At 41.2% G+C, this 69,571-nt stretch overlaps 2 protein-coding genes across 3 annotated transcripts; one reads left to right on the top strand and one right to left on the bottom strand.

Moving 5' to 3' along the window:
* The first annotated feature begins 27,730 nt into the window (after positions 1 to 27,730).
* On the top strand, positions 27,731 to 29,632 carry LOC109890458 (neurogenic differentiation factor 1-like). The gene is made up of 2 exons (XM_031824607.1): positions 27,731 to 27,847; positions 28,351 to 29,632. The coding sequence occupies exon 2, from the start codon at positions 28,362 to 28,364 to the stop codon at positions 29,355 to 29,357; it is 996 nt and encodes a 331-aa protein (XP_031680467.1). The 5' UTR covers positions 27,731 to 27,847; positions 28,351 to 28,361; the 3' UTR covers positions 29,358 to 29,632.
* A 6,145-nt stretch (positions 29,633 to 35,777) lies between these two features.
* Positions 35,778 to 62,217, bottom strand: LOC109890729 (integrin alpha-4). Of its 2 annotated transcripts, XM_020482736.2 has the most exons (28): positions 61,910 to 62,217; positions 61,652 to 61,767; positions 60,376 to 60,479; positions 59,981 to 60,110; positions 59,694 to 59,761; positions 59,452 to 59,578; positions 59,083 to 59,168; positions 58,631 to 58,693; positions 56,772 to 56,909; positions 56,418 to 56,526; positions 56,104 to 56,198; positions 55,500 to 55,590; positions 55,246 to 55,291; positions 54,925 to 55,079; positions 54,477 to 54,637; positions 53,184 to 53,336; positions 52,171 to 52,247; positions 51,531 to 51,681; positions 51,154 to 51,252; positions 49,991 to 50,067; positions 49,607 to 49,696; positions 49,409 to 49,490; positions 49,116 to 49,223; positions 42,974 to 43,306; positions 42,647 to 42,772; positions 42,461 to 42,556; positions 40,207 to 40,326; positions 35,778 to 39,759 (listed from the first exon to the last, which is right to left on the bottom strand). In XM_020482736.2, exons 1-28 carry the CDS (start codon positions 62,083 to 62,085, stop codon positions 39,697 to 39,699), a joined length of 3,240 nt encoding a protein of 1,079 aa, XP_020338325.1. In that variant the 5' UTR covers positions 62,086 to 62,217; the 3' UTR covers positions 35,778 to 39,696. The 2 variants fall into 2 exon arrangements, with proteins under 2 accessions (XP_020338325.1, XP_020338326.1); XM_020482737.2 differs by lacking the exons at positions 35,778 to 39,759; positions 40,207 to 40,326; positions 42,461 to 42,556 and having other exon boundaries at positions 42,655 to 42,832; positions 61,910 to 62,198.
* Positions 62,218 to 69,571: the final 7,354 nt, after the last annotated feature.

The raw sequence follows: 69,571 nt of genomic DNA, 5'->3' as shown, positions 1-69,571 counted from the left end.
TGCAGAGAAAGGAATCTGAAAATGTACCCCTAAACCTTGTTTCAACAAGTCAAAATACATTTCTATTTACTCCTCAGGTACCCTAAAATGCAATCAAACTATAATATTTATTTCAGAAATTAGTATGTTCAATAGGAAACCGATTTCCAAGACACGGATTTCCAATACTGTGTCCTTATATAAACTGTTATTTCTTATTCTTTTTTGAAGTTACAAGGCTGAAACTTCGAACATAGACTGCTGACACCCTGTGGAGCCATAGGAATTGCATCCAGGGAGCTATTTTACAATATGACCTTTCTCTTGCATTTATAAGAGCATGGTCTCTCAAAAAATAATTCAGGTTGGTTTTCTTTGTATTTTCTCCTACCATATCTATTGTGTTATATTCTCCTACATTATTTTAACATTTGTACAAACATCAAAGTGTTGTCTTTCCAATGGTACCAATGATATGCATATCCTGGCTTCAGGGCCTGAGCTACAGGCAGTTTACTTTGGGCACGTCATTCAGGCGGAAATGGAGAAAAAAGGGGCCCACCCCTAAGAAGTTTATTAATGTGTTATTAACAAGTTAAATCAGTTGTGCTAGCTCTGGAACAGCTGGGGATCACAGAGGAGAGAATTGAGAACTACTAACTTAGTAAGTCTTTCACAAGACACCATTAACAACTATGGTAATACTGTATTTAATATGTTAATGAAAACACAAAAGTTGAATAAACTGGAATGACACTCACACGGTTAAACAAAAAGGGCTGTGCATAAACTACGCCCCAACATATTCTAATGATCCAGTGCCCCTACATTTTGATTATAACTAAAAGAGGAAATAACCCTTTTTTGAACTGCAAAGAACCATTGAAGGGCTCAAAGGGTTATTTGGGCAAGTATGGTTCCACATAGAACCAGCACAATTCCCAAAGAACCCTTGAGGAATCCAAATGTTTTAGTCTGTAGCTCCCCTCTCCAGATCTACCTTACTGTTTCTCCCTCCAAATCCAATGTGCTATTTCGGTAACACTTTACTAACTGTGAACCTTCATAATCTCTATAAGGCTATGCTATGTCTCTATATAAATATTTTCAACAGACTCAAAATGGCTTTTATTTAGTAAGGGTTATTAAGCATTGGTAATAGCACATTGCAAGGGGGTCATACACACGTATGATAAGTCTTACAATGCATTTTAACAGCCTATAAACAATGTGCTACGCAGGGTTTTAAAAAAGTGGTACTGTTCTATTTTTACAAGTAGTTTGATAGTCTGAGCTGAATTTAATGTGCAAAAAAAAACAAGAATATTAACAAAACTTATGACCTACATAAAGACACACAAAAGCCTACGGTATAGAGATGGGAGATATTTATGTGCCTCATTCCATTATTCTGAAACATCTACCAGATGACCCTCAGACAAATATGAAAAAGCCAAACAACATTCAGAAACCTTCCATTTTTAATTCCACTAATGGTCGGTCGAAGAATTTGGCATTTAAACGTAAGGTGCAGTAAAGAGAACTAACAGGCTTGTCGTGTATGTGTGTGTGTGTGTGCTTCCGTGTGTATGTGTGCTTGCGTCTGTCCGTGTGCACTCGTGTGTGTGTGTGTGAATATAGCCATTTGCACTCATCTCTGTGAGAGCTGCTAATGTAATTAGTACCTGGCAGGAGAGGGAGCTGGAAGTGCTCTATTGAATCATTACAGGCAGTTATTTCCACTAGTGCTATCTAGAGTGGAGTGCATTTTGTGTGCATTCAGTGATGGGGAGCAGGTCGGCACTCTCTGAACACTCACACAATGCTACCCTGGGTCATTCACAGCTCCAAAGGGTTAACACTGGTGAAGAACATCAGCACAGCTCCTGACTATTGGATGTGTTATAGGGTATCCGTAAGGGAAACATACACTACCGTTTGGGGATACTAAGAAATGTCCTTGTTTTTTAAAGAAAAGCACATTTCTTGTCCAGTTAAATAATATACATTTGCTCAGAAATACAGTGTGGACATTGTTAATGTTGTAAATCACTATTTCATCTGGAAGCGGCTGATTCTTTTAACCTCTCTTGGGTAAGGGGCATTATTTTCACGCCCGGATGAAAAGCGTGCCCAAAGTAAACTGCCTGTTACTCAGGCCCAGAAGCTAGGATATGCATATAATTGGAAGATTTGGATAGAAAACACTCTAACACTAAAGTTTCTAAAACTGTTATTAAAATAATGTCTGTGAGTATAAGAGAACTGATATGGCAGACGAAACCCTGAGGACAAACAATCCCCCCCCAAAAAATATTTTAGCCAACCACTATTTTCAATGGCCGTCACTTTTATTATAAGTTGATGTCATGTTCTGACCTTAGTTCCTTTATTATGTCTTTGTGATAGTTTGGTCAGGGCGTGAGTTGGGGTGGGTAGTCTATGTTCCTTTTTCTATGTTGTATTTCTGTGTTTGGCCTGGTATGGTTCTCAATCAGAGGCAGCTGTCAATCGTTGTCTCTGATTGAGAATCATACTTAGGTAGCCTGTTTTCCCCATTTTGGTTGTGGATGATTATTTTCCGTGTCAGTGTGTGCTCCATACGGGACTGTGTCGGTTTTCATTTATTCTCCTATTTTTTTGTTTTCTGTGTTCAGCTATATTTAATTAAAATATATTATGGACACTTACCACGCTGCGCATTGGTCCGATCCTTCCTACTCCTCCTCAGAAGAGGAGGACGAAAACCGTTACAGGCGAAGTCCTCCCAGATTGCAGTTCATAGGGCTTCCATTAGATGTCAACAGTCTTTAGAAAGAGTTTCAAGCTGGTTTCTGGAAAAATTACTCAGCAATTGTAGTTTTTCTAGGTGGCACCCATTTTGGCTGTATTATTTCCAAGCTAGTGAATGAGAGCGCGTTCTATGGTATTTTTCTCCGGTAAAGACAATAACGATTCTCAGTCTTAAATTGTATCATTTATTTACATATTAGGGTACCTAAGGTTTGATTATAAACATTGTTTGACTTGTTTTGAAAAGTTTGTTAGTAATGTTTGGGATTCATTTTATATGCATTTTGATGGAGCGAAATTGGGTGGATTATTGACTGAAGCGTGCCAGCTAAACTGAGTTTTTATGCATATAAAGAAGGACATTATCGAACAAAAGGACCATTTGTGATGTAACTGGGACCTTTTGGAGTGCCAACAGAAGAAGATCAAAGGTAAGGCATTTCTTATATCGCTATTTCTGACTTTCGTGTCACACCTGCCTGGTTGAAATATGTTTTTCATGGTTTTGTATGCTGGGTGCTGTCCTCAGATAAACACCTGTTGTGCTTTCGCCGTAAAGCCTTTTTGAAGTCTGACACAGCGGCTGGATTAACAAGAAGTGAAACTTTATTTTGATGTATTACATTGTGATTTTATGAAAGTTAAATATTTATAATTCTGTAGTTTGAATTTCACGCTCTGCAATTTCACCGGATGTTGGCCAGGTGGGACGCTACCGTCCCAACTGCCCATAAGAAATTAATGGAATATCTGCATAGGCGTACAGAGGCCAATTATCAGTAACCATCACTCCTGTTTCGCAATGGCACGTAGTGTTAGCTAATCCAAGTTTATCATTTTAAAATGGATCATTAGAAAACCCTTTTGCAATTATTTTACCACAGACATTCACTCTTGAGGTACTGCCCTGTTGCACCCGCTACAACTACTGTAATTATTATTTGACCCTGCTGGTCATCTATGAACGTTTAAACATCTTGAAGAACAATCTGTCCTTAATGGTCATGTACGCTTATAATCTCCACCTGGTACAACCAAAAGAGGACTGTCCACCCCCTCAGAGCCTGGTTTCTTGCTAGGTTCCTGACTTTCAAGGGAGTTTTTCCTAGCCACTGTGCTTCTACATCTGCAATGCTTGCTGTTTTTTGTTTTAGGCTGGGTTTCTGTAAAGCACTTTGTGACATCTGCTGATGTAAAATAACTTTAGAAATGCATTTGATTGATTGTCCCCATATGGGAACCCTTTTAGGTGCTACAGTGGGGAGAACAAGTATTTGATACACTGCCGATTTTGCAGGTTTTCCTACCTACAAAGCATGTTTGCAATTACAGAGATCATACGTTTCCTGTAGTTCTTGACCAGGTTTGCACACACTGCAGCAAGGATTTTTGCCCGCTCCTCCATACAGACCTTCCCCAGATCCTTCAGGTTTTGGGGCTATCGCTGGGCAATACGGACTTTCAGCTCCCTCCAAAGATTTTCTATTGGGTTCAGGTCTGGAGACTGGCTAGGCCACTCAAGGACCTTGAGATGCTTCTTACGGAGACACTCCTTAGTTGCCCTGGCTGTGTTTCGGGTCGTTGTCATGCTGGAAGACCCAGCCACGACCCATCTTCAATGAGGGAAGGAGGTTGTTGGCCAAGATCTCGCGATACATGGCCCCATCCATCCTCCCCTCAATACGGTGCAGTCGTCCTGTCCCCTTTGCAGAAAAGCATCCCCAAAGAATGATGTTTCCACCTCCATGCTTCACGGTTGGGATGGTGTTATTGGGGTTGTACTCATCCTTCTTCTTCCTCCAAACACAGCGAGTGGAGTTTAGACCAAAAAGCTATTTTTTTTGTCTCATCAGACCACATGACCTTCTCCCATTCCTCCTCTGGATCATCCAGATGGTCATTGGCAAACTTCAGATGAGCCTGGACATGCGCAGGCTTGAGCAGGGGGACCTTGTATGCGCTGCAGGATTTTTGTATATGACGGCATAGTGTGTTACTAATGATTTTCTTTGAGACTGTGGTCCCAGCTCTCTTCAGGTCTTTGACCAGGTCCTGCCGTGTAGTTCTGGGCTGATCCCTCACCTTCCTCATGATCATTGATGCCCCTAGAGGTGAGATCTTGCATGGAGCCCCAGACCGAGGGTGATTGACCGTCATCTTGAACTTCTTCCATTTTCTAATAATTGCGCCAACAGTTGCTGCCTTCTCACCAAGCTGCTTGCCTATTGTCCTGTAGCCCATCCCAGCCTTGTGCAGGTCTACAATTTTATCTCTGATGTCCTTACACAGCTCTTTGGTCTTGGCCATTGTAGAGAGGTTGGAGTCTGTTTGATTAAGTGTGTGGACAGGTGTCTTTTATACAGGTAACGAGTTCAAACAGGTGCAGTTAATACCGGTAATGAGTGGAGAACAGGAGGGCTTCTTAAAGAAAAACGAACAGGTCTGTGAGAGCCGTTCTTACTGGGTGGTCGGTGATCAAATACTTCTGTCATGCAATAAAATGCAAATTAATTACTTCAAAATCATACAATGTGATATTCTGGATTTTTGTTTTAGATTCCGTCTCTCACAGTTGAAGTGTACGTATGATAAAAATGACAGACCTCTACATTGTTTGTAAGTAGGAAAACCTGTAAAATCGGCAGTGTATCAAATACTTGTTCTCCCCACTGTATGTAGGGTTCTTTATTGAACCCCCTTAAGTAAAAATATTTTTTTTGCGGTATCTGTACTTTACTATTTATATTTTTGACTACTTTTACTTTTACTTCACTACATCCCTAAAGAAAATAATACACATAATACAAATAAGACAACCAAAAGTACTTGTTACATTTTGAATGCTTAGCAGGACAGAAAAACAATCCAACTCATACACTTATCAAGACAACATCCCTACTGCCTCTGATCTGGCAGACTAACTAAACACACATGGTTCGTTTGTAAATTATGTTGGAGTGTGCCCCTGACTTTCAGTACATAACAATAATATGTCGCCATCTGCTATGCTTAATTAATATAAGGATTTGAAATTATTTAAACTTTTGACACGTAAGTATATTCTAGCAATTACATTGAGTTTTGATACTTAAGTATATTTAAAACCAAATACTTTTATACTTTTACTCAAACTAATAGTTTACTGGGTGACTACAACCATTTCACTACACTCACATCAACATCTGCAAATCATGTGTATGTGACAAATAAAATTTGATTTGACTTTCACTTGAGTCATTTTCTATGAAGGTATCTTTACTTTTACTCAAGTATGACAAATGGGTACTTTTTCCACCAATGGCATTGCGTAATTCCTATTGGAATCCAGCCAGTTAGGATATCCAATAAGTACAGTAGAAATGATAATCACCTGCAAGCTGCCTTCAGAATGACTGCCAGGGTAGGGAAAATAATGTACTGAGACTACCTCAATCATCTTAACTGGAACAACCATCTCAGTACCGGGTGCAATAAATCCATCTACTAACAGATTGGATTAGTTTAGAAAAATGTAAGATGTATATCTTTATGTAGCATAAAATGTATCAACCAATCAATGTATATGCAAAAACAAAGATATTAAAACAAATCGTTCTGAAAATCACCCTGCAATAGAGCATGCTGGGATATAGGATATATGGTAGAACCCGTTGTGCCTTCCAAAGAATCCTTATTGCCATCCAAAGAATTATGAAAGAATCCTTTCCTCCAAAAGCGGTTCTTAGGATGTTAAAGGTTCATAGGTAGAACCCTTTCCCTTACACAAAGCCATGTTATCTGCAGTGTAGATTTGGCCTAGTGTTAAAGGTTATTGTCCTGTTAAATTGTGAATTCATCTCGCAGTGTCTGGTGGAAAGCAGACTGAATCAGGATTTCCTCTAGGATTTTGTCTGTGCTCCTCGGCTTAGTAAACTGCAAAAAAATCTAAACAAAAGTTTGACACAAGCAAACTGAAGAGCATGTCGGAATATGCCATGTATGTCGATTTCGTTAGATTTAACCACTAAGTCTAAGCCGTTTGGGGGGAGGGGGCTGGCAGTTCTAAGCTGACCAATGTAATTGTTTTAAGACTGTCATACCATGGATCATTTAGCTATTAGATTTTTTATTTTAGGTATAAAAAAATGTTGGGGCATAAAATATTGAATTTGGCCTTTACTACTATAGCCCATAGAAATGCATTGAATAACACATTCATAAATGGCAAAAAAGACAGTCAAAAAATGAATCGTAAGGAATACGGTTTTGAAGTGTCTGTCCTATATATAGGAGATATAAGAAAAGCTCAGGATATATGTATATATATATATATATATATATATATATATATATTTTTTTTTTACACATATTCAACGTTTTTTGGGAATGCACAAATCTACCTCCAAACTTCTCTTAATTGTTTTAACTAACACCAGTTACTGTCACGCCCTGGTCTTAGTATTTTGTGTTTTCTTTCTTTATGGTCAGGCCAGGGTGTGCCATGGGTTTATTTTGTGGTGTGTTTTTGTATTGGTGTGGTGTGATTGTTCCTGTCTCTGTGTTAGTTGTCACCAGATAGGCTGTATAGGTTTTCACGTTCCGTTTCTTGTTTTTGTATTATCGTGTTTATTCATTTATTAAACATGTATCAAAATTACCATGCTGCATTTTGGTCCGACTCTCCTTCGACGGAAGAAAACCGTAACAGTTACCTTCAGTCGAGTCCCCTGACATTTGTGGGGGTAGTAAAGCAAAATGATCATGGTTGTCGCGCCCTGACCATAGATTGCTTTGTATGTTTCTATTTTTAGTTTGGTCAGGGTGTGATGTGGGTGGGTATTCTATGTTTTGTTCTTTGTCTGTATTTCTATGTGTTTGGCCTGGTATGGTTCCCAATCAGAGGCAGCTGTCAATCGTTGTCTCTAATTGAGAACCATACTTAGGCAGCCTGGTTTCGCCCTTGAGTTGTGGGTAGTTGTTTTCTGTCTCTGTGTCTGCACCAAACAGAACTGTTTCGTGTTGGTCTATTTTTGTTATTTTGGTCATAGTGTTCTGAGTTAAAATAAATATACATCATGAACACATACCACGCTGCACTTTGGTCCTCTTCACCTTCTTCAACCCACGACAGCCGGTACAATTGTGTTTGTGAGAATCTCCCCTTTATACAGTGGGGTCACATTAGTTTGTAGTCCAAACCGTGCAGATGTTTTCTTGAGATTACAGATTTTCGAGATGTCTCATGGTCTGACACGTCTGTAGGTCAGCCATCTTCCACTGCAGATGCGGAATTCCGCCATAAACGCTATAGGTAGATATCTGAAACTATCTATAAACTGATGGATTTTGATGGGAATTTTTTTATTATGTTACTTAGATTGACGCATCAGTAGAACAATTGACTCTAGGGGGTCTTAATGTTGATCTTGTCAGATTTGTATTTGTATTTATTAAGGATTCACATTAGTTGCTGCCAAAGCACCAACTACTCTTCCTGAGGTCCAGCCAAATTAAGGCAGTTGATGTATCAATTCATTCTTTGCAATTTATATAAAATTCTTTCTGCAAAAAGAAGGTTCAGTATATGGGATATTCAACAGTCAGAATAGTACATACTCTGCCATGTGGAAATAGAATCAATAGAGCATTTATTTGGGTGCTGTCCATCATTGGCCTGTTTTTGGAGTCAGGTCTAGGAATGGTTGTTATGCTATAATATCAGGGTGCGTTTGGACCTGCAAACTGTATTGCTCTGGGATTTGAAGGACCACAGTCAGTCAATATGAAATATCATTGTGCACTTGGATAAAATAGTTATTCTAGGGCAATTTTGGCAGAAGTCCCTAGTGAGACACCATAGGAAAATGAAGGGATGAATTGTGAGAGGAAATTGTATAATGATGATTTTTGGGGGGAAAGATGGGTTGATTTGTGACTGTCTGAAGGGTGGAATTGATGAGTTTTTGATAATTATAAACACAAATGTACAGTATAAATGTTTGAGGTCCTCCAATCAGGGCTGAGGGCAGGGATGAAATAATTGTGTATTTTGCATTTAGCTATTTATGTTCTGTGGTTTTGCTTCATGCTGTGAGCATTGTGTGTGCTGGTCCTAGTAGTTATGGGTGCACTCGCCTCCATGCCCACCCGGGCGTCAGGCAGGGCTTGGTTCTTCCCGCCCTTGGAAAATCCCCTTGGGCCAGGGGCGGGGCCTTGTCGGCACCTCGGGCAGGAGGGGCGAGCGCACCCACTGACCAGAGCACCCACTGATGGGAGAGGCTATTTGTATTGTCTGTGTATTGTATTGTATTGTTGTTTTAAAGAAAATATATATGTAAAAAAATATATATATATTAAGACAGTTATATAGAACTTACAATAAATGCAACAGATTTCACAACACATTAAGTGTGTCCTCGGGCCACTAGTCTACTACCACTTATCTACAACACAAAATATATGTGTACGTGTGTGTATAGTACATATGTTATCATGTATGTGTGTATGCATTTCTGTTCCTGTGGGTGTGTCTCTTCACAGTCCCCGCTGTTCCATAAGGTGTATTTTTATCAGTTTTTTTTCCTGATTCTACTGCTTGCATGAGTTACGTGATGTGTAATAGAGTTCCATGTAGTCATGGCTCTATGTAATACTGTGCACCTCCCATAGTCTGTTCTGGACTTGGAGACTGTGAAGAGACCTCTGGTGGCATGTCTTTTGTGGTATTCATGGGTGCCTGAGTTATGCTCTAGTAGTTTAAACAGACAGCTTAGTGCATTCACCATGTCAATACTTCTCACAAAAACAAGTACTGGTGAAATCAATCTCTCCTCTACTTTGAGCCAGGAGAAATTGACATGCATATGATTAATGTTAGTGCTTCGGGTACATTCAAGGGCCAGATGTGCTGCCCTGTTCTGGGCCAATTGTAACTTTCCTAAGTCCCTCTTTGTGGCACCAGACCAACACAACTGGACAGTAGTCCAGGTGCGACAAAACTAGGGCCTGTAGGACCTGCCTTGTTGACAACGTTAAGAAAGCAAAGCAGCACTTTATTAAGGACAGACCTCACCCCATCTTAGCTACAGTTTCATAAATATGTTTTGACCATTACCATCCTCAAATTGCTGAATCACGCACTGGCCCACTCCACCGTAGCCAACTCCATTTTATTGGCAACGATACTCTTTTACTGGCTGTGAGTGTGACATCATTAAAAGCAGCACAAAACACACACATCAATTCTGAGAGGGAAATGATCAGCGCTAGAGCGATGAGAGAGTGGACAATGCGAGTTGAGCTCCAGTTGGCGGTAGCTCTGGAAATGTGGCGTCCCCATGCAGACAGAACGAGTCCATCTGGAGAGAATTACATCAGGATTGTTGAGGGGAGCATCTCTTGGCTCCACTCTTAATGTCCTAGAGCGGACAGGGAGATCGTTCAAGATTGAGGTCGAAATTGGACGTCTATCCATGTCCTGAGGACATTGGGAAATGCTTTCAGAACTGACCACTAGGGGCAAAAGTGAGCACTATTACCATCAAGTAGGCTTGGGTTTTGCTAAAGCATTGTGGATGGATGTAAACCCATGGTTCTGGATAAGAAGGTATTGTGTTCGATCCCATTCGAAGACACTGGTTTTATTTATTTGTTTTAACCCTATCCCAAAGCTTAACCCTTACCTTAACCATTCAGAATGAGTGCCTAAATTTAACCCTCAACTTCAATGTTTGTAGAATGTGGATGAACATCTAATTCTGCCATCAGACAGAGCTTGTTGCACAGAAAAACCTATAGTCAATAAAGAAAAGAAAACATTCAATTTTCACACTGTTATACAAATTATATTAATATGTACAGCATAGAATATGTACATTACAACAAGCAGAGCTGATATAAATATAAGTCAAGCAGTGGAAGCTCAGAGGAGGAAGGCGAGGACCATCCTCCTCAGTGAATTTCATAAAAAAATACTAATTGTGAAGCATTAAAAAGTTATCCTTTTTAGATAAAACAATACTAAATATATTTACTTCACCAAATAATTGATTAAAACACTATTTTGCAATGAAGATCTACAGTAGCCCCATGGTGTAGCTAGAGGACAGCTAGTTTCTGTCCTCCTCTGGGCACATTGACTTATGAGGCTCATGGTTCTCACCCCCTTCCATACTTACACAGTAATTATGGCAACTTCCGGAGGACGTCCTCCAACCTACCAGAGCTCTTGTAGGATGAACTGACATGTTGTCCACCCAATCAAACACACTGGTCTCATAGACTAGACATAACATAGTAAACATAAATCCAACACTCAAAAAAAAGAACTTGAATTTAGTGTGGTTACATAAGACAGATGGTCACATGTGGCTCGGCTTACAACACCAGGGTTGTGGGTTCGATTCTCATGGAGGACCAGTATGAGAAGAAAAAAGTATGCTCTGGATAGGAGTTTATTCCCACTGGTGCCTGCCGACGTAACTGCTAAACTGCTTGTTGTACACCACACTACATGATTGTAGCGAGTTTAGTAACGAGTGTTAGTTCTAGTAGCTATGTTGACAATGAGGTTAGCTAATATGGCAACAATGATGTAGGCTGTGTGGAGCGATTAGCAGTTATGGTATGACGGTTTGGCTTCTGGTCACAGAATAGCGTGTAGATGCGAGAAGGAATTATACAAAGAGATCACGCTGTTTGTATGTGGCAGCCATAAAGTGAACTGTGTTTTGGGGTGATCAGGGCTGTATTCATTCCGCCAATTCTGTTAAAATATTTCTTAAACGGACGCAAACGGAATGAAGTGGGGATAAACAGACCTGAATTTGTCAAATAGAAACTCTTTTGCTACTGTTTGGAAATCAGCTAGATGCAGGCTAAAGTGTGCAAGTCAGCATTGAATGTGTCACTGTCTGACAGACACTATACCCATCACTAGGTTGCTACAACCTACCCTACAAATAAAAGTTTACAAAGTTGGTGCACAGATCTATTTGATTACTCAAATTATTCTCTCAACCTGTTCACCAACTTTGTAAACTTTTAGTCGTAGGGTAGGTTGTAGCCAACTCTTGATGGGTAAAGCGAAAATTAAAGTATAATGTAGTAGCCTAAATCTAGTGATGTAACAATGAGCTGGGTGAATGGAATATGAATGACAGTCATCCAATATGCTGTAATAGAAATGAGGCCATGCTCATAAAAAAAGAAAAATAGTCCTCCCTCATTTTACACGGCACTGACTGCCACTGCAATCAAGGGGCGTTCAAGTTGTTACAAAATGTTTCATTGTGATGGGGAGGTCTGGAACCACTCCTCTTCACTCCTCACATTGGTCTCATGTCAGATCAGTTAGTGAGTAGCGAGGAGGAAGTACCGGTTTGTGAGGTCCTGCCCGGGTGAGTTTTTTTGAGCTGCACCCACCCCACGAGTCACCCCGATATCTGACATCAGGACAGATTTTTCTCCGCAACCTGACCCACAGACATAGAATCATTCCAAGAGCCATCCATGACACACCAACTAACATCAATGTATTTCATTGTTTTTATGACTCCAGAGTAGTAAGCTATAAGGCTATTAGTCTGTCAGAATTAATTTGTGTGCATGTTTATTCAACATTTGGATGAAACGTAACCATACCATGAATTAAGAACAATTGGCCTATCTTCTTATTTTCACAATGCGATGCTGCACATAGCTCTTTTTTTAAAGGATTCAAATTGTCTATCTAAGCCTTGCTCACAATGCAGGCCTGAATGCTCAAATCAGTTTTGGAATACTGACTGTCCAAACAGCAAGTTACAAGTGACCAAATCAGACTTGTGTGTGTGTTCAGACAGCAGTCATTTGCTGACATGTCTACGCTAGTTGTCATAGTAATGGCAGGTGTGTGTGCAGTGGTGTAGGCTGATTGGTGGTGGTGCTAGTGCACTCAGAAGTTATGTAGCAAGCTAAGGTGACAACAATGCCTGCCATGGATGTTTCCCAGTTGCTTTGAATGTTCAAAATCATAGTGTAAGAACACTTTTAAAGCCTCAAAGGATAATGATCCAACTTTCAAAACTAGTCATTGTTGGCTAGCCAAGGCAGTCAACTATCTAGCTAGTTAGCCGTTTAGCTTTCTAGCACATTCACTAATTTGTTTGTAAACAATTAACAAATTAGTTAGCTACCAAATGTTCTTGTCAAACTGTCAAAACAGTTGCAAACAACAAGATATGCCAGATAACATTTTTAAAAACACTTGAGGGCAAATGTATCAGATTTGACCATTCAAATACAAGTTACATGGCAAGGATCTGTTTCTGATTTCAAATCATCTATGAATGTGGTTTGAAATGTGTCTTGAAATATCCAATTCCATGTGCTTTTTGGGCTTGTCAGACTGCAAGGAAAACAACAGATTTAAACTGCAATTGCGAACAAATGTTTATTAGCTTTATTAATAAAAGACTATAGCTGATATAGCAAAACAATACCTTTACATGCAATATTGTTTAGATATTGAAATAGTTACATTGAAACTTAAATAAACTATTTCCACAATTTTAATAGGCTATTGGCTACTCAAACTTTTACCAGCAGCACAGGGTTAACCCTATCATTCCCGAGACCCCAGATGTCCAGCCCTTACATTTAGCCTTACAATGAAAGGTTTCACCATTTTATTTTCAGGACAACCAGGGCTACAAGAACAAGCACAAAACAATTTGACATAAACAGACAAATTTCAATAAAAAAAAAGGTCTGTCAAAGCAAAAATCTGATAAAAAGTAACTTTGCTGCAAGTACATAAATTGTTTGCTCAGTGGGAAAATAATATCCAACTAGTCAGTGACAACTGTGTGGAGCTTATTACAGTACTATACACTTGTCCTTGGATATGCTATGATCTTCTATGTAGAAGAACCCCTTACCTTCTACAACTCTTGTGAGCATCACAGAGCAAAACATGGATTGATAGTTGGTATCTACCGATGCAGAAGAAATAGACCAACCCATGTTCACGTTTGTGAGAGTCTCGGCTGTCTTTATATAGATAGCTTTTAATACTTTGTAGTTCAAACCACATTTGACGTTCTTGTAAAAATACCTGGCCCCGGGCCCCTTCAGAATCCGTTCTTGTAAGCACAAACACCACTCTAGCTCAACCCCAGTTAATCACAGACTAGTTGGTATCTACCAAATGCGGATGAAATAGACCATTACAAGGGTACTACCCAGAAGGTTGTGGCTCAAACACTTACTGTTTAAAAGGGATTAGAAGTCCAAAATGAGCCAGCTTTTCAAATACTTCTTTAAATATTAGCACTACACAATCTGGCGTGTGGTAATCGTCAATCTGGATGACACCACAAAACAAATCTTAATACCAGAGAAATGTATCAACAAATATTACAAAAACAAGCAACACCCAAACATGACAGAGAGTAAGACAGGGGAACCTATTTCAAAATGAAAGGGTGACACTTCTACAGACAGACAATTTAATATTTTCACCACCATGATAAAGGTCAAAACCGATCTGTTAACATCAATAAATGACAAACTGGGTATACTTGAACTAGTCAGTAAGGATATGAAAGAGTTGAAGAAAGACACAAGCAAGCTAAAAGGGACCGTCAAGAAGATTGAAACCGAAGTTAATGAACCTAAAAAGGAGAACACCGTTCTCAGTGTTCTTGACTTGCAGACTAGATCCATGACAGAGAATCTGGTACTTACAGGTATCCAAGAGAAAGAAGGAGAAGTTCCTGAATCTGTAGTTCGAGAGTTCCTCCTTACAGCTCTTCAGATTCCACACAAAACTCTCGACGAAATCCAAACTGAACGTGTACACTGCTTCGGACAGAGGGCAGAGGTATGAACGCCCAATATTTGCCATATTTGCTTTCTTTAAAGATAAAATAATGGTTAAAAATCTGGGTAAAAGACTTGCTGGCACAAAAATTGGCATGAATGACCAATTCCCGAAGGAAATTGCGAAACGCATAAAGTTCGGTATCCAATTTTCAATTAAAAGAGATTTAAAGGGAAACTAGTAGCTCTCGTTGTCAATAAACTATATATTGATAACCATTTGTTCAGAGACAAAGACTACTCCATGGCTATTTTTAAAAATTCAAAGTTCTTATAGACAAGGAAAATAATGAAACACACAATTCTAGCCCAGTTATGGATTGTAATAATACAACAAAAAATATAGCTTTTCTATATATCTTCAAACATAACTAATTTGAACACAAAAGCACTAATTCACCATGGTGAAGATAAACTCAGTAAACAGAAGGCCCAGCATATGTGGATGGTGTGGTAAAACATTTTTTAAATTAATTATTTATTTAATTTGATGGAACGGTCCACAACCCTATACCCTAGACACTCACCTGAATGACCCAGATACTAAGGAGAACAGTCCCTAACTGTTTTAGGGCCTGCTGTAAGAGGTCTGTATTCAGCCAAAATGTGATCAGAGATCTAGAGCAGCACTGCCCCCTCAAGATTCTGAGCCTGCTTGGCAAGGTTGGTCCTGCAAACCCAAAGCCCTCTAAAGGGAGAGCATAATATACAAGATAATTCTCAAAGCTGTTAATGAGAACCTTGACGACCTTGTACCTAGACAGTGGGGATTCCGGTGGGGTGCCCCCACCCAGGCAGTGGCAGTGCTGGCAACACTAGCAGTAACCCATGAGGAGGGCGGTCACACTCAGACATTCAGAGAGGGGGTATATTATTTGTGGCACTGGTGGCACAAAATCAAAAGTCTGACTACATGGAGATGCCTGGGAATATGGTCAATACGGGGGACCATGTTGTGGGTGTTTCAGGGGAAAGGGGTACATCTAACCTCCATCATCTAGGATGTGACAATGGTTAATAATATCTCCCCATTTCTGCCCATTTTTTTGCACAGTTTTGCAGGCCTTCTCATACAGCTGCAACTGTATATGCATTTGTAAATCAAGATCTTTCTTGAGTTGGGCTCTGGCATGATGCAACTGCTGAGAATGTGAGCCTCTGGTTGTGTGGGGGAAAGGGGTTGAGTGTGCATGAGTGTATCCCACAAGTGTTGTGAGGGAGTAAAAGATGTTAGGGACAGTACAGGATGATTCACAATAATTGTTTGCTAATATAATAATTGCTTGCAATAATTTCATTTTGGGAAATGACAAGACTGGTGAGAGGTCAAATCCTTTGCATAAATTGCCTACATTACTACACATATGAATAGCTAATTATGGAAAAAAAGATCAACAGGATTTTAAAAATGGATGGAATGGATGGAAATGCATTTGGCGGTTGATCTACTTCTGTTCTTTGAGTTGCACTGTGTGCTCTTTTCAAAGGATGCATCCCAGTCTCTTCAGGGCTATGGGATCCGGGTGTCGGGGGTGGTCTGCCGGGTATTGGGATGACAACCCAACTTGGGACGAGGAGGGCTTTTAGCGGGTGGAATAGTGGGGACCAATTGGAGGTTTACTTAGTAGCAATGCAAATATCATGGTACAGCTATATAGACACTCAATGATCATTTTACTCTTTAATGTTATGTTTAAAAACATATATTTTGATAAATAGAATTGAAAGTTGTGTCTCATTATGGTAAGTGGTGAAATAAGTATAGGCAGTTTTAATTGTAATGGCTTAGCAGATAATAAGAAAAGACGATCAGTATTTACCTGGCTAAAAGAGAAGAAATATAATATCTATTGTTTACAGGAAACTCATTCAACAATTTTAGATGAAGTTCTGTGGAAAAAAGACTGGGTGGCAAAATATATTTCTCCCATGGGCAAAGAAATTCAAAGGGGTTGATGGTATTAATTAACAGTAATTTTGATCCAAATGTGCAAATTGTCCAAACAGATCAGATCATCAAGGTAGATGGATTATTTTAAATATGTTTTTGGACAATAAACAGATATGGCTCATTAACCTATACGGTCCAAATAATGATGATCCAAGCTTCTTTGAATATATATATATAAAAATGGATCAACTCTACAAGCAACACTAGACTCTTATGGTGGGAGATTTTAATAAGGTCTTAAATACCTTTATGGACTGTAAAGGAAATCCCACTACAAACTATCACCCTCAGGCACTTAAGGAAATCATGAATGTCATGGATATATTGGAATTAGTGGATATATGGAGGCTTAAATACCCGGACCTACAGATATATATGGAGGAGGCTTAATCAAGCTAGTTGTCTGGATTACTTTCTTATGTCATTCTCTCTGGCACCAAAAGTTTAAAAAGTGTTGATAGGGGACAGAATGTTGTCGATAATCACATAATTGGCATATATATTACTCGTAAAGAATTTCCACGTGGGCGAGGATATTGGAAATGTAATCAAAGCCTACTAGATTATATAATGTTTTACTAGGACAGGATTTATAACTGACTTTTTCAGACTTAACATAGGTACAGCAGATCCCCTTAATGTATGGGACACTTTTAAATGTGCCTTTAGAGGCCATGCAATTCAGTACTCATCTATAAAACAAAAGCAATTTAGATCAAAATAGCCCATATTATCAAAGGAAATTTAAGGACTAACAGTACAGATAGATAGCTATAAAAACTTTACCATCGAGGCACAGAATAAGTTAGAGGAACACAACAAAAAAATGGAGGAACTTATTCAAGAAAGATCCAGTGTAATATATTATAAAAATAAAGCGAACTGGATGGAATATGGGAAAAATGCCCCAAATTCTTTTTCAATTTTCAAAACAAAATGCTACCAAAAACATATGTAATGAAACTTGTTACAAATGGAGTCACGCATGATTCACCGAATGATATTTTGAGAGGATGTAAAGTACTTTAAGAATATGTTTTCATTTCAGTCTCCTCCATCTCCACTACCCGTAGCTAATTGTATGGATTTTTCTCCAAATAATAATGTAAAATTAACATCTGTACAGAAAGACTCATGTGAAGGCCAAATTACAGAGGAGGAACTTCTTGATGCAATACCAGTGGAAGTATACCAAACGTATTTTTATATACTCAGGGAACCATTATTAAAATGTTTTAACCACTCCTATATAAATGGTAGATTATCAGACACGCAACAATAAGGTCTGATCTCATTATTACTGAAACAGGACCCAAGTGGTATATATAAAGATCCAGTCTATTTAAATTGGAGGCCTCTTACACTTCAGTGTTGTGATGCAAACATCCTAGCTAAATGCTTGGCGCATAGTATTAAAAAAGTATTGTCAGATATTAAATGGGTTAAAGTTATGTATACTAAACCTAGGTGTAAAATAGTAAATAACGGCTACATCTCAGAAAGTTTTAAACTGTCTAGAGGAGTAAAACAAGGTTGACCACTTTCGGCATATCTATTTATTATTGCTATCAAAATGTTAACTGTTAAAATTAGATTCAACAATATTAAGGGATTGGAAATCCATGGTTTAAAAACAAAGGTGTCATTGTACGCTGATGTTTCATGTTTTCTTTTAAAACCACAATTAGAGTCTCTCCATGGCCTTTTAGAGGATCTAGATACTTTTGCTAACCCCTCTGGATTAAAACCAAATTGGATCACAAAAAAATGCTAATTTTACATTACCATGTAGTTTACCAATAAAATGGTCTGACAGGGACATACTCGGTATACAAATCCCAATAGAAAGACATCTCACTCCAATATAGTTTTATAGAAAATTAGCAAAAATAGATAAGATCTTGCTACCATGGAACGGAAAATACCTGTCTATTTGTGGAAAAATCACCCTGATTAAGTCATATCACAGTTTACCTATTTGTGTCACGATCGTGAGGACAGACGGACAAAGGCGCAGCATGTGTTGAGTTCCACGTCTTTTATTTAAGTGAAACTCCCCACCCCCCCAAAAAAAACTACAAACCGTGACATCCGTGGTGCAACATGCACATACACAAAACAATATTCCACAACCCAGGTTGGAAAAATGGCTACCTAAATATGATCCCCAATTAGATGCAACGATTACCAGCTGCCTCTAATTGGGAACCATACAAAACACCAACATAGAAATATTGAACTAGATCACCCCTAGAACCAAGGGCTCTCTATGGTCAGGGTGTGACTATTTGCTTATGGTTTTGCCTACGCCTCTTTTTTTAAATTATATGACCAAAAAATATTAAATTTTATTTGGAATGGCAAGCCAGAAAAAATTAAAAGGGTCTATTTGTATAACGAATTTGAATTCGGAGGGCAGAAATTATTACATATTAAACATTAGACCTCTCACTAAAGGCATCAGTCATACAAAAGTTATACTTACATCCACACATTTGAACAATCTTTTTTGCAGGTGCATGGTAACAGATGTACAAGATGAAGGATAAAGGAAACCGCACACTGCTCTGATTGTATCACCGATGTTTAATAAGCTTACGTATCGGCCTCACGGCCTTCGCCAGAGCATTTTTTTAAAATGTGGGATACAATCTTCCCAGCTCTGCAGATTTAGCTGTGAGGAGGCAGAGTCATTAGATCATTTATTTTGGTACTGTCCATATGTAGCGCGTTTTTTGGTCACAGGACCAGGAATGGCTGAAAAATTGCAACATTTGCCTAGAACTAATAATGCAGAAAGCAATACTGGGTGATTTGAAGCCATAGACAATCAATTAATAATATAAGTATTTGTAATTTACAATCTGTAGAAGCTATGTGAATAGAAAGGTTCAGAACTTGAAACATCACAGCACAGTTGAAAAATATATGGCAAATAGAAATCAAAAATGGATGGTGTTAAGAGATAGATGGGAGGGGATGAATGGAGTTGAAGGGTGGGACTAATAACATACTGTAAAATGTATATAGGTTCAGAAATGTTGTGAAATAGCAAGTTACAAGTTACAAATAGAAATCAAACTGGATGGACATCAGAAATAGAGGAAGGACTGAAAACAAATTAAATATAACTATTGTAAAATAGATTGTGTCTGTAAAATGTTTATAATATGTATAAACTGAAGGCATGTGTTATTGTTTATTAGTTTACTCCAATTGGGGGAAGGGTGGTAGGGTTTGTGGGGAATAATAAAATATTTATTAAAAATAAATAAAATATGTATATATCTATATAGGTATGTCTGTATGTGTATGTATGTTTATGTATGCATGTCTATATGTATGGGAATGTATATGGATATATATATATATATTTATATATATATATTTACCCCAAAAATATATAGGGGATTCGAAATGATGCAGACAATTACATTGATGGAAGCAACAATCGTTCTGCAATATCAAATCAAATCAAATCAAATGTATTTATATCGCCCTACGAAGGTACATCAGCTTATATCTCAAAGTGCTGTATAGAAACCCAGCCTAAAACCCCAAACAGCAATCAATGCAGGTGTAGAAGCACGGTGGCTAGGAAAAACTCCCTAGAAAGGCCAAAACCTAGGAAGAAACCTAGAGAGGAACCAGGCTATGTGGGGTGGCCAGTCCTCTTCTGGCTGTGCCGGGTGGAGATTATAACAGAACATGGCCAAGATGTTCAAATGTTCATAAATTTTTATTTTTTTATTTTTTTATTTCACCTTTATTTAACCAGGTAGGCTAGTTGAGAACAAGTTCTCATTTGCAACTGCGACCTGGCCAAGATAAAGCATAGCAGTGTGAGCATACAACAAAGAGTTACACATGGAGTAAACAATTAACAAGTCAATAACACAGTAGAAAACGAAGGGGGGGTCTATATACAAAGTGTGCAAAAGGCATGAGGAGGTAGGCAAATAATTACAATTTTGCAGATTAACACTGGAGTGATAAAAGGTCAGATGGTCATGTACAGGTAGAGATATTGGTGTGCAGAAGAGCAGAAAAGTAAATAAATAAAAACAGTACGGGGATGAGGTAGGTGAAAAGGGTGGGCTATTTACCAATAGACTATGTACAGCTGCAGCGATCGGTTAGCTGCTCAGATAGCTGATGTTTGAAGTTGGTGAGGGAGATAAAAGTCTCCAACTTCAGCGATTTTTGCAATTCGTTCCAGTCACAGGCAGCAGAGTACTGGAACGAAAGGCGGCCAAATGAGGTGTTGGCTTTAGGGATGATCAGTGAGATACACCTGCTGGAGCGCGTGCTACGGATGGGTGTTGCCATCGTGACCAGTGAGCTGAGATAAGGCGGAGCTTTACCTAGCATAGACTTGTAGATGACCTGGAGCCAGTGGGTCTGGCGACGAATATGTAGCGAGGGCCAGCCGACTAGAGCATACAAGTCGCAGTGGTGGGTAGTATAAGGTGCTTTAGTGACAAAACGGATGGCACTGTGATAGACTGCATCCAGTTTGCTGAGTAGAGTGTTGGAAGCCATTTTGTAGATGACATCGCCGAAGTCGAGGATCGGTAGGATAGTCAGTTTTACTAGGGTAAGCTTGGCGGCTTGAGTGAAGGAGGCTTTGTTGCGGAATAGAAAGCCGACTCTTGATTTGATTTTCGATTGGAGATGTTTGATATGAGTCTGGAAGGAGAGTTTGCAGTCTAGCCAGACACCTAGGTACTTATAGACGTCCACATATTCTAGGTCGGAACAATCCAGGGTGGTGATGCTAGTCGGGCATGCAGGTGCAGGCAGCGACCGGTTGAAAAGCATGCATTTGGTTTTACTAGCGTTTAAGAGCAGTTGGAGGCCACGGAAGGAGTGTTGTATGGCATTGAAGCTTGTTTGGAGGTTAGATAGCACAGTGTCCAAAGACGGGCCGAAAGTATATAGAATGGTGTCGTCTGCGTAGAGGTGGATCAGGGAATCGCCCGCAGCAAGAGCAACATCATTGATATACACAGAGAAAAGAGTCGGCCCGAGAATTGAACCCTGTGGCACCCCCATAGAGACTGCCAGAGGACCAGCATGGTCGAATAATAATAAGGCAGAACAGTTGAAACTGGAGCAGCAGCACGGCCAGGTGGACTGGGGACAGCAAGGAGTCATCATGTCAGGTAGTCCTGGGGCATGGTCCTAGGGCTCAGGTCCTCCGAGAGAGAGAGAGAAAGAGAGAATTAGAGAACGCACACTTAGATTCACACAGGACACCGAATAGGACAGGAGAGGTACTCCAGATATAACAAACTGACCCTAGCCCCCCGACACATTAACTACTGCAGCATAAATACTGGAGGCTGAGAATATTAAGCTGATCCACCCCAAAAAATAAAAAATAAATAAAATAAAAGTTAGTGTGGGAGAGGCGGGAAAACTGTTGTTATCTCTCAATAATGAAAAGCCACCAGGCATAGACAACCTTGATGGGAAATTTTTTAAATGATAGCAAAGTTGTGGAGAAGTGGAGATCAGGGTTGGGTTATAAAAACATATCAGAAACTTTGAACATCCCACAGAGCACCATTAAATCCATTATTAAGAAATACAAAGAATATGGCACCACAACAAACCTGCCAAGAGAGGGCCACCCACCAGAACTCACAGACCAGGCAATGAGGGCATTAATCAAAGAGCAACAAAGAGACCAAAGATAACCCTGAAGAAGCTGCAAAGATCCACAGCGGTGATTGAAGTATCTGACAATAGGTCTACCTTAAGCCGTACACTAAACAGTGCGGGGCTTTACAGAAGTGTTCAGAAAATAAAACATTTCTAAAATAAGAAAATAAGCAAACACGTTTGGTGTTCACCAAAAGACATGTGGGAGACTCCCCAAACATATGGAAGAAGGTACTCTGGTCAGACTAAAAGTGAGCTTTTTTTCCCCTCAGAGAACACCATCCCCACAGTGAAGCATGGTGGTGGCAGCATCATGCTGTGGGATGTTTTTCATCGGCTGGGACTGGGAGACTGGTCAGAATTGAAGGAATGATGGATGGCGCTAAATACAGGAAAATTCTTGAGGGAAACCTGTTTTAGTCTTCCAGAGATTTGAGACTGGGACGGAGGTTCACCTTCCAGCAGGACAATGACCCTAAGCATACTGCTAAAGCCACACTTGAGTGGTTTAAGGGGAAACATTGAAATGTCTTGGAATGGCCTAGTCAAAGCCCAGACCTCAATCCAATTGAGAATCTGTGGTATGACTTAAAGATTGCTGTACACCAGCGGAACCCATCCAACTTGAAGGAGCTGGAGCAGTTTTGCCTTGAAGAATGGGCAAAAATCCCAGTGGCTAGATGTGCCAAGCTGATAGAGACATACCCCAAGAGACTTGCGGCTATAATTGCTGCAAAAGGTGGTTCTACAAAGTATTGACATTGGGGGGGGGGGTGAATAGTTATTTACGCTTAAGTTCTGTTTTTTGCCTTTTTCCTTGTTTGCTTCACAATAAAATATATTTTGCATACCCTATATTACTCATCTCATATGTATATACAGTGGGGCAAAAAAGTAGTTGGTTAGCCACCAATTGTGCAAGTTCCCCCACTTAAAAAGATGAGAGAGGCCTGTAATTTTCATCATAGGTACTCTTCAACTATGACAGACAAAATGAGAAAAATACTTATTTTCCACCATAATTTGCAAATAAATTCATAAAAAATCCTACAATGTGATTTTCTGGATTTCTTTTTTCTAATTTTGTCTGCCATAGTTTAAGTGATGATGAAAATTCTATGATGAAAATTACAGGCCTCTCTCATCTTTTTAAGTGGGGGAACTTGCACAATTGGTGGCTAAACCAACTACTTTTTTGCCCCACTGTATATACATATGAGATGAGTAATATAGGGTATGCAAAATATATTTTATTGTGAAGCAAACAAGGAAAAAGGCAAAAAACAGAACTTAAGCGTAAATAACTATTCACCCCCCCCAATGTCAATACTTTGTAGAACCACCTTTTGCAGCAATTATAGCCGCAAGTCTCTTGGGGTGGGCACAATTGGTGGCTGACTAAATACTTTTTTTGCCCCACTGTACTATACTCGATTACCATCTACTGCATCTTGCCTATGCCGTACTGTACCATCACTCATTCATATATCTTTATGTACATATTCTTCATCCCTCTACACTTGTGTGTATAAGGCAGCTGTTGTGAAATCTTTAGGTTAGATTACTCGTTGGTTATTACTGCATTGTCTGAACTAGAAGCACAAGCATTTCACTACGCTCGCATTAACATCTGCTAACCATGTGTATTTGACAAATAACTTGATTGATTTGATTTAATTTCCTGTCTGACTTCTGGCTGGCTCCTCTTCCTAGTGCGGTGATCGGGATTAATTGATTGATTGATTGAGAGGGAGGCCTGAATCCTAACTTGAAATCTGACATCAATGGATGATTTATGCATTTACGCATCATTTCAAGTGAGGATTCCGGCCTAAGGCAGAGTCTTCCAGTAGCAATTTCAATGTGGAGACGTTGTATATCTTTTCACCATTAGAGGGTAGGCTATCTTCACTTTCCCATTATGTGGATAAAAAACAACAACAGATACACTACCTTTACCTATAGAACTGACGACAGTTGTAGTGAACTAGCCTTTAAAAGAAAATAAGAATCTAGATGTCCCTCTCATGTCCTCAAGATTTTCACCTTCATTACTCCCTTCATCACACTGCACTATTATATGTATTACATGTATAATATGTGGCTTTCCCAGATGCAATTAATAATGTATAGAATACTTTGTGTATTCTTTCTGTTCCTCTCTCTGGATCAACCTGGTTGTAACAGCTCCAGTCCTCATTCAGATCAACTTTGGACCCGACATCCACCTCTGACCCATGTACCTCTAGCCGGGGCTCTAAATCATCTCCTCTACCTCCAGTGAACAGGCCATCACTTAAGCCCTCCTCCCCTCTCTCTACAAACATACTCCCGGGTGTGAGACTGTCCCTCCAGCCATGATCTTTGTCCTTATCTATATACCCTGTCATGTGGGTTTCTTCATTGCCATAGCCTCTCTGTGTACACAGACCCAGGGCAGTGGGTGTGGTCCTGAGCCCATGTCAGTTGGGCTAGCTTATGCTCCTGGCTGCCTCTTGAATGAGAGAGCAGTCGGTGAGTTCACAGCCCCCAGTCACATGGACATCGAGGCCACAAATAAATAAATAAAAATTATGTTTTCACAGAATAACAACTGGGATTGATCCTGAGGTAAATGTGATTCTTCATCAACATCTGTATGCTTTCGCAAAAAAATTATGATAGAAATACTCTCGCCAGCTTTGATCCATGCCTGGGTCTGCAGAACGCACATTTGTGTTTGTCAGACTAATCATAGGGTTGAAACTACAGAACATTACAAGAGAACATACATGGTAAATGTTCTGAAGAAAAAATAAATAATAATAATATATTTTTATATACACAAAACTCGTCGGTTAGGGCATCTACCTTGTTACATGACACAAGTCAATTTTCCAACAATTGTTTACAGACAGATTATTTCATTTAGAATTCACTGTATCACAATTTCAGTTGGTCAGAAGTTACATAATCTAAGCTGACTGTGCCATTAAACAGCTTGGAAAATTCCAGAAAATGATGTCATGGCTTTAGAAACTTCTAATAGGATAAAATACATAATTTGAGTCAATTGGAGGTGTACCTGTGGATTTATTGGAAGGCCTACCTTCAATCTCAGTGCCTCTTTGCTGGACATCATGGGAAAATCAAAAGAAAATCAGCCAAGACCTCCAAAATAATTGTAGACCTCCACAAGTCTGGATCATCCTTGGGTGCAATTTCCAAACATCTGAAGGTACCACGTTCATCTGTACAAACAATAGTACACAAGTATAAACACCATGGGACCACATACCACTCAGGAAGGAGACACGTTCTGTCTCCTAGAGATGAACTTACTTTGGTGCAAAAAGTGCAAATCAATCCCAGAACAACAGCAAAGGACCTTGTGAAGATGCTGGAGGAAACCAGGTACAAAGTATATATGTCCACACTATATCGACAGCAAGGAAGAAGCCACTGCTCCAAAACCGCCATAAAAACTCAGACTACGGTTTCAACTGCACATGGGGACAAATATCATACTTTTTGGATAAATTTCCTTTGGTCTGATGAAACAAAAATAGAACTGTTTGGCCATGATGTTACGTTTGGAGGAAAAAGGGGGGAGCTTGCAAGCCGAAGAACACCATCCCAACCTTGAAGCACGAGGGTGGCAGCATCATGTTGTGGGGGTGCTTTGCTGCAGGAGGGACTGGTGCACTTCACAAAATAGATGGCATCATGAGGGAGGAGAATCCCATATAGATTGGGGGCACCATAAGCCACTTTGGGTTCATCCTGTGGTCATCTGCCTCTGGTGTTGTTTCCCAGATGCCAGGATTAGGAACACTGATGCCTTTGTTATGTTCCTCCATGCTCTCTCTAGCTGGTGCAGTCTTTGAATGTAGTTTCAAAGAACGGCTCAAGCGCATTCATTAGCTACCGAGCCAGACAGCTAACGTTAGCTAGCTAACAGTACACTAACTTGAAATGATCCCATAATTTTATTTAAAAAAAGGTTTACGTTCAAACGGCTCTCCAACGAAGTAGTGACCCACGACACACACATAATTTGCTGAAACAGGTCACATATACAGTATATGTAGATGACACAGTCCTGTTCTATTCAGTTTATACCACCAGAGAGCGTGAGGAGTCAGTCTCAAAAGACATCAAGAGGGTAGCAGCTTGGTTTGCTGACAACAAGCTCTCCTTACACCCTCAGAAGACCATGGCAATGCTGTTTGGCAACCCACAAAAGCTGAGATACACAGGCACAAGTATCACAATAACAGACGGACAAAACATTTATGAAGAAGTAAACACTATAAAGTACCTGGGGATGTAGTTGGGCCTACACCTAACACTGGACTGAACGCGCCAGCCTGGTCACAGGGAAACTACTGTCTGGCTTGACACTCTAAAAAGGGCAAGGGACTTCGTCTCCAAGGACATTATCCTGACAATTTAGCACCCATGATAAAACTCACCTGGACCACTGTGCCACAGTGTGGCTTTCCACCCTACATCATTGCAATAAGACCGGTCTTAACCAGTTACAGCCTATCATCAACAGGGTTGCTCGTATCATGACCAGGCATTCACGGAGGTAAGACGGGTTCCTCTTAATTCTTACCAATTGAGATACAGATGAGAGGGGGTGTAACCGAATTGACAGTGTTATATATACAGACAGTGTTATATTCTCCCATCATGTCACATTTTTACACACAGCTCTAAGACCATTCTGACCAAGTTAGTGAAGCGGGAAACACTGTTATATTGTTATTGCGTGTGCGGCTCGAGTGCCCAACCCTGGTTGAGAAGGACTATTGGCTCAGACCTGGCATCTACCATCTCTCAAGCCACCAGCCAATGCACGCACGTTTAGAATTGAAAAACCCAATTAAATCCATGTTTAGAGTTGTCTGACCCACTGGCCTACCTCTCTGTGCATTTAGGCCTCAAACTTTCTTGTGAAGGGCACTCTTTAGGGCTACAAGCTTTTTCCCATAGCCTAGAATAGGCTACAGGTGTTGATGAAAATTTAAAGGTATTCTACTACCTGAAATGTCTAATAAAAATAATAGGCCAAGGCTTTTGGGCTAATCCAACCATCAAATCAACATTTTCCCAGAATAAATGCACACTGTCACACTAAACGTAACTGTAGGCCTATAACCAACCTAATCTCTCTGCCAAACAAAATGTAGGCCTATGCTGCTGGCTGAAATGGGTTAGGGTACATGTGAGGAAGCTTCTTTCATGGCATACACCTGCTAATTGGAAGAGTTCATTTATCAGGTGCGGGTGTAAACAGGTCCGTGCAGTCTGACTGGTGACAGATGGTTGTTTTCTTTTCAGCCACGATAGGGGAGGCTCCCAGAGGTCCAGTGAATCTAAATTGGAAACGTCACGTGAAGCTTGAGGCCTTTTGCCCGCGACATGGCATGTGTCGGAGAAAGGGGCGGGCTATGATCCCACCGTTGTCCACGCATGGATTTTATAAAGTGCATCCATTGGTGCACTACACCATCAGTCAGCCTCAGCATCAATACTATAAAACTGCAGCATCTGAGGTTTGCAGACAGATTGAATCAGGACTTTTCAAAGGATATGGAACACTTATAACAACATACTCTGCATTAAAAGGTAATTATTTATAGTTTCAATTAAGAATATCTCTAGTCTTAACTTTGTCTTGTCTGTAGACTGCTATTTGTGTTGGGTTCAAACATTACTCTGCTGGTGTTTTTTGATGTTGTAAGTGGATTTGTATTGCCTATATTCTTCACTTAGTAGTACATCGTACTGAGAAGTGGTTATAGGGCTATTCAACATGTGGGTGTTTAGGTAAACTTGCCATATATTGGCCTATTTACGAAAACAATTGTAAAGACACTTCATTAAGCACAGGGGTGATGTATAAGGATGATAATGATGTAAAGTACCAGTGCCTCATTCAGCCTACTATTCATTGCCTGCATGGCTATTTGGCAAGTATTAATAGTTTAATCTGTCTAAGCTCCGATCATTCAGTTACACAATCATACATGGGCGTTAGGATTTCACAGTGCCAAACACATTTACCGCAGGTGTCTTTGTATCAGCAGTTTTTGAACTGTGGAAGTAACTCTCCTCCTCTGCCCCAACAGAGGACAGCACCATGCCAGTGTCACAGCAGTATGTTTCCAAATGGACTGAGGGATGCCGCACCACTCAGAACATGGAAACAGTAAATGGTGTGCACAAAACCATGAGTAAGAACGGTGACAATGACGACGAGGATGGATTCAACAGAATGGAAGAGCGTAACGACGATGAGGAGCAGGGGGAAGAAGGAGGGTCGGGGGAAGAAGAGAGCCTTGACGATAGCCCAAAGAGGATTGGGACCAAGATAAAGAAAATTACAAAAACCCGACAGAGGTTCAAGGTCCGGCGCATGAAGGCCAACGCGCGCGAGAGAAACCGTATGCACGGACTCAATGACGCGCTTGAGAGTTTGCGTAAAGTTGTACCTTGCTACTCGAATACTCAGAAACTCTCCAAAATAGATACATTGAGGTTGGCAAAAAATTACATATGGGCTCTCTCTGAGACCTTGCAATCGGATGAAAGTCCAGATTTGATGTTGTTCGTGCAAGCTCTATGCCATGGACTGTCCCAGCCCACCACCAATCTAGTGGCAGGATGTTTGCAGCTCAACCCCAGGACGTTTTTACCGGAGCAGGTCCAGGACATCCCGTCTCAGGTGCACCAAACATCGACTGCATCCTTCTCTTTGCACCCCTCCTACCCTTACCCTAGCCCGCCATATGGTACAATGGACAGTTCCCATATCCACCACTCCAAGCCCCACACTGTCGACAATGCGCTTGAGCCGTTCTTTGAAACTACATTCACAGACTGTACCAGCACCAGCCCCCGGTTCGAGGGACCCCTAAGTCCACCGTTGAGCGTGAATGGGAACTTTTCCTATAAGCACGAGTCAACGGCAGAGTTCGACAAGAACTATGCCCTTTCGATACAATATGCAACTCAAGGTCTGGCGGGAGTACAATGTCTTCATCCTTTTTATGCAAGCTCATCAAAGCACTTTGATATTCTCATGGACAACATGATGTCGTTTGAGACTCATCACGAGAGGAAGCTGAACGCTTAGCTCAATACCATATTGCCAGAAAGCATGAAACACCTGAAAAGATTACACATGGACAGTGAATGCACTTGTAAATGATGTATGTATTTAATGTATCCGTTACTAATGTTAGTATGACATACAATTATACTGTTTTATTCTTCTCTGCGAACTTCTTGATAGAAAGATCAAAGGAGTCTGTATTGCCCAACCCAATCGTATACCAAGACCAATAGTTTGCATTCATCAAATAATTGTTACAACAAACAATAATGGAAATAAAAGCGTTTCTATATGTATGACTTTGTTTGTGTATTTCTCAACTAACTACTTATCCCTCTTTGTAATGATTGTGCTATCAATTAATGCTATTAATTAGGCCAATCGCTATTTTACCCAAGCATTAACCTGCTAGCAAGAATATTGTATGTGCTGTCCAGTGCTTAAATTAGAACGAATAGTGTAGGCTAACTAACGATAAGGACATCCAGCTATGTACTGGTATAAAATTAGCAAACATAGACTAACTGCACTGACTGCACTGTTCAAAGGAAAAAAAGACGTCAATAGTCATCATCATGTCCTTCTCCTTTCAATGGGTCAATACTCTAGCTGCTCTGTAGTTGTTGGATTCTCATACATATTATGATTAGTCAATAATACAGTTATTTCATTTGTCATTAGCCACTGATGTTTGCCTATAAATTTCTCGTAGTCAAAACACAACAGGATACTGAACACAAAAAGAAGCAACATGTGGCCTTCCACCACCATTCAAGCTTCAGACAGTGTCAGTAAACATCAGATCGTGGGTTCAACTAGTATTTGTTTTCTTACAGATACTTTAGCTGCGCTTGATTGAGCATGCCAGGCATAATGGAACCAATGCAATAGTGCCAAAACACCACGCATCTGGCAATCCAGGCAGGTTCAATTATAACAAAGTATTTTAAATAAAGCAAATACTATTTGAACCCAAATTATTAGTACTATTAAAGTACTACTCAACCTAAAACAATCAGCACAAACTGCTGCCAAACGTTTTGTATTGTAGATATGTAGTAGAGTAGTGGCCTAAGGGCACACTACTCTACAATGTCTTTGTAAAAGTGTTATGAAATGTAATGTCATCTAATATATTCAATTGTATATAACTGCCTTAATGTTGCTGGACCCCATGTAGCAGCAAATTTGGATTCTTAATAAATACAAATATTACACACTACTATACAGTATAGTAATATATAGTACACCATATTAGTATACTATAAACTCTGCAACCTTATATTATGAATGTGTGAAACACTATTAGACCTGAACCGAGGACAAATAGATTGATACAGCCATTTTATGAGATCATTGAGTCCTTCATCCACCTCTGCATTAGAAATGACACTCTTTAGTCTCCATGGTTAATAAGGTGACATCCTTGTTGTCCACATTATTTCCACAATACACAAGGTAGTAGCCTATACTGTGCTTTCGATCAGGTAACTCATAAAAAATATAAAATTCACACCACATACAGTATATACACATTACAATGTAAACATGAACAGTGACAACCTATTTATGCGTTGGTTCACCTTCACGATACAAAGCCAAGCTTGACAAGGCTAGCTAAGTATTAAGGACCAACAGATTTAGGTGTCATGGGATTAAATGAGGAGAAGACTCTTGACCGGAAAACAACTTCAAGACTATTAACTTCAAAACTAAGTAATTGTGTGTAAAGAGGGCAACACCATCATGTGAATGAGATCCTGCCCATATTGCTGCAACCCCCACACCCATTAGACAGACTGCTGTAACTATTATACACCAGGAAAGTTACCTAATAGCTGAATGTTTAAGCAATATCGTATAATGTTATCTTATATTGAATACTATGATAATGTGGAAAGAAAGAGGGATCGAACAAGGAATGCCAGAGTGGAGGGGGCTGCAAGACTCCAGTGATACAAACTCTGTCACGACCCCTACATGAAAATGTAATATCTCCAAAATATTCTGTCAATGTGTTCCCAAAAAATATGTCTGCCAATAAAAATGTTTGAGTAAATGTTCCACTCCATGACTTATTACCTGACTAAATAAAGACTATAACAAAATTAACCCTCAACAGGCTGGTAGAGCATGTTTTGACAGTGGATTTAAAAGTGGATATGAAACTAAATTTAACTTGATTGGTCATCTCTCCGAGCTCTCTTTTCAAATACATGTCAAATAAATACAGCCCATCTCTGTGTGTGTGTGTGTGCATGTTGCCAGTTAGTGTGTCTCTCAGTGATCTACTTTAGGGTCAGCTCTAAAGATTGGATTAACCACTTCTGAGAATGAGACTATGCTTGGGTGGGGTGCGTTCATGGGTGCTCATTTAACCCCGATTAAGGAGGGTAATCCTGGGGCTTGGAAAAAGTCACTGCATCAGATGGTCAAGGTACATAAAGGCACCAAACAGGAGCAGTGTGCCCAGAATCCCAGTTACGTTCTAGGGATTTACTTTCCAGTCCAAATTTAGCCCGTGATGTCAGTTAAGATTGTCAGACTAATACAGATTAGCCTATTTGAGACAAGCATGTTATGTCTTCCTTGAGCATTCAGACCAGTGAGGACACCCTTGTTTGTTAAATGACCTACAATCTATGTACATACAAAGTAAACAAAAAGTGTTGACATGGACCAAGCCGATCTATGCGTTCAGACTTCAATTCACTGACCTCAGATACTGTAGATGACATACGGTGGATACATTTAAAATGAATTGTCAACATTTCCATCCACCCTAGTCAAACTGTTCTCTCTGCTATCCTTCCTGTTTGGCCCTGTCCGGGGGTGTCCTCGGATGGGGCCACAGTGTCTCCTGACCCTTCCTGTCTCAGCCTCCAGTATTTATGCTGCAGTAGTTTATGTGTCGGGGGGCTAGGGTCAGTTTGTTATATCTGGAGTCGGTGTCCTGTGTGAATTTAAGTGTGCTCTCTCTAATTTTCTCTTTCTCTCTTTCTTTCTCTCTCTCGGAGGACCTTTTTATTTTTTTTATTTTTTATAATTTTTTATTTAACCTTTATTTAACCAGGTAGGCTAGTTGAGAACAAGTTCTCATTTGCAACTGCGACCTGGCCAAGATAAAGCATAGCAGTGTGAACAGACAACACAGAGTTACACATGGAGTAAACAATTAACAAGTCAATAACACAGTAGAAAAAAAGGGTGAGTCTATATACAATGTGTGCAAAAGGCATGAGGAGGTAGGCGAATGATTACAATTTTGCAGATTAACACTGGAGTGATAAATGATCAGATGGTCATGTACAGGTAGAGATATTGGTGTGCAAAAGAGCAGAAAAGTAAATAAATAAAAACAGTATGGGGATGAGGTAGGTGAAAATGGGTGGGCTATTTACCAATAGACTATGTACAGCTGCAGCGATCGGTTAGCTGCTCAGATAGCTGATGTTTGAAGTTGGTGAGGGAGATAAAAGTCTCCAACTTCAGCGATTTTTGCAATTCGTTCCAGTCACAGGCAGCAGAGTACTGGAACGAAAGGCAGCCAAATGAGGTGTTGGCTTTAGGGATGATCAGTGAGATACACCTGCTGGAGCGCGTGCTACGGATGGGTGTTGCCATCGTGACCAGTGAACTGAGATAAGGCGGAGCTTTACCTAGCATGGACTTGTAGATGACCTGGAGCCAGTGGGTCTGGCGACGAATATGTAGCGAGGGCCAGCCGACTAGAGCATACAAGTCGCAGTGGTGGGTGGTATAAGGTGCTTTAGTGACAAAACGGATGGCACTGTGATAGACTGCATCCAGTTTGCTGAGTAGAGTGTTGGAAGCCATTTTGTAGATGACATCGCCGAAGTCGAGGATCGGTAGGATAGTCAGTTTTACTAGGGTAAGCTTGGCGGCGTGAGTGAAGGAGGCTTTGTTGCGGAATAGAAAGCCGACTCTTGATTTGATTTTCGATTGGAGATGTTTGATATGAGTCTGGAAGGAGAGTTTGCAGTCTAGCCAGACACCTAGGTACTTATAGATGTCCACATATTCAAGGTCGGAACCATCCAGGGTGGTGATGCTGGTCGGGCATGTGGGTGCAGGCAGCGATCGGTTGAAAAGCATGCATTTGGTTTTACTAGCGTTTAAGAGCAGTTGGAGGCCACGGAAGGAGTGTTGTATGGCATTGAAGCTCGTTTGGAGGTTAGATAGCACAGTGTCCAATGACGGGCCGAAAGTATATAGAATGGTGTCGTCTGCGTAGAGGTGGATCAGGGAATCGCCCGCAGCAAGAGCAACATCATTGATATATACAGAGAAAAGAGTCGGCCCGAGAATTGAACCCTGTGGCACCCCCATAGAGACTGCCAGAGGACCGGACAGCATGCCCTCCGATTTGACACACTGAACTCTGTCTGCAAAGTAATTGGTGAACCAGGCAAGGCAGTCATCCGAAAAACCGAGGCTACTGAGTCTGCCGATAAGAATATGGTGATTGACAGAGTCGAAAGCCTTGGCAAGGTCGATGAAGACGGCTGCACAGTACTGTCTTTTATCGATGGCGGTTATGATATCGTTTAGTACCTTGAGTGTGGCTGAGGTGCACCCGTGACCGGCTCGGAAACCAGATTGCACAGCGGAGAAGGTACGGTGGGATTCGAGATGGTCAGTGACCTGTTTGTTGACTTGGCTTTCGAAGACCTTAGATAGGCAGGATGGATATAGGTCTGTAACAGTTTGGGCCAGGGTGTCTCCCCCTTTGAAGAGGGGAATGACTGCGGCAGCTTTCCAGTCCTTGGGGATCTCAGACGATATGAAAGAGAGGTTGAACAGGCTGGTAATAGGGGTTGCGACAATGGCGGCGGATAGTTTCAGAAATAGAGGGTCCAGATTGTCAAGCCCAGCTGATTTGTACGGGTCCAGGTTTTGCAGCTCTTTCAGAACATCTGCTATCTGGATTTGGGTAAAGGAGAACCTGGAGAGGCTTGGGCGGGGAGCTGCGGGGGGGGGCGGAGCTGTTGGCCGAGGTTGGAGTAGCCAGGCGGAAGGCATGGCCAGCCGTTGAGAAATGCTTATTGAAGTTTTCGATAATCATGGATTTATCGGTGGTGACCGTGTTACCTAGCCTCAGTGCAGTGGGCAGCTGGGAGGAGGTGCTCTTGTTCTCCATGGACTTCACAGTGTCCCAGAACTTTTTGGAGTTGGAGCTACAGGATGCAAACTTCTGCCTGAAGAAGCTGGCCTTAGCTTTCCTGACTGACTGCGTGTATTGGTTCCTGACTTCCCTGAACAGTTGCATATCACGGGGACTGTTCGATGCTATTGCAGTCCGCCACAGGATGTTTTTGTGCTGGTTGAGGGCAGTCAGGTCTGGAGAGAACCAAGGGCTGTATCTGTTCTTAGTTCTGCATTTTTTGAACGGAGCATGCTTATCTAAAATGGTGAGGAAGTTACTTTTAAAGAATGACCAGGCATCCTCAACTGATGGGATGAGGTCAATGTCCTTCCAGGATACCCGGGCCAGGTCGATTAGAAAGGCCTGCTCACAGAAGTGTTTTAGGGAGCGTTTGACAGTGAGCCCTAGGACCATGCCTCAGGACTACCTGACATGATGACTCCTTGCTGTCCCCAGTCCACCTGGCCGTGCTGCTGCTCCAGTTTCAACTGTTCTACCTTAATATTATTGGACCATGCTGGTCATTTATGAACATTTGAACATCTTGGCCATGTTCTGTTATAATCTCCACCCGGCACAGCCAGAAGAGGACTGGCCACCCCACATAGCCTGGTTCCTCTCTAGGTTTCTTCCTAGGTTTTGGCCTTTCTAGGGAGTTTTTCCTAGCCACTGTGCTTCTACACCTGCATTGCTTGCTGTTTGGGGTTGTAGGCTGGGTTTCTGTACAGCACTTTGAGATATCAGCTGATGTACGAAGGGCTATATAAATACATTTGATTTGATTTGAGTACCAGAGCACCAAGTCTATGACCAAAAGGCTCCTTAACAGCTTCTACCTCCAAGCCATAAGACTGCTGTACAGTTAATCAAAGTGCAACCCGGCCCTATTTACATTAACCCCCCCCCCTTCTCCCTTTGTTTTTACACTGCTGCTACTTGCTGTTTATCATCCATGCATAGTTACTGTACTTTAGAAATTTGCTCAACTAACCTGTACCCCTGCACATTGACCTGGTACTGGTGCGTCCTGTCTATAGCCTCATTATTGTTATGTAATTTCCTTTTAGATTTTTTGATAACAATTTTTTTTAAAGTGAAAAAAAGTATATTTACTTAACTCTATTTCTTGAACTACATTGTTGGTTAAGTCCTTGGACTTGGAAGCATTGCACGGTAAGGTCTACACCTGTTGTATTCTGTGCATGTGACATAACATTTGATTTGAAATAACATCAGTGTCACAGCTGTTGAAGGAAGTGGACCAAGGTGCAGCGTGGTGTGCATACATTTTCTCTTTATTTGGAAAAAAGACGCAGAACAAGAACAAAAACAACAAACACCACACAAAAAAAACATGAAGCTAAAGGCTAAGGCTAAACAAAAGTCAACTTCCCAAAAAAGACAGGTGGAAAAAAGGGCTACCTAAGTATGGTTCTCAATCAGAGACAACGCTAGACAGCTGTCCCTGATTGAGAACCCTACCTGGCCAAAACATAGAAATACAAATAATAGAATACCCACCCCAACTCACACCCTGACCAAACCAAAATAAAGACATAAACAGGATCTCTAAGGTCAGGGTGTGACAATCAGACTTTGGAAATACAAACACACTGCTTGGACATTTCAGTAAGAAGATATTTAATGATCAACATTCATAATGGATGGCAATGAAAATGTTTCTTAAATGAAATGATGATTATAGTACAGATGACACCTGTAGTATGTGGGTTAATTTTGGGTCAAGTATGGTACTGGTGAGGCATGTATGGTGTTAACCAATGCCAACATATGGCGCCTTGAAGAGTTGCAAATGCATTCAAACCAGTGGTTTCTAGAATAAGCACTTTCCTTACTTGAAATCGGTTCAACTTCAGGTGATTGGTAACATCCTAAAGACAAGTACCATTTAGTGGAAGTGACAAACAGAGGTTGTGCATTTCCAAAATAACTGAGGGTGTCAACCTGTCTTTTTAAAAGTTAAGAAAATAAAACAAACCACATTTCAGTGCAATAGAGTGCTGAGGTGTGCCGGTGTCATTTTGTAGTACACAAAGCAAAGAAGTGGTTTGCTGCCATTTGCCCCCATCCATTTTCCCACAAGATAGATTTTTTATAGCGATAAAAAGGTCTGTGTAAGACTTAGGCCAACTAATTACAATACGTTTTTTAAACCAAATTAATATCTTTAAGAGGTTTTTAGTCTTTCTTTTTAGTCAAACATTGATTGATATCACCTTCTCAGAACAATAGCTAGTCAGTACACCTACATGCTACACAGACCTTATTGTAGCTATCTAAAATAATCACTGTGAAAACATGGGTGAAATTTGATTAGAACCAGGCAGTCAGACTCGGCCTACAAAATGACAACACCTTGTCTCCCTGTACAGTATTTTTTTACAAAAACAATACTGCAATTTAGATGGCATGTAGTCTATTGAAATTTAGAATAACATTTGAGACATTTCAAAAACTTCAGTTGCATAGAAAACGTAATTGCCTTTCAAAAGCTGAGCATTTTTCTAGTTTCTATATCAAATTGTATTTGCTTTTGTTCATGTAGGTTAATCTCAAGATGTCTCTTGTCAACTATAAAGTGCATTTTGTAATTTCCCTCTGAATTCCTATAAATCCACATAAAAAAATAATATTTTAAGTGTGTCTATTTGCCAGTTTTTCTCCTACGACTTCATTATTATTTAAATATTTAACTAGGCAAGTCAGCTAAGAACACATTCTCATTTACAGTGACGGCCTACCAGGGAACAGTGGGTTAATGGCAGATTTTTACCTTGTAGGTTTGGGGATTCAATCCTGCAACCTTTCAGTTACTTGCGCACCGCTCTAACCACTAGGCTACCTGCCACCCCCAATACAGTGGCTTGTGAAAGTATTCACCCCACTTAGCATTTTTCCTATTCTGTTGCCTTACACCCTGGAATTAAAATCGATTTTTCGGGGATTTGTATAATTTGATTTACACAACATGCCTACCACTTTGAAGATGCAAAATGTTTGTTTATTTTTAAACAAACAAGAAATAAGACAAAAAAACTGAAAACTTGAGCGTGCATAACTATTCACATCCCATATTCATGGTACCATTTCAAAGGAAACACTTTGAAGTTTGTGGAAATGTGAAAGGAATGTAGGAAAATATACAGAGAAATGCCATAATGTATCATTCCAGCCCAGGTGCAAATTAGATTATGGCCACTAGATGGCAGCAGTGAATGTGCAAAGTTTTAGACTGGTCAAATGAACCATTGTATTTCTGTTCAAAATTGTGTGTCAAGACTGCCCAAATGTACCTAATTTATTTATAACCTCATGTTCAAAATTGTGCACTCTCCTCAAACAATAGCACGGTATTCTTTCACTGTAATAGCTACTGTAAATTGGACAGTGCAGCTAGATTAACAAGAATCTAAGCTTTCTGCCAATATCAGATATGTTTATGACCTGGGAAATGTTTGTGTTACTTACAACCTCATGCTTATCGCATTAGCCTACGTTAGCTCAACCGTCCCGTGGAAGGGACACTGATCCCGACAAAGTTAATGGTGCTCCGTGGGATGTTCAAAGATTCCGATTTTTTTTATAACCCAACCCTGATCTGTACTTCTCCACAAATGTGTCCCTGACCTGTTTGGCGAGCTCCTTGGTATTCATAGTGCAGCTTGCTTGGTGGTGCCCCTTGCTTAGTGGTGTTGCAGACTCTGGGGCCTTTCAGAACAGGTGTGTATGTACTGAGATCATGTGACACTTAGATTGCACACAGGTGGACTTTTTTAACTAATTATGTGACTTCTGAAGGTAATTGGTTGCACCAGATCTTATTTAGGGGCTTCATAACAAAGTGGGTGAATACATACAGTGGGGAAAACAAGTATTTGATACACTGCTGATTTTGCAGATTTTCCTACTTACAAAGCATGTAGAGGTCTGTAATTTTTTATCATAGGTACACTTCAACTGCTCCGTAAGAAGCATCTCAAGGTCCTGGAGTGGCCTAGCCAGTCTCCAGACCTGAACCCAATAGAACATCTTTGGAGGGAGCTGAAAGTCCATATTGCCCAGCGACAGCCCCGAAACCTGAAGGATCTGGAGAAGGTCTGCATGGAGGAGTGGGCCAAAATCCCTGCTGCAGTGTGTGCAAACCTGGTCAAGTACTACAGGAAATGTATGATCTCTGTAATTGCAAACAAAGGTTTCTGTACCAAATATTAAGTCCTGCTTTTCTGATGTATCAAATACTTACGTCATGCAATAAAATGCTAATTAATTACTTAATCATACAATGTGATATTCTGGATTTTTGTTTTAGATTCCGTCTCTCACAGTTGAAGTGTACCTATGATAAAAAATTGCAGACCTCTACATGCTTTGTAAGTAGGCAAACCTGCAAAATCGGTAGTGTATCAAATACTTGTTCTCCCCACTGTATGCACGCACCACTTTTCCATTTAAAAAAAATACATGTTTTTTTTTCAACAAGTAATTTAAAAAATGTCACTTCACCAATTTGGACTACTTTGTGTATGTCCATTACATGAAATCCAAATAAAAATCAATTGAAATTACAGGATGTAATGGGACAAAATAGTAACAACGGGGGGGGGGGGGGGTGAATACTTTTGCGAGACACTGTACAGTGGGTCAATCAATCCTCAGTCACTGATTAAAGGGGAAGTTCAATATTTTAAAACTTAAAGGTCACAAACAGTCAAAATCATGTTTTTCATCAGATTGGATGATATTTGGATGAAACCAGATCATAGTACGATGACTAAAGACTGAAAAATTACTGTTGCTGGTACATCAATAACGTTTGACCATAAGGTTACTGGCTTCATCCAAAAGCTAAGGCTTTGTGTGACACCGCATAAAGCCGGTCATTTTTATACACCAATGGTAATATCTTATACTCTTACCTAATTTAAATATGTACTTGTAGCCATCATTGCAGAAGGTGTGTTCGCAGAAGGGTGTGGTTTACATAGCTAGCTAGCTAGCTAGCTAGTTAGTCTACTGGTGCCAAAATGTGACTGCAGGGTGTCAGAAAAAAATATTCATTTTAGATGATTAGACTACTTTCAGGTTGAGAAACCATCTAACATTATGTTGTACTGAATTTCCCCTTTAACTATGATATTGTGTCATATATTTGATATGAATCAATGTCCATCCTCAGTAGTCCCAGCTGAGCCTTTGTATATTCTCCATCTTGTCCTCACGCTTAAAGAAGCCACTCTGTGAACAAAGTCCTTGATTTAGTACACAATTAAAACAGACATGCACAGTTCTAATTGTTAACAATTAACACTTGTTGAATGTTACTTAGTTAAAATATACTGATATTTTTTTTATTTAAATGTTACCTTTATTTAACTAGACAAGTCAGTTAAGAACAAATTCTTATTTACAATGACGGCCTAGGAACATTTATGTTGTATAGTCTTAAAGACCGTAGATGAAAAGCAGCAGTCGCTTAGTCTAACATAATACACATTCACAAGATGCTTAGCAATTACATAAAGAACCAGTAAGACCCAGAAAATTTACCAGTAAGAACCAGGAAATGTACCAGTTAGAACCAGTAATTAACCAGTAAGAAGCAATAAATGAACCAGTAAGAACCAGGAAATTAACCAGTAAGAACCAGGAAATCAACTAGTTACTAAGAACTAGGATATGTACCTTCCACATGCAGATGACCAGCAAGGCAAGGATGAAGAGGCCTAGTAAGAGACTGGCCACGATGATGGACAGCTCAATGACTCGTTTCAGTTTGTGGCTATGATGGGCCTCCAGGACAACCTGGAGAACATTGATCCAATTATGTAAGTGATAAACAACAATGCCGTGGATGATATTCCTAGTGTTCCATGAAATTAGTGCTTTTTGAAATTAGTTTCTATTTTAAGTGGAAATGTAAGTTAAATGTACAGTGCCTTGCAAAGGTATTCACCCCCTTGGCATTTTTCCTATTTTGTTGCATTACAACCTGCAATTTCAATTGATTTTAATTTGGATTTCAAGTAATGGACACAGACAAAATAGTCCAAAGTGGTTAAGTGAAATGAAAAAATTGACTTGTGGTGCTATGAAGCTCTAAATAAGATCTGATGCAACCAATTACCTTCAGAAGACACATGATTTCTTTAAAAAAAAGTCCACCTGTGTGCAATCTCAGTGTCACATGCTCTGATAAAACGCTATGATAAACGCTATGATGATAAAACGCTATGTCTGGCACAAACCCAACACCACTCATCACCCCGAGAATACCATCCCCGATGTTTTTCATCGGCTGGGACTGGGAAACTCCTCAGAATTGGAGGAATGATGGATGGGGCTAAATACAGGGAAATTCTTGAGATAAACCTGTTTCAGTTTGAGACTGGGACGGAGGTTCACCTTCCAGCAGGACAATGACCCTAAGCATACTGCTAAAGCAACACTTGAGTGGTTTAAGGGGAAACATTGAAATGTTTTGAAATGGCCTAGTCAAAGCCCAGACCTCAATCCAATTGAGAATCTGTGTTATGTGTCACGCCCTGACCTTAGAGAGACATTTTATTTCTCTATTTGGTTCGGTCAGGGTGTGATGTGGGGTGGGCATTCTATGTTTTGTTTTCTATGTTTCTTTATTTCTATGTTTTGGCCGGGTATGGTTCTCAATTAGGGACAGCTGTCTATCGTTGTCTCTGATTGGGAATCATACTTAGGTAGCCCTTTTTCCCTCCTTTCAGTGTGGGTAGTTGACTTTTGTTAGTGGCGCTATAGCACAGTAAGCTCCAAGGTGTTTTCTCCGTTTGTTGTCTTGTTGGCGACATTTTAAATTAAAGGCAAATGTATGCTCACCACGCTGCACTTTGGTCTACTTCTTTCAACGGCCGTGACAGTATGACTTAAAGATTGCTGTACACCAGTGGAACCCATCCAACTTGAAGGAGCTAGATGTGCCAAGCTTATAGAAACATACGCCAAGAGATTTGCCGCTGTAATTTCTGCAAAAGGTGTTTCTACAAAGTATTGACTTGGGGGGAGAGGGGTGAATAGTTATGCACACTCAAGTTTTCTGTTTTTTTTGGTCTTATTTCTTGTTTGTTTCGCAATGAAAAATATTTGCATCTTCAGTGGTAGACATGTTCAGTAAATCAAATGGTACAAACCCCAAAAAATCTATTTTAATTCCAGGATGTAAAGCAACAAAATAGGAACAATGCAAAGGGGGGTGAATACTTTCGCAATCCACTGCATATTGAATTAAAATACTGTAATATTCAATAATGTGCCCTTTAATATAGACCACATGGAGAGTTCAATTAATCAGATTTTTTAATATGAGGAAAGAATTGCTAGTGGCAAAATTAAGTATTCTGACATGTCCCTCTGAGCACCCTCTGTGACTTCCAGGCAGATTGTAACACAATTAATCCCAACATTTCTCCAAATTGTCACCATCATTGTAAAGCCTTAGATATTGTGTTGCTTTAATAAAGTTATTTCTGAAGATTATTGTTATTAATTTCATGTGATTAGTGATTAATTTTAAGGTAAAAAAAACAACCTGTCCCTCATTTTAACCTCTTGAGATTGGAAAACATGTTAAACATGTGCTCTTTATGACAGAATGCTAAAATCAGGTGAAGTCTTTTTTTCTTTTTTTTTACCAAGTCACACATTTCAAAAGACACCAAATTGGTAGAACGTCCAAAATACCTTGAAGATAACAGGCTAATGTATGTACAGTATTGTACTGTAGCAACCCTAGCCTAGCGAAGCTTCCGATCTCCTGCAATTGGGTTTACCCTATTGGAGCAGTGGTTAGCAAGTTTGCCTATGGTCTGGGAGACCTGGGTTTGACACCCACAAGGGACATTTCACAGTTGCCATTTACTCAGTAGAGTTGGGGATTCTCATGAAAATTATGAAGTGTTTGACTTACCACTGTGATGGGGTCTTCTTTTAAGAACCAAATAAATGGGTCCTTCTTGGGTGATATGACAGCAGTGGTCTCTAACAGCATGACACTATGTCTTCCCTTGGAGAGAGAACACGGGGAAATGTCACCACAATACTTATTCATTTATGTAAAAACCTATACAATTAGTATACACTGCACAGTCCTTACCGGTGAGATGTCTAAAACTCCCGAATTCATTTCGACCTCCATTTCAATGGTGACATCTTTCCCAATGTCCATGTCTCCAAGGTCACACACCGCGTACAGACACAGAGCATCCTCTTTCATACAATACTGGACAAAAAGACAATGTCCTTACAATTGTTCATAGTTTTGCTCATCAATGGCCCAGCTCTGATTTGAAATATGTACACAGTTAAATTCACATTTGTCCCATTGACATGAATAGATGTTTTCAACATATTATATGTTTGAGTTTCAGCATTCTGGTCACAAAGTGGCTTCCAAGCAAAGCATTGTAACAAACGTACTTACCATATGTCTTCTACTGCTTTTCGAGAAGAAGAAGAAGAAATCATTCAAGGGATTGGAGTCAGGCAGATCACACTCATCCTCAATAACAGTGGTCCAGTTTCTCACATTGGCCCAATAGGATATACTAGTCCAATTGGTGTCAGTGGTACTGGAAATATTAGTCCAATAAGGGTGTGTGGTGCTGGACCTATTCGTCCAATAGCTGTCAGTGGTAGTTGTCACATTTAACCAAACACTGTCAATGGTACTGGCTCTCTGGCTTCCATACATGGTGCCATTGGTACTGCTGGTCCCATCAGTGGAGTTTCGAATGTAACACCACCCAGAAGATGACTGTATGTGAGAGACAAAGTAATGTGAACACCAGGATAAGTCAATTCTATACATAAGAGACATGGATCATGTTCAGGTGAATGATACTGGCAAGGATAAGTATTTAAAAATGAATTGATTTGGTAGACAGTTTTTCATTATTATGACCTCCCTACACAGTGCCGACCCGCTCATTAGGCAGAATTAGGCAACTGCCTATGGTGGCAGATTGACTAGGGTGGCATTTTCTGAGTTACACTGGCCAAAACGCACCTACAACAACACAGTAAACATCAAATGACGGCTTAGGAACAGTGGGTTAACTGCCTGTTCAGGGGCAGAACGACAGATTTGTACCTTGTCAGCTCGGGCATTTTAACTTGCAACCTTCCGGTTACTAGTCCAACGCTCTAACCACTAGGCTACCCTGCCACCCCAAAAATATTTATCTCAACCACTGGCATATGGGCTTTTTAGGCGAGCGCTGATGTTGGCCTGTGATAAGCAGTGCCCACTGTACTAAGCAGGTGCTTGCGAAAGTGGATTGCGAAAGTTTTCACCCCCTTGGCATTTTTCCTATTTTGTTGCCCTACAACCTGGATATTTTTTTTGGGGGGGGGGGGGGGCTCTACAAAGTCAATACTTTGTAGAGCCCCTTTTGCAGCAATTACAGCTGCAAGTCTCTTGGGGTATGTTTCTATAAGCTTGGCACATCTAGCCACTGGGATTTTTGCCCATTCTTCAAGGCAAAACTGCTCCAGCTCCTTCAAGTTGGATGGGTTCCGCTGGTGTACAGCAATCTTTAAGTCATTTAAATGTTCCCCTTAAACCACTCAAGTGTTGCTTTAGCAGTATGCTCTGGGTCATTGTCCTGCTGGAAGGTGAACCTCCGTCCCAGTCTCAAATCTCTGGAAGAATTTCCCTGTATTTAGCACCATGATCATTCCTTCAATTCTGACCAGTTTCCCAGTCCCTGACAATGGAAAACATCCCACCACCATGCTTCACTGTGGGGATGCTATTCTTGGGGTGATGAGAGGTGTTGGGTTTGTGCCAGACATTGCATTTTCCTTGATGTCCAAAAAGCTCAATTTGAGTCTCATCGGACCAGACTACCTTCTTCCATATGCCCTTTGGCAAACACCAGACATGTTTGCTAATTTTTATCTTTAAGCAATGGCTTTTTTCTCTCCACTCTTTTGTAAAGCCCAGCTCTGTGTAGTGTACGGCTTAAAGTGGTCCTATGGACAGATACTCCAATCTGTGGAGCTTCGCAGCTTCTTCAGGGTTATCTTTTGTCTCTTTGTTGCCTCTCTGATTAATGCCCTCCTTGCCTGGTCTGTGAGCGGCCCTCTCTTGGCAGGTATGTTGTGATGCCATATTCTTTCCATTTTTGAATAATGGATTTAATGGTGCTCAGTGGGATGTTCAAAGTTTCAGATATTTTTTTTATAACCTAACCCTGATCTGAACTTTTCCACAAATTTGTCCCTGACCTGTTTGGAGAGCTCCTTGGTATTCATGGTGCCGCTTGCTTGGTGGTGCCCCTTGCTTAGTTGTGTTGGCGACTCTGGGGCCTTTAAGAACAGGTGCATATATACTGAGATCATGTGACACTTAGATTGCACACAGGTGGACTTTATTTAAATGACTTCTGAAGATAATTGGTTGCACCAGATCTTATTTAGGGGCTTCATAGTGTAACAGTATAACTTTACACCGTCCCCTCGCCCATACCCGGGCGCGAACCAGGGACCCTCTGCACACATCAACAACAGTCACCCACAAAGCGTCGATACCCATCGCTCCACAAAAGCCGCGGCCCTTGCAGGGCAAGGGGAACTACTACTTCAAGGTCTCAGAGCAAGTGACGTCACCGATTGAAACGCTATTTAGCGCGTACCACCGCTAACTAAGCTAGCCGTTTCACATCCGTTACAATAGCAAAGGGGTGAATACATAGGCACACACCACTTTTCCGTTTATTAATTTTTTAAAACAAGTTTTTTTTTTCATTTCACTTAACCAATTTGGACTATTTTGTGTATGTTGTGATGTTTAATTCAGTGTGATGTGAGTTTTTATTAGTCAGTATGGCGAAGTAATGTTATTGATCTGTCAGTTTCCCAAGATAATTCCATACTTTACACTGACAAAGTAATAAACAGCTCTGATATTTCAGGCTACACTGTCATGGTGCACAGTTGAGGTCTGCGCCAGACCGATTTCTTTATCCTGCTCCTCTCTGCACCTGCAGTTTTTCATACCACACCCTGCCCGCACCAGCTGGCTTTCTGTAAGACTCCCGCCCGCTACCGCAAGAACTGGTCCCAAACCCAACCGCATTCTAGTAGTGTTATTTTAGGCTTATGTGACACATCTCACTTGCCAGCCATGGTCCCGGCAATATGACATGTGCAAAAATAACCTTACCTGAGATTCTCTCAGATCCTAATATGAGGGCCATCTTTGTTACTGGGCTAGATCAGCCAATATGCTAGATGTAGTTTGAAGAGAGCAGAGTTGGAGAGACTTTCACTTTCTCTTGAGATATGTTTATAGCCTACCTTTTAGGAGTGGGAAGATTTTCAGACAGAGAAATATGGGTGATCAATATTTAGGAATTTCTAGGCAGTAAACTATAGCCTAATCATTGGCCTATTTAGGAAGAACATTTCCTTGGAAAGATAACTGCCCCGTGCTTCTCTGCCCACACATAGGCTAAAGCTTACTCTGTTTAATTGAGACCAGACGCGCACCTGGCTACTGAACTTGAAGCACCAAGAATGATGACAGCAACACTTGCTACGTTTTGAATAGGCCTTTAGGATATAGCCTACCTTTAATTCCCACCCACTTCTAAAACCAAAGTGGCCCCCTGACTTTAGGAAAATAAAATGTGAACACAAATCATGTGGCCGATATAGCATATGATAGAACGGTTATGTGGCCTTTTCTGTAGCCTACAGGCTGGATTTAAAATGTGTGACAATGTAATGAGATGGAAACATTTCACATCATGCATGTTTTTTCATGAAATAGCCTAACCTATATAGTGCCCAATATAATAAATAATGCACTGACATGTCAACAAACAACTTATCGTAAAACAAGGACAGGTCAATGAAAATTGTACAATCAGGCTACTCACAACTACTGTTCAGGAGTTTCATCCCTTGGTCGAAAATGACATGATCAGTGGTTTCAAGTTTGTAACCGTCAATGTTTTACGAACGGATCATAGACAAAACGAAAATACTTCTGCATTTCCCGCTGTGTAAACACATTGAAAATAGGCTCTGGATAACTCCGCCTGATAAAGTTGGGTAGCTGATATTCAGAGCATAAATAGCCAAATTGATTAGTTACAGGAATCAGGACTAATAAAGCCAATGCAATGGCCTGTTTTACAAATGGTTGGCCTACCACATGGATCGGCATTCATAAAATTCCATTGTGCTCTGACATGGAAGGCTGCACCCCAATAAGCACGGACCAACGCCGACGTCTTTTGTACATCTTTTTGTCCAGACTGGTCGTCTCTTTTCAGTGTTATTTACAAACAGTAAACCTACCACATAGATGGGCATTCCTAAAATTACATTTCAGGCAACACTGTAGGCTATACCCCAGTAAGTACGGACCGATGCTGATGCCTTTTTGGATGTCTTTCTTTGGTCCTGTCTGGAATGGATGTCTTTTTTTTTGCTGCAGTCCGGACCGACCTTGAGTTCGAAGTCCACGGATATCAGTTTTTGGTCCAGTCCAGACCAAATCTGAACCAATCACTTCTATGTTTGGTTCAGATTTTGTCTAGTCTGGACCAGCCTTGATTTGGCCTAAACATAAATATCTATGAATGAGGTATTCTCAACTTTCCTTCAAAACTGAAAATTGACCTGATTTCAACTTCTGGGAAAAAAAGCATTTTCACCTTTCATTCAGAAATCGAACATCTGGAAAATGTGTATTGTAGATCTATTTTCAATGACATTTGGTTTACTGGGAATATTCTAGTTTTTTTTGGGGGGGGGGTTGCATAAGAGGTCCCAGGTTTAATATCCCTGGGATAAACAACGAAAAACGTTTAAAAACATTTTGCAATTGAAATTGAAAATGATGCCTTCATGCCTGTGTGTTTCTTGTCAGACAAATCCAAGTAGTCCTTCCCTGTTTACATTTGTTTTTCCTGTTTGGTGTCTTAAGCACCTTAAACACAATTATAGCCATATCCATCTGATAGGGAGCCCTATCACACAAGTTCAGTATTTACTGAAGTAATCCAATGCAAGGTTATTTATGTAAAAAGAAAACTAGGTAGGGTAGAAGTTATTATTTTACAGCATGATACAATATTTGTATTATACTGTATCTGTTTGCTACGAATTTGTTTCTTATGAATGACAGACCATATGACTTCCCAGAGCTACAAGGGGGCTAAGGGGGGCTTAGCCCCTTCAATTCAACTTTATCCCCCTCAGTGTGATTTTGTATGTCCCAATATGAAAATTCTTCAAAAAAGTTCAAATGATTGTGACAGTTTGGTGCCCAAAAATCTGTATCTCTCAGCTGCACTGTGTCAGCACCATGGACAGGGGCCGCTGTTGTGTGTATGTAGGCAGCCTGGTCTCATAGAGTAGACGTAAATCTTACAAGAAGATTTCAGGGAGAATGGAATGATCGATTACTCAGGACGATCCAAAGAGTTGCAACTCTTTTGAAAATGTAAGATTGAAACAATCCACCTGGTTATTCAAAAAAAAATCTAAATCTTGCTTTAGTGTGTAGGGCCTGTCGATGGTGCAGACAGAGCAATAATATTTTGTGCCTTTGAACCTGTCATTTCCTGGTCAAAAGCATATTTTTTATGTGTATTGTTGTATAGTGTGATATATGAGGAATTCAATATAATTCCAATGCAAGAACCCAATAGCTACATATTGGTATGTTCCATCATTCTATTATGGATTTCTTGGTAGCCTATTGATTGTCATTATTGTAAATGGAACTGTACGTATTGGACACATGTTTATGGTAGGCTGAAATCGCTTAATGGATTACATGGGTCAAATTTGATTCACAAAAGTGTATTGCGCCATATCACAACGTGTTGCTGAACTCGTGAGCGAACTGCATGCTTTTCAATGTTTGAAGCGAGCCTGTATAGGCCTATTTATTTGGCAATACAGCTGTGCATGGCTGCATCATAACGTAGTAGTCTGTAGGCTATGTTTTGAGTATTTGGATCTCCATTCGAGTCTCAATATAGATTGTGTCATGCCTTCATCGATCAGATATTTTGTTTACTAGGCCTACTTGGTACCTCGGTTTTATTCTGTTCACATTCGTTCACATTCACAGTTGTGTCTGTATTCTAAGCCAAACTGTTATTCAGTGTTTTTGTTTGTATGCATGAATAACTAGGCTACTACCTTCAGCATTTAGTTTGCATTATTTTGGTAAGACAGCTGTGTGTATGGCTGCATTCACATAGGCTGTTTGCAATAGGGTAATTGCTCATCTAAATAGCATTGCTGAAGGGTCTGTCCATTGTGCGGATCCAGCGCAGCAGAGATATTCTACAGATTTGAAAAGCACGGAGTCTCTGCATTTTAACTTTACGTTTCTTATGGTATAGCGTTTTTATATAAACATAATTCAATATAATTCCAATGCAAGAACCCCCAAAAATGTTGCGGCCTCGGCAATTTCAACTGCCCCCTTAGTCACTTTATCCTGGCGCCAGGTCTTCCATATGACTGTCTTCATCTGTGCAATTATGTTCTGATTCAGTGTTCCATAACATGAACTGAGCAACGCAAGCACATACCTGTATGTCCAAAATGTTGAGCAGTCTGTATGGATACGGTGCTAAAGCTTTGGGGATATCAATTTCCACTCTTGTGCCGTGAGATATGCTTGGACCAACATTGACAACCTGAGTGCGATATTAAAAGATAGATGTCTAGGTATGAATAATAATACCATAAAGCACCCGAAACTTTACATTAGAGCTCTAGCCAGAATTCATGGCAATTATGTGTTTCTAACAATCCTGTTAATAACAAACAGAATTCTCACCTGGCTGTGCTGTTATTATAGAAACACATTTAACAACAATACCTTGAAAGTGTATTTGAACCTCTCAGCGGAGCAGTGTGGCTCCTCAAAGTCCCCAAACACAAACTCTGTTCGGGATACAAAACTACAGCCAAAGGGATATAGACAATTACAAATGCATTGATAAATCAACGTTTTTTTCAATGTTTATAAAGTAGTTTGCTAGAATATTGTACATAATAGAGTGATACCATGTCTTACCCGTGGATGTTTAGATTCACTCCATATCTCAATAGCAGAGTCAGATTAACAATATTGTCATGGAGAAGATCTTCATTTTCTAAATTCTCCCTGTAGAGAGAGACATGTTCAGGTGTAATGTTTTAGGAGGGACTGATTTATTCAATATAAATTATATATATGTATACAATGAGTGTACAAAACATTAAGAACACCTGCTCTTTGGAACTCAATATGCAGAAGGTGTTACTTATGTTTTGTACACCAAAATAAGTAAAAAACACAACAACAAAAAATGGTTTAAGATTCAAAACAGCCACCTTTGTTGATTTTTTTCATTATCAAGTGGGAAAGCAAGTGAAAATAGGACAGTGTCAAAAATGAAAATAGACAGTAAATGTTTACCGGGTTGCATTGATTATAATGTTCAGGTCACCAGGTTCACTGTCAGCACTGACATCCAGCAGAAAGCTGATATTAACCTTAGAGGGAAAGATATAATGTCATGAGAAGTTCTAGATATGTCCCGTCAGATAATGACATTAGTTCACAAAAATACATCAGGGTAGGCACAAAACAGAAGAAAATGTAGTGAAATGAGGAGATACTAAAATGTTTTCATAAGTATGCTCTAATTAACACGACCCAGGACCACTTTTGATGTCCCAAGAAGTGTATTATGATAATAAAATATGCACAAGGGAATTAAAAGTAAATGGACTGAAAGACCTTTGCAGAAGAGGGCTTAACTCTGTGTACTTTCTGTGCAAGTACTTAAAGGCCCAGTGCAGTCAACATGATTGTCCTATTTTTTTATAGATGTTTCCACACTATGAGGTTGGAATAATACTGTGAAATTATAAAAATTATGATAATTCCGTTTTAGTGTAAGAGCTGTTTGAAAAGGCTGCATGACATTTCAGGCTGTTTTGGTGGGATGGAGTTTTGGCCTGCCTGGTGATATTACCAATAAGAAAGGGAGTTTCAAACCTCTCTGCAATAAAATCTAGTTTTCCACTCCCTACTCCCAGACAGTCCTGGAAAAATTATAGCTAGAGAAATTACTATTTGATAAGAAGCTATTTTAGTTTCTTTTTGACTATTTTAAAGCAATCACAGTAAGAAGTTATTCAATATTGAGATAAAAAACGGCTGCAATGAATAATTCTGCTACTTTTCAACCTCATATTCATAATCTCAAGCACAGAACCACTGTCTACATATGTGAAAACTGCGCGTTTCTATGATTTGTGGTTTAAAAAAAAATAAGAAGGAAGGTCCTAAATAAATTGCTTCTCTGTGACATCACAGGGTAGGATTAAAAGTAAAAAACATACATTTTCAAAACCTGCAACAAGTTTTTAGCTCAAGGGAGGAGATGTTCTTGCTCCCTACATCACTGCGAATGTCATTTTTGAAAATCACTGTTTTTAGAATGTTTAAACATTTGATGGTTTCACCTGGCAGAATTTTAACTGTACATTTATTTTTTTAGAAATGCGCTGTTTTCACATATGTTAACACAGATAATGAAAGTGAAGTGGAGGAGTTGCCCTTTAAGTATATACTTCAGCTAAGGTGTTGAAATACAAATTTCCCACGCTGCAATCTAGCCCGACACTTGTCTTCTCTTCCTCAGCAATTTTACAGCTCACGTATTTCTCCTCCTGCAACCACATGTGCAACATCCGGTTAGACTCATTCAGTTTGCAATATGCCCCATGTGCATGAGTCAAGAGCTGTTTGTATCAAAGGGATAGTTCAAAACACATCAACATCATCATTTTGCTCTGTACTGAAAGGGATCTTAAAAACTTGACTGCTGACATGCACAATTTTAGGGTTTGTATCAATAGTGTACTAATGAACAAAATACTAAGTTTGACAGTAGATAAAACATCTGGGGTAGGTGTAAGGTTGTGTTAGCAACTAGCCGTGCTCCTACAGCGTCCAACACTTTGATGAAGTAGAGATTGCTGGGGTATCTCAGGTGAAGCATGGGGAGGAAGGCAGCGTCGCCAGCATTGGACAGCGTAACATTCAGTAGAATGGTCTTCCCCTCCCCCAGGGCAACGTATGGCATGTCTCTATGTGTCCTGAGAAGGAGTGAGAGAGAGAAAGAGAGAGAGAGAGAGAGAGAGAGAGAGAGAGAGAGAGAAAGAGAGAGTTATAAAGTGAGATAAAAAATAAATATAGTCAAAGTTGTTACAAGTAGACCTCAGAGTCCAGCTGTGGTTTTGTCTGAATGAGTAACAGTTACTAGCACATACAGTAAAGAGCCATCAAGACATGTAGAGGGTGACAAACCTCATGGCTCTGATTGAAAGATGCAAGGCAGAGATGGGAGAAGAGGAAAGGAGAGTGATACACACACACACACCCACATATATAACATATATAACATAATATATATCCTACTACCATTTTCATGCACTCATTATCAATAGGTAGCCACCATTTCCCTGTATTCACAGCATGAAATGACTTACAATTGTGCTCTTCAGATTTAATTCACAGAGTGAATTGAAACAAGTAAATTCAAGAGTAAAGATTAAGATAGATGATCTGAGGGAGAAGGAGTTCACCTCGGTAACAGCAGCTGTGCAGACACTTGCAGATTGGTGGAACAGTTGGCCCAGGCACAGTACCTGGTGAATACAGTCTGTGGGAGGCTGTTACCTTTAGTGAGTTAATTACCTACTTCCTTTTCAGGTGCAAAGCACAATGCAAGAAACACTACTAAAAAATGCTGTTATGAATGTGTTTAAAATAAAATAATCACACAATTTTTGTGAGGAGTGCCTTTTTAGTTCCTATATACATTTACAGTCTATTGGAAACAGGTTATCAAGTCATTTCATATTGAACCTTTATTTAACTAGGCAAGTCAGTTAAGAACAAATTCTTATTTACATTGATGGTCTACTCGAGAACAGTGGGTTAACTACCTTGTTCAGGGGCAGAACAACATATTTTTACCTTGTCAGCTCAGGGATTTGCTCCAGCAACCGTTAGATCACTGGCCCAACACTCTAACCACTAGGCTACCTGCCGCCCTAATGTTCCACATACTATGGAACATGTTAGAATTGCCAATGGAATATGTTAAGTTAATCTTGTGTGAAATTTCCGGTAGAGAAACCTGAAAACCCAACCAAATATGCTGTACCAGTGCCATATCATGTCCAACTTGGAACTATCAGGATACTAAACGATAAACCATGCATTAACTACATACCGCACTGTACAATAATATAGCATACCACTGGATGGCCCTGTTTGAATATTTAGAAAATGCATTCCTTCTCCCATCCTTTAAATATAATCCTTATCTAAATTGACCCATTGTCAAGTCTCGCTCTCCTTACCTACTGTTGTAACCAGGACAACATTTTCACAGGAAAACCCATTTCCCTTTCAAACCAATGGAGAAAAATACTCAATTCACCCACAATCTTTGGTCAATTGGGTGACAATCCTGCTTTCCCCTATCCAATCACGTATTATCTTCGATTATGTCAAGGAAACAGAATAAAGGAATGGTGGATTTAAAAGTTTTTGAACAGGGCCCCAGTCTTTGATCTCCACCTCAACCTACCTTGTTGGTCAGCAAGTTGCTGTACTCCTCTCCCCTCTGGAGCATAGGCCTGAGTGGGGGAAAGCTCTTGGAGTTACCCCTCACCACATTGTGCTCTCCCAGCTCATACTGCAGCTCAAAGTGGATGGGGGTGAAGATGTCCCGAATGTCTCTCTGGAAAGGGGAGGAAGGGGAAGAAAGAAGACTGTACTGTACTGTAGCAAAATTCACCACTATTTTCAGGTGGATTGCAGTTAAGTAATGGGTAAATTGCTTATTCTCTTTGGCATACTATGGAGCAACATTTTTTCTCATGTAAAAAATTACAGATGCCTAAAATACTATAAAACTGAACTTGAAACATTTATTTAACATTGTAATAATGTGACATACATGGATGCACACAATACAAATGTGAGTTACAGTATTTGGAACTTGCATCAAATAATATGCCTTCCCTTCTATTTGAAATTGTATTGATATTGTTTGACACGTGCATACTATGGGTGAAAGTTCATTGCACATGGTTTCACTGTGCTGGTTCATTTTTCAAATGTTGGTTTTCAAGAAGGAAGCTGTGGTATGTTCAAGACCTGAGTATCATGACCCCTCCGATGCACAGAGACCTCCAGAAGCCTCTTTTAGGAGAACCTGTTTTGGTCTCGTTTTGCATCAACCTTTCAACATCCTTAACATACTATATGTTATACACCACATGTTGTCAACATCACCTCCAATTCTACAGACACACACCACACACACACACACACACACACACACACACACACACACACACACACACACACACACACACACACACACACACACACACACACACACACACACACACACACACATTCTGACTAGCAGATGTAGGCCTTCTTCACTTAAAATAAAATACTTTCACACATACTTGATATCAATAGCTTGCATCTTTGACAAAATCACATCTACTGAAGTAGAACATCAATAGATAAAACAGGTTCTATCTATCTTAGCTTATGCGCTCTGACATTGCTCATCCATATATGTATATATTCTTATTCCATTCCTTTACTTAGATTTGTGTGTATTAGGTATTTGTTTTGGAATTGTTAGATATTACCTGTTAGATATTGCTGCAACGTCGGAACTAGAAGCACAAGCATTTTGCTACACTCGCATTAACATTTGATAACCATGTGTAGGTGACCAATACAATTTGATTTGATTTGAGAACCTCTCTGGGGCAGAGATCACCTGACTACCCCCTTTCCATATAACTCTCTCCCCCCATTCCCTGCCCTTGTCCCCTCGATCCTCCAGTCCCCTCACCCTCAGAAAGGCCAGGTGGGTAACACAGGTCATGTGGCCATGCCTGGTCTTGATGCTGCCTGCTGTGGCATTTGATAACTCTGTGCCGTTGGTGTTGAAGAAGAATCTGGACTGGAGCCCCTCTATGTGCTTGACATCAGCCGTCAGGTTGTACAGTATTTCTGCATGTGGGACACAGATATGGAATAATCCTTTCAGAGCACCACTGAGAGTTCAATAACAGTTACATTACATAGATCTATATTTTTACAATTGTTTTTAAGAAATGCTAAACAAACAATAAGCTACAAAACCAATAAACCACATTTGTATGACAGAGATATTCTAAATCAATAGAAAACAGTGCCACGCAGCATTATTTGAACAACATGGCACAAATTAGCTATGATAAAGGCTACTGTGTGATGTGGTGTGGTGTGTTAGGGTTGAGTGGGGTGTGGTGGCTAACCGATGAGCCCAGAGACACGTTTTGCGTGCAACTGGAAGCACACAGAGGTTTTGAGGCAAACGGCAGGCTGGCCGTTCTCTGTACACAGGGCATGGGTGCGGTTCACACTAGGAGGAAGAAGTATCATCGCCTCCACCATAACAACCGCCCGTGTCCTACCACCCAAAGACGGAAAGACATAACACAAACACACATACGCACACAAAATGCATACACGCACGCACACACACACAAAATGAAGGTGAATCTAAAAAAATATTATATTCTTCAGACTCTCAGGTCCAGATTGTTTAACTGTGTCTTCTGTCTCTGTTACTGTACCTCAGAACAACAGCAGAGTCGGACAGAAAGGCTCCCACGGCCACATCTGTGGACAGATATCGGGAAAGGTAATGTTACCTTACTACAAATTACACTAATCTTTAACAGTATATGAATATTAAATATGAATTAAAAAGTAACGTGGTTTGTTTGACAGAAGAAAAATGTAGGCTATATTAATATGAATGAATAGCTTAAAGAGAGATAGACAGAGGAAGGAAGGAAGGGGTTGTTGGGGAATCAGAGTTTCTTACCTGGGTAACCGTTTCCATCAACATCAATGCCCCCAGACACAGACTGGCCAAACATCTTGAAAGCACTACCCAAGGCAGACCCAGCAATCCTCTGTTTAAATGGGAAGAATAAATATCATATTCTTGTGAGTTGGAAATATCTAAGCACCATTATCATTGTTTCCTCCATTATACATTGTCTCGTCACCAATAGTGGTGTACCCATACTGGATGTGTGATTGAACAAACCAACAAGCTTCACAGTTGTACTGTAACACACAAGCTGAGTTAAAAAAAAAATGTTTTAGGGAATTCAGTCAGAACTGATATTTCCAGCAGTTCAACTCCTCTTAGAAAAAAGCGTTAGTCGGTTGTCCCCATACGGGAACCTTTTTTGGTTCCAGGTAGAACTATTTGGGATTCCATGTAGAACCCTCTGTGAAAAGAGTTCTACCTGGAACCAAAAGGGTCCTTCAAAGGGTTCTCCTGCGAGGACAGCCGATGGAACCATTTTAGGTTCCAGATAGCACCGTTTAAAAAAAAAGAGTGTGGGGACAGGCGCACGCACAAACACACATACACACTCATTCCCATGCACACGCACTAACACGGTTTGGGGACATACTTGAGAAAAGTATTGTCCAAGTCCCGTCTTCCTCCCATTGTAGATATAAATAGCACCATGTAGGTCATCCTCTTGTGGTGCCCCAACTGCAACATCTGCAAAGCAGTTAGGCAGTCTCTATTCATTTGAATCTATTCTCAAATGTTGAGATTCTGTCACTGGCCAAACTAGCCTAATAATTTGACTTTTGTGTTTCACACTGCAGCTGTGTTAATATTATATTTGGATTAATAAGAGGTACAATTGTCCATACTCATTGAAAACCATTCAATGGTTAATCCCTTTTTGGACCCAAATTACAAATATACATTTACCTGGATAGCCATCATCATCAATATCTCCAAGACTTGTGATACTTTCCCCAAACCGGGCTGCATATGAATCTCTCCCTGCTAATGTAAACTCCATCTCCGTCATGTTAGCCTGAGGAAGGGGGTAAAAATAGTATTTTGGAAATTTACATTTCAACAGCATTGTGTCTAGATACCAATTGGAAATTGTAGGAAAACCGCAATCCTCCAACCAGGATTTCTGGAAAACCTGAGAATTTAGGGAAAATTACCAAAATTTTTAAACCAAATTGCTGTGAGAAAGTACAAAAGGTGCAAATTAGATCTACCAGCCCTCCACCATACAGTAACTTGTCTAGGGGATGACAATTTGCTCACCTGTCCCTGGTTCATGTAGATGTACACACGGCCCTCCTCCCTCACAGTGCTGAACATTGGAGCTCCCACCAGCAGGTCAGACAGGCCATCAGTGTTCAGGTCCACCGCACACACAGTGGCCCCAAAATAGGAACCCAGCTGTGAAAAGGATGCAAAAGAAAAAAAACATATCTTGGCCCGGTTTCCAAGAAAGAGATGAAGCCTGCATTAGACTAAAAAGCATTTTCAATGGAGACTCTCGAATGGAAGTGATTTTTAGTCCAGCACTAGTCCTAATCTGTGTCTGGGAAACTGCACCCTTGTGTAACAAACCCAAAGATTTATGGAAGATATGAAGTCTTTAAAGCCTTATGATTGGATAAGGTAACCCAATGGTAGTTCAATACGCTCTGTACATCAGAGAGGATCCATTGGATAATGTCAATGTTGTGATTGATGGCAAAAATTCCCCTTCAGAAAATTATCAAATGCGTTGAGACGGACCATTTCAACGAAAACATAAGATCACCAAAATATAGACAAAATATCGTCCAGCGTAGCCATAACATGACAAAACAATCACCCTATGTACAGTTGAAGTCAGAAGTTTACGTACACTTAGGTTGGAGTCATTAAAACTCATTTTCAACCACTCCACAAATGTCTTGTTAACAAATTATAGTTTTGGCAAGTTGGTTAGGACTTCTATCTACTTTGAGCATGACACAAGTCATTTTTCCAACAATTGTTTACAGACAGATTATTTCACTTATAATTCACTGTATCACAATTCCAGTGGTTCAGAAGTTTACATACACTAAGTCGAGTGTGCCTTTAAACAGCTTGGAAAATTCCAGAAAATTATGTAATGGCTTTAGAAGCTTCTGATAGGATAATTAACATCACTTGAGTCAATTGGAGGTTAACCTGTGGATTTATTTCAAGGCCTACCTTAAACTCAGTGCCTCTTTGCTTGACATCATGGGAAAATCAGGTAGAAGATTATCTATATCCACAGTAACATGAGTCCTATATCGACATAACCTCAAAGGCCGACCAGCAAGGAAGAAGCCACTGCTCCAAAACTGCCATAAAAAAAGCCAGACTATGGCTTGCAAATGCACATGGGGACAAAGAGGGTCTGGTCTGATGAAACAAAAATAGAACTGTTTGGCCATAATGACCATCGTTATGTTTGGAGGAAAAAGGGGGAGGCTTGCAGGAGGGACTGGTGCACTTCACAAAATAGATGGCATCATGAGGACGGAAAATGATGTGGATATATTGAAGCAACATCTCAAGACATCAGTCAGAAAGTTTAAGCTTGGTTGCAAATGGGTCTTCCAAATGGACAATGACCCCAAGCATACTTCCAAAGTTGTGGCAAAATGGCATAAGGACAACAAAGTCAAGGTATTGGAGTGGTCATCACAAAGCCCTGACCTCAATCCTATAGAAAATGCGAGGGCAGAACTGAAAAAGCGTGCGAGCAAGGAGGCCTACAAACCTTAATCAGTTACACCAGCTCTGTCAGGAGGATTGGGCCAAACTTATTGTGGGATGCTTGTGGAAGGCGACCAAAATGTTTGACCCAAATTAAACAATTTAATGGCAATGTTACCAAATACTAATTGAGTGTATGTAAACCTCTGACCCACTGAGAATGTGATGAAAGAAATAAAAGCTGAAATAAATCATTATATCAAGTATTATTCTGACATTTCACATTCTTGAAATAAAGTGGTGATACTAACACAGGGCATTTTTCTATGATTAAATGTCAGGAATTGTGAAAAACTGAGTTTAAATGTATTTGGCTAAGGTATATGTAAACTTCCGACTTCAACTGTAGACAAAACATGGTAATGACCCTCCCTCACCTTTTGACCTTTAACCTCAGAGATGATGCTCAGTGTGCTGGACTCTATGCTAAAGATGTAGGCCTGGGGAAGAGATGGAGAGGGACGGTCAATTACATTTGGAGACTGCACTGATGCTGAGGCATGAATGAACGTGTAAGAAAGGGATTGGTTTTTTGTCCATTCTTATAGCAATGGTTATGTGGCCCTCAAGATCAGGGTTCAATAACTTTTGGCCAAAAGGCCCATTTATGATTTGTGAGCATGTCCTGTAGGAAGGTTCTTGAGAAAAAAATCATTTGAATGATCAGACACTGAGCTATAACAAAACACCCTCATCGCAGTCATCTCTGGTCAGTGATTACTTCAAGGATGGGAGGAAGGAAGGAACAATGCATTTTAAGGACCTGAGTGTATCTCTGCATTTCTGTAGATGACAATGGGTTGGAAAGGGATGCAGTGTTAACTCTTACTCTTCCAGTCTGCCCGTACTGGGGGGCTCCACCCACTACCTCAGTGGAGTTTGGGTGCAGGAAGTGGCCAGCGCCGACTGAGTACCCTAAAACAAGAGAGAGACACTGCATCAGTTTCACTGCTTACATACATACACAATGGATTCTTCTAACCTGTCAGGAGATGAGTGTGATGTTCATGTGAAAGAAAAGAGCAGGGGAGTTTAGGGCTAGGGCTAGGACTAGGAGAGAGAGACAGAAAGGACAGTATGGTCACCCTACACTGTACATGCATTGAAAGTCAGTCAATTTGAGATGATAGAAAGCCAAGATATGAATATTACTATTGTAAAGGTAATTAATGTATGTTCACTTCCCTAATTCACTTACCCAAATAACTTCCATAGAGGACAACGTTATCATCCAAGTAGGCAGAAGTGACCTGACTGGATATGTTGTGGACAAAAACAGACCCAGTCCAAAACAAGGTTCCAGGGGCTCCCATTACTATGAGGTCCTGTTAAGCATAACAGTACACACCAATGTAACTAATCTCAATTTAACGTGCAATTTTAGAGTGAGCATTTGCAATAAGTTAGAATTCTCTGAGAGCAAACATATTTCAAGCATACCCCAATAAGGACATTTGAAATCCCTGCTTGACATGATGCAAAGTCACTGTCAAACTTATTTTCGTGATCTATTTAAAAACAAAAGAAATGTGTAAGGACAACAATGGTTGATACAAACTATTCATAGTGGAGAATAAAAAACACTAGAGATGGTATATAAGCTCAGCAACATTAAACAAGGCAATGCACAATTACTAAACCATGTTCTTTAATTCATTCATTAATTCATTCATACAGGAAGACAATATTCCTGGACAGTCATGTTGAGTGATGCAATATGGCCATACCTCTGTAGCATGGAATCAAAGGACTTGATTGATTCAAGTCAGACTCCAATTTGTAGCATACGCCATGTGGCAATTTATTTAGATCTTCTTTTTTGGTGAAGTAGACATTTTTCCAACGATGTCCACAGGCCTGAAATGTCAAATGAAATACTCAAATTAACATATAATGTTGGTTTAAATTTCAATACCGAGGTGTGTCTTTACTCAATGTCTAGTCAAGTCTAGTCAAGTCTAGTCAAGACTAGTCAAGACTGAAATGAACCCCAACAGACAGACTGAAACTGTGCAAAAGTTGAAATTGTACACATCAAAAAGGAATCTCTCTCTCTCGTTCTCTCTCTCTCTGTTTCGAACACACACACACACACACACACACACACACACACTACACATACCAACACAAGTCCATCCTGCTGCCGCCTGGAGAGGCTCACACCAAGCCACTGGTTTTCAACCTCAGCAGAACAGTGTCTGCCACAGGGCATGTCAAGCATTACACCTACATGGAGAAATTAAACAACAACAGCAACACGTGTCATCAACCCAGGACGAGCATGAGTTTATTAGGAAATCAACCATGCAACAAACTAGCTCCTGGCAACTGCAAATTAGGTAGTTAGAGGGGAAACCCTGAGTATTTAAGTATCTGAAGACTGCTTCTAGTGCAGACTTGGTGTTACGAATAAATAATAAAGTATTACATTTGCTTAGCCTTTTTATTACAGAAAGAATCTCAAAGCATGAAAAAAGCCAAACAAACACAAACAAATGCTATTTAGTTTATTACATTATGTTGGGCTACATCTCAGACTTAACTTTTATCATGATCTTAACGCCAAAAGATCCAAACCTCTTGACGAGGTCACTAGGTGTTGGGTTAAGGTCACTACATGAACCCTTCCTTCCAGAGATCATGTTCCCATGCTCACGTGTACATGCCAATGGCCTCACGGGCACAATCCCACTTCTGACACCAATGTAGCAAATTTGGAGGTTAGCCCTGACCGTGACTCAAACTCGGGTCCAGCAACTGTCAAGTCAACACCTTAACCTTTACGTCAAGAGGTCCGAACATCTCGATGAGGCCGCTAGGTGTTGGGTTATGGTTGCTACAATATTTTAGCAGAATCTATTTTCCTCAATCTACATTGAAATGACTAAAACCAAATCAAAAAATAGGGTAGAAATGTAAATGGTCCTACATTTATATAGTTTTTTCACTCTGTCCAGCTGACTAACAATCACCAAAGCGAAAGCAAGACAATCAGGGAGCATTGAAAATCAAATTAAAACGAATGATAGAGGACTATTTTTTGCAAGTTTTGAAAGCAAGGAAATATAACACATTTTTAGTGCAGCCCTCTGGACTTTAGTAAAGACCAAAAATGGCAAAATGAGTTTCACATCTCTGGTGCAAAAGGACACTGGGGGGGGACACTGAAGCTGTTGATATTGTGGAGATCTTAGTACAACACCTACAGTAATAACCACATAAAGAGGTTGACTGACAGAAGAAGATCCCAGGGTTTGACTCCCAATAAGGCTGTCCCTAAAATGTGAGATGAATGATGAAAAAGCTGTACATGAGGTATGTAAAGATTGTTGATGCAGTAAATCTACAATAACATGGATTAAGTATAACGACAGTTAATAATTGATTAATATACTCACCGAGTTGAATCTGTTCACAGTCCTTCTTGTCTGTAATTTTGCACTTGTAGATTGCTCCAGGATTCCTGACAGCCTGGTTGAACCTTGAATTTGCAACTGGTGCGCCAACTATTACCCTATAACAGACAGAATTTGACAGTCATAAATGTGTAGAACATAATGGGAAGATTAAAAACAATTTCAGACTAACATAAACATTCCCTTCTGTTGCTCACTCAATAATTTACATTTGAATTGCATACAAATTTCAACACGCACCATGTCTGTTGCTGATGCTTGTGCAGCAACACAGAATATCCAAAAAATGTTCCGTTCGGACCACTGAGTGGAATAGCATGCGGTATGTCTAAATTGTACAAATCGGCATGACGTAAGAGAAAGCAAAACAACATGTTTAGCCCTATGCTGTGTAAGCCTAGCCCGTATGTAGTCATTTTTTATAAATGTAGCAGCGTTCCAAAGATAAAAAATTAACCGAATGTTATCTTGCTCAAACACCTGTGGGGGCTTTCCTCCCCTGCTGCTCCATCTTCGGATACATGGTAATAGTGCGGTATGAGGAGGATGTCCTAACAAAATTTAGTAGGCAGAAACTTTGACAGAAAGTAAGGTGGAGTCATCACAACACAGAGGCCACCCTCACTTCCCCAACTTGGCATGCTGGAACATTATAACAATAGCCTGTCACTGCGCTACTATGGTTAATTTTGAAGTCTCCATTAATTTGAACCCGCACAGCTTTTTTTAATTTTTTATCTCAAACGACACAATTGTAAAAAATGTTAATTAATGTTGTGACTTAGCCTGAAACAAGGCAACATTACGCTGTCACTGAAATAAGTATGTTTTGTTTGAGTACATGAGCTTGTTTGGAAATGAGAAGGCAAATTAAAAATATGGGAATTGCAATGTCTCTGTCATTTCTCCCTGGAAGTGACTAAATGAATTGCGTGTTTGATACACCAGCATCCTGTTTAATTGCTATTCATATGATTTCGATGACATCCGGATCAGGTATCTGGACAGGCCTATTCTCACAAAAATCCTTATTTAAATCAGGTCAAAGGCAAAAACACAGAAATTGTCCACAATACAGCCCGGGTCTTAACTTGTTCACTCTTTTGTCGCAAAGAATTGTTCTCTTTCTCTCTATGCAGAGCAGGGCTTGCTAAAACAATTATATCCTCTCTCGCTCGCTCAAACGCAAGGCCTGAAATACATTCGTACACACCAAAAACTGTTGTTTTATATAGCTTAATAACACAACATATATATTGATCTCCACTAGGCTAAGACATACTAGTCAGTGTACCCTAAGGTTACAAATTAACAAAACAAATTAGTTCATTTGTGAACTGGGGTGTTCTAATGGTTAGGGTCACTGCCTTCAACCCGCACATATAGGTCTACAGTGTTGGTGTGGGTTCGATTCTGGCCCATGCACTTCTGGCACAAGTAACTCAATACCTGATTGAGTTGATGTCATTACACATTTCATATATGTATTGTCCAGGTTTAATTTACTCCTGATCTTAGGAAATAAATAGGAAACAAATAAGAACAGTCAGTAGGCTACACCAACATTCGTTTCCATTCATACAAAGTGTTGGATCAATTGCCATAGTAGATTTGCTGTGGTAAACAAGGAAATAATTTATTTCCATTGTACTGAATGCTTGTCAATTAGATAAATCGTCCTTTGCCTATTAAAAAATGACTAAGTTGTTGCAATGACAGTGCCAACCACAGGGCAAACATATTTTGAAAGACGTTGGTTGCAAGCATCTTTTAGGGAGCAATAATGTATGGGTTGCGGAACTGGTGGCAGTGAAGTCAGACACAGGAGAGCAGAAATAGGTAATAGCCAAAGCAGTTTAATTTCAAAACCAACGGCAATAAGAAAATAACCTACATGGGTACAAACCAGACGCGCACCAGTAACATAGTGCACAAGCACTTACAAACAAACAATTCCACACAAGGACATGGGGAGAACAGAGGGTTAAATACACAACACTTAATAAGGGAAATGGAAACCGGTGTGTAATAAAACAAGACAAAACAAATGGAAAATTAAAAGTGGATCGACGATGGCTAGAAGACAGGTGATGCGCAGCTCCAGCAGCACTCCGAGCCCAGCCTCGGGGACAACTCGGAGGGCGAGGTGCAGGACGATCCGAAGTGGAAGGACGATCGAACACAGTGGAACTCCCGCAGCATTGAAGGGTCCAACACGTCCTCCACCGGAACCCAGAATCTCTCCTCAGGACCGTACCCCTCCCAGTCCATAAGGTACTGAAGGCCCCTCGCCTGACGTCTCGAATCCAGTATGGATCGAACGGAGTACACCAGGGCCCCCTCAATGTCGAGGGGGCGGAGGAACCTCCCGCACCTCAGACTCCTGGAGCGGGCCAGCCACCACCGGCCTGAGGAAAGACACATGGAAGGAGCGGTTAATACGGTAATCGGGGGGAAGTTGTAACCTGTAACTCACCTCGGTCTTTAAGGACTTTAAATGGCCCCACAAACCGCAGACCCAGCTTCCATCTGGGCAGGCGGAGGGGAAGGTTTCGGGTCGAGAGCCAGACCTGATCCCCAAGTGCAAATACCGGGGCCTCACTGCGGTAACGGTCTGTGCCGGCTCTCTGGCGCACTGAAGGTGAACATGGGTGGTGTCCCATGTTTCCTCCACGCGCTGGAACCAGTCGTCCACCGCAGGAGCCTCGGTCTGACTCTGATGCCAAGAAGCCACCAGTACCCACTGGAAGGGGGAGAGGTTAGTGGAGGAGTGGTGGAGCGAGTTCTGTGCCATCTCTGCGCAGGGCACGAACTCTGCCCACTCCCCCGGCCGGTCCTGGAAATAAGACCTCAGAAACCTTCCCACATCCTGGTTCACGCTCTCCACCTGCCCGTTACTCTCGGGGTGAAAACCCGAGGTGAGGCTGATCGAGACCCCCATACAATCTATGAACGCCCTCCAGACCCTTGAAGTGAACTGGGGACCCCGATCAGACACTATGTCCTCAGGCACCCCGTAGTGCCGGAAGACGTGTGTAAACAAGGCCTCCGCAGTCTGTAGGGCCATAGGGAGACCGGGCAGTGGGAGGAGACAGCAGGTCTTCGAGAAATGATCCACAACGACCAGGATCGTGGTGTTTCCCTGTGATGGGGAGATCGGTCAGGAAATCGATCAACAGTTGTGACCATGGCCGCTGTGGAACGGGTAAGGGGTGTAGCTTAACTCTGGGCAGATGCCTAGGAGCCTTACACTGGGCGCACACTGAGCAGGAGGAAACATAAACCCTCACGTCCTTAACCAAAGTTGGCCACCAGCACTTCCCACTCAGACAGCGCACTGTCCGACCAATGCCTGGATGACCAGAGGAGGGTGACGTGTGGGCCCAATAGATCAGCCGGTCACGGACAGCAGATGGAACGTACAGACGACCAGCGAGACACTGGAGGGTAGCGGGCTCTGCACGCAACACCTGCTCAATGTCCGCATCCAGCGCCCACACTACCGGCGCCACCAGGCAGGAGGCCGGGAGTATTGGGGTGGGATCCGTGGGCCGCTCCTCTTTGTCATACAGCCGGGACAGTGCATCTGCCTTCGCGTTCTGGGAACCTGGTCTGGAAGAAAGAGTGAAAACAAAACGGGTGAAAAACATGGCCCACCCTGCCTGGCGAGGGTTCAGTCTCCTCGCCGCCTGGATGTACTCCAGATTGCGGTGGTCAGTCCAGATGAGAAAAGGTTGTTTAGCCCCCTAAAGCCAATGTCTCCACACCTTCAAAGCCTTGATGACAGCCAACAGCTCCCGGTCCCCCACGTCATAGTTTCGCTCCTGCGGGCTGATCTTCCTCGAGAAGAAGGCACAGGGGCGGAGCTTCGGTGGTGTACCTGAGCTCTGAGAGAGCACGGCTCCTATCCCAGCCTCGGATGTGTCCACCTCCACTCTGGATGCCAAAGAGGGATCCGGATGGGCCAGCATGGGAGCCGAGGAAAACAGAGCCTTCAGGTGACGAAAGGCCCTGTCCGCCTCAGCCGACCACTGCAAACGTACCTGGCCCCCCTTCAGCAGTGAGGTAATGGGAGCCATTACCTGACCAGAACCCTGGATAAACCTCTGGTCGTAATTGGCAAACCCTAGTAACCACTGCACCTCCTTTACCGTGGTGGGAGTCGGCCAATTACGCACGGCTGTGATGCGTTCACTCTCCATCTCCACCCCTGAGGTGGAAATGCGGTACCCTAGGAAGGAGACGGACTGTTGAAAGAACAGACATTTCTCAGTCTTGGCGTACAGGTCATGATCCAACAGTCGACCAAGCACCTTGCGCACCAGGGACACATGCTCGGCGCGTGTAGCAGAGTATATCAGAATGTCATCAAAAAACACCACTACACACTGCCTGTGAAGGTCCCTGAAAATCTTGTCTACAAAGGCTTGGAAGACTGATGGAGCATTCATCATACCCATACGGCATGACGAGGTACTCATAGTGCCCTGAGGTTGTACTGAACGCCGTCTTCCATTCGTCTCCTTCCCGAATACGCACCAGGTTGTAAGCACTCCTGAGATCAAGTTTGGTGAAGAAGCGCGCCCCATGCATTGACTCAATCGCCGTGGCGATAAGAGGTAGCAGGTAACTGTACCTCACAGTTATCTGATTAAAGCCTTGATAGTCAGTTCACGGGCGCAGACCTACCACCTTCTTCACAAAAAAGAAACTCGAGGAGGCGGGGGAAGTGGAGGACCGAATGTACCCCTGACGCAAGGATTCGGAGAAGTATGTTTCCACAGCCACCGTCTCCGCCTGTGACAGAGGATGCAGGACTCCTGGGACTCCTGGGAAGTGCAGCGTCTTCACACAATCCCCCCGTCGATGGGGTGGTAATTGAGTCACCTTCTTTTTGGAGAAGGCGGAGCCTTTTCGGCATATTTGGGGGAATGCACACGGTGGAGACCTGGTCTCGACTTTCCACCGTAGTAGCACGGAAACCCCTAAACACCTACCCGAGCACTCTCACGACCACCCTGGAGAGCCCTCCATTGCAATGAAACAGTGGGGTCATGGCAAGCTAACCAGGGTAGGCCTAGCACCACGGGAAATGCAGGAGAGTCAATGAGAAAGAGACTGATTCTCTCCGTGTGAGCCCCCTGCGTCAACATGCCCAAAGGAGCGGTGGCCTCCCTAATCAACCCTGACCCTAATGGTTGACTATCTAAGGCGTGGACTGGGAAGGGCATAGCCACAGGAACTATGATGATCCCTAAACTATGGGCAAATGATCTGTCAATAAAATTCCCAGCCGTGCCTGTATTGATGAGGGCCTTATGCTGGGAATGTGTGGAAAACACAGGAAAATTAACGAACAAAAACATGTGTGCAACAGAGGGCCCTGGGTGAGAATGGTGTCTTCTCACCTGGGGTGATGCCAGAGTGCCCTGCCTGCTGCCTCAACCCCCAGAGGAACCAACCCGGCACCGACCAGCAGTGTGACCTCTGCGGCCACAGATGGTGCACGAGACGGATCTCCTCCAGTCTTCCTGTGCGCAGTACCTCCCAACTCCATGGGCATCGGAACAGTGGTGCTGGGGATGGAATCAACAGACTGCGATCTGGACGTCCGCGAGTAGCCATCAGGTTATCCCGAATGGACAGGTCCACCAGCTGGTCGAAGGTGAGGGTGGTGTCCCTCCAGGCCAACTCTCAAAGGACGTCCTCGCTCAAACTTCAGCGATAGTGGTCAATCAGGGAGGGCCTTGTCATTCCATCCCGCTCCGGAGGCTGGTGTCCGAAAGTCCAAAGCATACTCCTGTGCGCACCTCGTCCCCTGCCATAGGTGGAAAAGACGTTCACCCACCGCTCTGCCCTTGGGCGGGTGGTCAAAGACTGCCTGGAACCGACGGGTGAACACTTTAAAGTGGTCCAGCACCGCATCTCCTTCCACTCATATGGCATTGGCCCACTCCAGGGCTTTCCCCGAGATACAAGAGAAGAGGGCGGACACCCTCTTACGGCCCGAAGGAGTCAGGTGGACGGCAGCAGGAAACCCTGGCAGCGGGCAGCCGTCCCATCGTACTACCCGGGGAGGGTGAGGCGAATCCCACTGGAACCGAGTGCAGGGGGAGTGAGTAGGGGAGGTCCCTGTTGTGCTGGGGGAGGCACTGGAGGAACTCCCTGTCTCTCCCAGCGGTCCATGGTTTGGACAATGCGGTCCATGGCGGCGCCTAGATGGTGGATCATCGCCTCTAGCTCCAGGACGCGCTCCTCAACCCTTATACCAGGGGCACCTACTCCTGCTGACTCCAAATGGGTGGTGTAGAATTCTGTAAAGGTTGCGGAACTGGTGGCAGTGAAGTCAGACACAGGAGAGCAGAAATAGGTAACAGCCGGAGCAGTTTAATTTCAAAACCAACGGCAATAAAAAAATAACCTACATGGGTACAAAACCTGACGCGCACCAGTAACATAGTGCACAAGCACTTACAAACAAACAATTCCACACAAGGACATGGTGGGGAACAGAGGGTTAAATACACAACACTTAATGAGGGAATTGGAAACCATGTGTAGGAAAACAAGACAATACAAATGGAAAATGAAAGTGGATGGCCAAAAGTCCAGTGATGCCGACCGCTGAACACCACCCGAACAAGGAGAGGAAACGACTTCGGTGGAAGTCGTGACAAATAATGAGGTGACCAATAATGATTGCAATAGATATCAGCTGTGAGGGTGAATTTAGCTCGTATTGGTGGTCTAATGAGACATCAGCTGGCGATAATAAGGATGCTGCCTTTTGGGGCAGAATATTTAGCCAGCATGCAAAAATTGGAATGTCCCAAAATACAGTTGAAGTCGGAAGTTTACATACACTTAGGTTGGAGTCATTAAAACTTGTTTTTCAACCACTCCACAAATTTCTTGTTACCAAACTATAGTTTTGTCAAGTCGGTTAGGATGTCTACTTTGTGCATGACACAAGTCATTTTTCCAACAATTGTTTACAGGAATATTAGTTCACTTATAATTCACAGTATCACAATTCCAGTGGGTCATACATTTAAATACATTAAGTTGACTGTGCCTTTAAGCAGCTTAGAAAATTCCAGACAATTATGTCATTGCTTTAGAAGCTTCTGATAGGCTAATTGACATAATTTGACTCAATTGGAGGTGTACCTTTTGATGTATTTCAAGGCCTACCTTCAAACTCAGTGCCACTTTGCTTGACATCATGGGAAAATCAAAAGAAGTGTGCACTAGATGACTTCATGAGGATGGAAAAATGTGGATATATTGAAGCAACATCTCAAAACATCAGTGAGGAATTTAAAGCTTTGTCGCAAATGGGTCTTCAAAATGGACAATGACCCCAAGCATACTTCTGAAGTTGTGGCAAAATGGTTTATGGACAACAAAGTCAAGGTATTGCAGTGCCCATCACAAAGCCCTGACCTCAATCCCAAAGAAAATTTGTGGGCAGAACTGAAAAAGCGTGCGTGAGCAAGGAGGCATACAAACCTGACTCAGTTACACCAGCTCTGTCAGGAGGAATGGGCTGAAATGCACCCAATTTATTGTGGGAAGCTTGTGGAAGGCTACCTGAAACGTTTGACCCAAGTTGAACAACTTAAAGGCAATGCTACCAAATACTAATTGAGTGTATGTAAACTTCTGACTCACTGGGAATGTGGCTGAAATGGGTCGGAAGATCAGTTCATCGTGTGGAACTTCCACAAGAACCTGGAAAATCTCTGCACCGCCAAAGCATCTCAATTCCAGGTACGCTATAGCCCCGCGGCTACACCCTCGCACCCCAAGACCATCCTTCCAACCAAATCAAATCACATTTATTAGTCACATACACATGGTTAGCAGATATAAATGCAAGTGTTGCGAAATGCTTGTGCT

This window comes from Oncorhynchus kisutch, linkage group LG5 (assembly GCF_002021735.2).
Source record: "Oncorhynchus kisutch isolate 150728-3 linkage group LG5, Okis_V2, whole genome shotgun sequence".
NCBI classification, from domain to species: Eukaryota; Metazoa; Chordata; class Actinopteri; order Salmoniformes; family Salmonidae; genus Oncorhynchus; species Oncorhynchus kisutch.
This window is presented reverse-complemented; position numbering and strand designations above follow the sequence as displayed.

Bases quoted from the DNA above. Each gene is read 5' to 3' on its own strand.
- LOC109890458 (XM_031824607.1), top strand. From the start codon at position 28,362: ATGCCAGTGTCACAGCAGTATGTTTCCAAATGGACTGAGGGATGCCGC.
- LOC109890729 (XM_020482736.2), bottom strand. From the start codon at position 62,085: ATGACTACATACGGGCTAGGCTTACACAGCATAGGGCTAAACATGTTG. The intron at 56,527-56,771 runs GTGAGCAAATTG...CCCCTTCCTCAG, and splicing joins TCTACATGAACCAGGGACAG to GCTAACATGACGGAGATGGA. The intron at 55,591-56,103 runs GTATGTCCCCAA...CCATTTAAACAG, and splicing joins TTGGACAATACTTTTCTCAA to AGGATTGCTGGGTCTGCCTT.